The sequence below is a fragment of the Hydractinia symbiolongicarpus genome, chromosome 5 (genome assembly GCF_029227915.1).
Source record: "Hydractinia symbiolongicarpus strain clone_291-10 chromosome 5, HSymV2.1, whole genome shotgun sequence".
Taxonomy (NCBI): Eukaryota; Metazoa; Cnidaria; class Hydrozoa; order Anthoathecata; family Hydractiniidae; genus Hydractinia; species Hydractinia symbiolongicarpus.
The window spans coordinates 22,072,957-22,138,437 of NC_079879.1; the positions used below are offsets into that span (position 1 = coordinate 22,072,957).

The 65,481-nt window shown below is 34.0% G+C and overlaps 5 protein-coding genes across 7 annotated transcripts in view; 3 read left to right on the forward strand and 2 right to left on the reverse strand.

The window, feature by feature from the left end:
* Positions 1-7,453: 7,453 nt before the first annotated feature.
* LOC130645372 (exocyst complex component 4-like) lies at positions 7,454-23,452 on the forward strand. The gene is made up of 32 exons (XM_057451345.1): positions 7,454-7,521; positions 7,614-7,651; positions 7,939-8,030; positions 8,129-8,191; positions 9,018-9,156; positions 11,487-11,575; positions 12,674-12,750; positions 12,865-12,949; positions 13,036-13,086; positions 13,344-13,387; positions 13,490-13,665; positions 14,363-14,396; positions 14,485-14,604; positions 14,707-14,734; positions 14,845-14,894; positions 15,332-15,417; positions 16,048-16,111; positions 16,319-16,399; positions 16,624-16,705; positions 16,890-16,953; positions 17,116-17,293; positions 18,004-18,142; positions 18,436-18,566; positions 18,642-18,686; positions 19,122-19,229; positions 19,363-19,464; positions 20,060-20,094; positions 20,769-20,883; positions 22,013-22,131; positions 22,482-22,577; positions 22,930-23,041; positions 23,155-23,452. Exons 1-32 carry the CDS (start codon positions 7,501-7,503, stop codon positions 23,323-23,325), a joined length of 2,835 nt encoding a protein of 944 aa, XP_057307328.1. The 5' UTR covers positions 7,454-7,500; the 3' UTR covers positions 23,326-23,452.
* Positions 23,453-28,004: 4,552 nt separating this feature from the next.
* On the forward strand, positions 28,005-32,604 carry LOC130645374 (60S ribosomal protein L26-like). Its single transcript, XM_057451347.1, has 3 exons — positions 28,005-28,370; positions 32,113-32,245; positions 32,560-32,604. Exons 1-2 carry the CDS (start codon positions 28,062-28,064, stop codon positions 32,242-32,244), a joined length of 441 nt encoding a protein of 146 aa, XP_057307330.1. The 5' UTR covers positions 28,005-28,061; the 3' UTR covers position 32,245; positions 32,560-32,604.
* A 999-nt stretch (positions 32,605-33,603) lies between these two features.
* On the forward strand, positions 33,604-42,812 carry LOC130645373 (uncharacterized). Its single transcript, XM_057451346.1, has 2 exons — positions 33,604-41,721; positions 42,312-42,812. Exon 1 carries the CDS (start codon positions 34,563-34,565, stop codon positions 40,632-40,634), a length of 6,072 nt encoding a protein of 2,023 aa, XP_057307329.1. The 5' UTR covers positions 33,604-34,562; the 3' UTR covers positions 40,635-41,721; positions 42,312-42,812.
* A 9,450-nt stretch (positions 42,813-52,262) lies between these two features.
* Positions 52,263-55,534, reverse strand: LOC130645375 (heterogeneous nuclear ribonucleoprotein A0-like). 3 transcript variants are annotated; one of them, XM_057451351.1, is made up of 5 exons: positions 55,424-55,534; positions 54,516-55,344; positions 54,119-54,233; positions 54,021-54,070; positions 52,263-52,572 (listed from the first exon to the last, which is right to left on the reverse strand). In XM_057451351.1, exons 1-4 carry the CDS (start codon positions 55,508-55,510, stop codon positions 54,025-54,027), a joined length of 1,077 nt encoding a protein of 358 aa, XP_057307334.1. In that variant the 5' UTR covers positions 55,511-55,534; the 3' UTR covers positions 52,263-52,572; positions 54,021-54,024. The 3 variants fall into 3 exon arrangements, with proteins under 3 accessions (XP_057307334.1, XP_057307332.1, XP_057307333.1); XM_057451349.1 differs by having other exon boundaries at positions 54,021-54,233; positions 55,424-55,533; XM_057451350.1 differs by having other exon boundaries at positions 54,021-54,233; positions 54,516-55,341; positions 55,424-55,525.
* A 1,072-nt stretch (positions 55,535-56,606) lies between these two features.
* Positions 56,607-65,481, reverse strand: part of LOC130645376 (uncharacterized) — a 13,492-nt gene continuing 4,617 nt past the window's right edge. The window contains exons 6-17 of the mRNA XM_057451352.1: positions 65,187-65,394; positions 64,009-64,144; positions 63,628-63,722; positions 63,243-63,467; positions 62,629-62,808; positions 61,842-62,127; positions 61,212-61,550; positions 60,362-60,606; positions 59,598-59,826; positions 58,679-58,868; positions 57,845-58,562; positions 56,607-57,587 (exon numbers count right to left, since the gene is read on the reverse strand). Of these exons, the coding sequence (XP_057307335.1) occupies positions 57,217-57,587; positions 57,845-58,562; positions 58,679-58,868; positions 59,598-59,826; positions 60,362-60,606; positions 61,212-61,550; positions 61,842-62,127; positions 62,629-62,808; positions 63,243-63,467; positions 63,628-63,722; positions 64,009-64,144; positions 65,187-65,394 (3,222 nt within the window). The 3' untranslated portion in view covers positions 56,607-57,216. The remainder of the gene's footprint in view (positions 57,588-57,844; positions 58,563-58,678; positions 58,869-59,597; positions 59,827-60,361; positions 60,607-61,211; positions 61,551-61,841; positions 62,128-62,628; positions 62,809-63,242; positions 63,468-63,627; positions 63,723-64,008; positions 64,145-65,186; positions 65,395-65,481) is intronic.

Consider the following 65,481-nt stretch of genomic DNA (forward strand, 5'->3'; position numbering starts at 1 on the left):
AACAGAAGAAATTTGCCTCCAAAAAATATTTGCTTAAAATGGAGCTAAACTGCAAGTTTTGCTCATGTTAATTGTGGTGACAGAATTACAGTTTTTTAGTATTGTGGTTAATATACATTAGGTTTACCTTAGTCATTGAACATGTCATGTGGAGCCTGACACAGTGGGGGTGGTTTCTACCTATAGACCTAATCTTAAAGATTGCCAGGGTTATTAGTCTCATTTGCCTGTAAAGGAACGGACCTTACCCAGGTCTTGATTATTTATGGTTGCATATAAGAACCCAACATCCCACATTGCACAAGTTCTTCAGATGTACATTACAGCTTACAGTTATTATTTCATTTTGAAATTATTTCAAGCATAATTAAAAAACAGTTAAAATTTAATTCAAGTCCAATATAGATGGATTCCAGCAGTTTGACGTTGTTAGGTCTTTTTACTGTGGATTTCTTCTAACGGAAACATCGTTAGGGTTATAAACTATTATCGAGTGTAGGTTGATGCCTTCTGATTTATTTGAATATGTTAAAATTCCTAAGAATGCCTTAGTGTAAAGAAATGGACCGATAATTACTATGCTTAACCTAGCAGCGATCCCATCCTTTTTTATGCCATGCAAATGCCAAAGTTAAAAAAAGAGCTTACCGCTGAAAATGCAAACAACGGAATTCATCTATACATGGAATCATAGTCCCAATATTTACTTGCACACGCATCTAAATGATTACGTAATACCTGATGCGCGCACATATTTGGAGGTAAAAGTGTAAACAAACCAAGCGGACACGGAGGAAAACGTTCAAAACAAACAAAATCCCCAATAAAAAGGTGGGGGAAATATAGGTTTTAACATTTTAATCACAATGTATTTTAACCTGTACTGGCAAAAGTTTATTTTAACATTCACACAATAAAACATGCAGGCTTGGCTTTTTTTGCGTACTGCTCTGAGCACAGCATCTATGCGCAATTTTTGTTGTCACTTTTATGTTTGTTTAGCAAAGTAATTTTTAAGACGAATTACGCAAAGTAGACATTTAATCTATGCTTTGAGAAAGCGATCTTTTAACCTATAATTTGAACCATAACATGTGCCTTAGCGAACGGTGCTTTGCACGAGCACGAATGATGACATTAACCCTCGTAAAACAAACATTCAGTCCCTTTTCATTTTTTCAAGAAATATTGGCTAACACTGACATCAGTTAGCCAATAAACCATGTTACTATGATTGAGTGTATCTTAATTAGTATGCTACCTTTAAATTAAAAGTCCAATATAGCTTTAATAAGCGAATTACAGCATAACTATGCTGTGTTATATTTAAAATGCTAATATATACTGATTTTATTCCCTGGTTGCATTGTCTTTTGTATTTAATACACAGCAAGGAGTAACTTAAAATTTAGCCTTGTTGATAAAACCATATTTCAAAATAATTGTGGTTGGTCACACATCCTTGCTTCTCAGCAGTAAAAGGAGATGCAAGTTTAAGCTTAAGTGTATGAATTTTAAAATGTTTTTTACAGTTTGAATAAACTAATTGCTAACAGGTGTAGTTTATTTACACTGTAACAACATGTTTAAAAGTTTTCCCTGACTGTTTAACAAAAGTGTGTGCATGCCCATTGTTTTTTTTTTAAATAAAATCAAAACAACGTCACACAGAAAGTGGTCTATTCAAAGTGTATTTTTTAGAAGTATACATTTTAGATTCAATTTTACTGCAAACTGCTATAAAGGTTTGACTGTACTTGCACAGCCATAGCCTCGTTTTTATGCTATGTGATTATTGTTATAATAACTTCATAAGGAGAAAATTTGACATAAGAACCTTGCCAGGGGAAGACCTTCTTTCTAAGTTATTTATATTTGAAGATAATGGCGAGCCTCATTACTATGTTATTTGGTCATTGACAAGAAAATATTATAACCAGAAAATTTGCTGTGAGAACCTTACTTGTTTTCAAGTAATTGGCAATCTACGAAACAAGAACAGGGCCAGAACTGTGATAAAGAAAAGACTATTATTTTTTCAACGCATATGTACAGATCAGGGTAAAACCCCAAAACAAGGTTGTTGTTCTCCCTGTGACTCAAAAAAAAAACATTTTAAAATGTGGGTAGAGCGTCAAATATTTTAACGAACTAAAAATATATATATATGGAAATATTACAAGCACACAGAAAAGCAAATATTAAGTTTTTTTCCTAAATTTTGTGTTCTTCTATGACTTGTTGTCAGTTTTTTGTCGGTGTCACATTTTTTTGCAACATTTGACAGTTGCAACAGTTGTTTAGGTAATATTTAACGTTGTCACTTTCATTTTCGTTCTGTAAGATAAACAACCACCTGAAGCACTACTTCGAACACTACCCCCAAACTGGGATGTTTTCAATTAACCCTTATGAATCAGTGATAAATAATTTGTTACACATCAGACTTTTTCTGTATAGATAAAATAAATTTCAATTACAGACAAAATTCTTTATGAAAACTACTCAGACAGGCACAGATTTTTAGTTTACATCATTCTCGGCTTAACGTCCATTTTCCATGCTAGCATGGGTTGGTCGGGGTATATTAATGACCTTCTTCCAATCTGATCTAGACTGTGTTAGATCTAAACTCAACTTCCTCTGTATTAAGTCTGTCCTTATAACCTCCTGCCAAGTCTTTCTCGGTCTGCCTCTTGGCTTTGCCCCAGGAACTATCAAGTCTCTACACTTTCTTACCCAATTATCCTCCATTCTTTCCAAGTGCCCCAGCCAGTTCAATCTTCTTATCTGGATAACATCTTTAATTCTACGGAGACCTAGCCTGCTTCTTAGCTCATCAGAACTCTGTCTGTCTCTCAGACTGGCATTACACATCCACCTAACCATTCTCATATCATTCCTTTCTAAACGGTCAAGATCTTCCTGCTTCACTGCCCATGTCTCACTACCGTACAACATAACACTTGTTACACAGGCCTCATACAACCTACCTTTTACCTCAATTGACAGGACTCTGCTAGTCAACAAAGGAAGTAACTCTCTGAACTTTTTCCAAGCAGAACCTATCCTGCAAGTAACACTTCTACCAATACCCCCTTCACTGCCCAACATATCACCTAAGTAACAGATGTTCTCAACTATCTCTAACGAGCCACTGTTGTACATCATTAAAGCTGGAAATAATTTATTCTCTATAATCTCACCTTTGCAACGCTTGCATACAAACTGTATGTCAGCTCTTAGCCTTCCACTAATACTACTGCACTTCTTATGTACCCAATGCTTGCAAGTCTGACAAAAAATTGAGTTACTACCAACCCCTTTCCTGCAAACTCCACAAGGCCACTTTCCAACTACAAGGTCACACTTGGCTGCAATGCTACTAATCATGACTTTAGACTTTGCTGTGTTTACCTTTAGCCCTTTCTCTTCTAGTCCTTTCTTCCACTTCTCAAACTTTTTAACTAATTCTTCCATTGACTCTGCTATGAGAACCAAATCATCTGCATACAATAACTCCCTGGACAACCTGTTCTGAACTCCATCGACAGCGCTTCTAAGACTAAAATAAACAACAAAGGACTAAGTACAGAACCCTGATGTACACCAACATTTACACTAAATTCATCACTAAGTGAATCATTAATCCTGACACAACTTCTAGCATTGCTGTACATAGACTGTACCATCGTAACTAGCCACTCATCCACACCTAATTTTCTCATAGCCCACCAAATAACTTTACGTGGCACTCTATCAAAAGCTTTCTCTAAATCTACAAAGGCAAAATAGAGATTCTTTCTCTTTCCTAAATACTTTTCCTGAAGCTGTCTGAGCAAAAATATTGCATCTGTAGTGCCACGCCCTGGAACAAAACCAAATTGCATCTTATCTATATTAATTCGTTCTCTAAATAACTTATCAATCACTCTTTCAATAACTTTCATTACTTGATCAACCAACTTCAAACCTCTATAGTTACCCCTTTCTAATGCATCACCCTTGCCCTTGAAACAATTCACTATTACACTCGACTGCCACTCACTCGGAATAGCACCATCCTTTATAATCTGGTTAGCAAGACTTGTAATAAGCTCAACTCTAATATATCCAGATGCTTTTACCATCTCTGCAACAATACCTGATACTGCTGCAGCCTTGCCAATCTTCAATTTCCTAATAGCCTCCACTACCCATTCTGTCTTGATCTGCATAGCTGGCCCTTCTACAACATCATCAGCAGACAAATTATCCTCGTCCTAATCAAACTCAGTGTTAAGCAACCTCTGATAATGATTCTTCCAAGCTACCCTTTTCTCCTCCTCTGTGCTAGCCAAAACACCTTCATCATTACGTATACACTTCTCACCTACAGCATCTTGATTAGTCTTCTTCATTTGCTTTGCTATCTTGAATACCTCATTGCGCTGGTCTTCCCTTCTTAACACATCTGCAAATCTGTTTCTCTCTGCTTCTGCTTTTGCCTTATACACTGCTGTACGAGTGCGACGCTTAGCTTCTAAGTAAATATTTTTACTACCACCTGACTTCCACTCTTTCCAAAGATTCCCCTTTTCCTTTATACACTGGTAAACCTCATTATTCCACCACCAGGTCTGTCTATGTCTAGCTGGTCCTTTTGCCACCCACAGGTATCATCAGAAGCTTCTAGAAGACAATTCTTCAAAGTAGTCCAAGTACTTTCAACATTGTCACTACCACATTGACTATTGTAGGCTAACTGCTGAACTTTTGCACTAAATTGTCTTGCTACAATCTCTTCCTTCAGCTTTCAGACTTTTCGACAGGGCCTGTACTTTTCCTTGGCTTCTTTAAGACTCTTCAAGATAATATCACAAATCAGCAACCTATGCTGGGAAACACACTCTTCCCCCGATATAACTTTCACGTCCTTCACCACTTTCTTGTCTGACTTTCTAACCAGGAAGTAATCTATCTGTGTCTTACAACCACCTGACTCATATGTTATCAGCCTACTCTGTCTCTTACTGAATGATGTGTTGCAAACCACCATGTCCGTTGCCATTCCAAACTCAAGCAATCTCTCCCCTTTCTTATTTCTGCTCCCAAATCCATAGCCTCCATGCACACCTCTATAACCTTCAGATGACTTCCCAACATGACCATTAAAGTCGCCGCCCACCATGACAAGTTCAGTGTCTCCAAACTTTGATGTGACTGCTATTAACTCATCATAAAACTTATCTTTATCTTCCTCACTGAGTCCACACTGTGGAGCATAAACTGACAGAAAAGTGACAATCCTATTACCTATCAAAAACTTTATCACTATAATACGACTATTAACACGCATAACATCTATTACTTTTTCTACCCACTTCTCTGCAACGAATATGCCAACTCCTCCATATCCATCACTATTACCAATCCAAAAAAGCTTATACCTTGCCCTCCTACCTTCCACAAATCTCACTGAAGCTCCTCTCCGCCTAACTTCCTGAACACAACACAAATCAACAGATCTATGTTCTAACATTTCAACTACTTCACCTGCTCTACCTCTCAGAGTACCAACATTTACACTAGCCATCCTCAACCTAGTGTTATCTACCTTGTGATGTGATAGCTGGGTAACGGTCTGACGATGCTCACACCTGACATCTGTCCTACCGTGCGCGACACCTTCACTCCTTAGAGTTCCAGCCCCGTTTACGCAGTTTGTCTGATCAACTATTCTTACGGCCATTAATAAAAAGTTTTGGCATTGTTTTACAGCTGGAAGCCCTTCCTAGCGTTAACCGTTCACAGACCGAACTGGGTGTTTTTTAAAGTGACACCATCACTATGTGGCATTTCATGGGACTTCCACGATCGCCCCTTTAAACTAAGGTATGGTGGAGGACGTTCAACTCCTCTCTTGTCTCTTAAGGAGACCCTTCACCCCAAAAAACATACATGGCTAATTGGTCAGTAGTTTTTAAGTAGAACTGACATCACATTAATTAGAACACTCACCTCACCTGAGTTTATTACATGTTTTTATTAGGCTAAACACTTATTTGGATTGTTGGAGCACAGTGATACACTAATCTCACTGACTATAAGTCCTCATGACATTCCAACCTCATGGGATTGTCTCTGATTCTGTAACAAAAATGTTTGGGAGTTAATTTTAAAATAGGATGCAAATTTTAATCAATTGAGATTCTGACTTCTATTTAGTATACAACCAAATTTGCATTTAATTAATACAAAGTCAAGACAATAAATTGGAATCCTTGTATTATAAGCTTTTGTCATATTGATAAAATAGTAATTTATTGTGAAGATCTTGAAACTCCAATCAAAATATTGTATAGGTGCTTTCAATGAATGGCTAAGGAGATACAAGGGCCTTAAAATTTTGCTGAGATAAACAAAGACCCACCTATGAATAATTTTTTCAGAAACTTGTTAACCTGTTGCTTTACTAAAATACTGATCAAGAAATTGTATAAGAACGTGCTTTGGCAACCGGTAAAGAAATTTTGAGCTTAAAATGTTTTTTGTGACGTCATGAACCTGTCTGTTTCCAAAATGAGTGGGTTGACCTAGCTTTGAGAAATTAATTGTTATTAACAGGTTGTCCCTAGTTACCCACACATGTGATTATGTCAGTTATTTCCACCTGTTTCAAAGTTATTTGGTCTCTCACTTGAAAGTTGACGTCATTGATATCAACCTAATATATGGACGTTGTGGCATGCCAAAATAACTAATTTGTCATTTAAGAATTAATACGATATAGTTTCTTACTTAAAAAGTGCATGCCCCTCAGAAACACACAAAATTTTCGTATTATTGTATAAGATAGATAAACGTTTTCAGAAGAGACATGCGATAGCACACCCACCCACATTATAGATGCAGGTGCGTGGCCTCGTGGTTATAGAGTTCGCTTCATAATCATAAGGTCTGTGCTCGGTCCACATCGCAGGCAGGTTTAGAAAGTGTCTTTACCACAGACATGGGTCAACCCATGCCATGTGAGGGAAATTGGGTAGGTAATGCCGGTGTATCCTTAATGTATACATTCTGACAACAGGCCCCACATTTATAACAGTGTTTCCAACAGTGAAGTGGGTATATCCTGTATAAATAATTGTAATAATAAGTAATAATAATGTAGTTGATTATGGTATGCTTGTGTTAGCACATACAAAATAAAAAGTTTTATAAGAAGTTGACCAATGCAGCACATCTAAAACACTTGGCATGTGCTTTTTGCTATAGGTGCCGAAGTCTTTCTGAAAAAAACCTATATAGGGGAAAATTAATTAACAAAAATTATGCCTGGATGGCACTTGTTTGCTTGAGCCATGCTAAATATTTTCACGCACATTTTTGCTGCCATGTCAATGAAATTCAATGAACTTATATGCAAAAAATTAAATAAAAGACTTGTCATATATGTAATTATTTGAACAAATTTTAGTAAAAGTAAGAATGTAGCTACAAAACCAACTTAATATCATCATGGCATCTTCAGAAAGTTCAGTACGTAGACATATATTTGTTTAAATTTTAATATTTATTTTATTGTGTGCTTGTATATACCTGTAAAGTGTAATCTTCATGTTTTATTATAGGTGACATTACTGGCTAGTGTAATAAAACAGTTATCGAGGTTTGACTTTTACACATGTTTGTTGCACCATAATACACATAATGCAAGTCATAAGTCATAGATGGAAATTGACTTTGTTTGTGTAACTATAAAAAAATGAAAACTCAAGCTCAGCATTATTATTTAAAACTGGAGTTGTTTCTGTTAATCAAAACTTTTATAATTGTATAGCAGTTCAAGAAAAAAATGATATTGAGTTATTAACTAAAGGTTTTATTTTTCAGTCTGGTTTTTTGGAACATTGACTTTGGATTGGAAATAAATGGACTTCTATATTCCTTTTATAGTTCTGATGATGTCAAAAGTCGAGAATTTGAGAAAGAAAAGATACAATTAGATTTAAAAAATGCAGATGAAAAGCTAGCAGAACTTGTGGAAGGTATATAAACACTCTTTTGTTTTTTTATTCATATGGAATGTAAATTTGCATTATTCATAGACCATAAATTGCACTGTTAAAAAACTGCCTTTTTACAGAAAACCAAGATCATTTGAAAAAGACAATACAATCGTTTGGATCTGTTGTAACAAGAGTAACAGGTATATTTGTTTTTGAGTGAATTTGAGATATTTGGTTTGTTGGTGCAGTGTTATTATTCACGCTTTAAAATTTTTAAACATAATAATTTAGTAAGGCACTACCCCATCTAAGTTTAAAGATAAATCCTAAATACAGTATAGTCCAGATGTAAGCATACATGTACGCTCAAGTTTCACACCTTTTTCTTGGAAGCGGTAGTTGTTTGTCTTTTGTTCTTATTAATTATCTTGCCAGTCTTGTAAGTCATTAACTTGTGCGTAATAAACAAAAGATTTTTGAAGAAAAAAATAGCTTATTATAACGGCGCGTAACTATTGTTAAATATTGTTAACATAACCATTCCCAATAGCATAATTGCAAATGTTATCAACTCTATTAATGTGACACGAAGTGCCATTGTTTAATAGTTATATATATTAAATAAAAGTTTTGCGTGAAAACTAAATAAACTAGCAAGAATGCATTGTTGGTTGCGTGGGTTAAATAAAGCTTTTAAGCGATAGAAATAATTATATTTTAACAAAGATTGAAACTTTAACTTTGATAGAAATATTTTTTTAGATCACATTTTAAAAGTTTAAAAACGAAAATCGGCGATAGAAATGTTTTTTAGATTGCATTTTAAAAGTTTAAAAACGAAAAACCGTGAAGCAATTATTTTCACGCAATTTGAAAGGAACTCGCTTTCCTATTATTTTTTTTAATAAAAGCAATTATTTTTGCAAGTTGACCGTACGCGTACGCTTACACCTGGAATGGACTGTAATAGCATAATTGTAATAGCATTTTTTTTTTAATGAATTATCTTGTTTTTTAACATTATAGCATCTAGAAACAGAATAATGGTTCTTCATGAAAAATTGTCAAGATGTCGAACATTATTGCATTGCAATCGAGAGGATCTAAAAACTCACTGGCAAGAAGGCTTAGAATGTACAGAGAAACTAAGTTTGCTTGATAAAATGTTAGTCTCTTATAAATTTTTTGATAAAAATAAGAGCATTAGAGGCCTATTTGGTGAGATTTTAGGTAGGCGTGCAGTTAATTCTATGCTTCATAAATCTGTTCATGTGTTTCAGGCCTTGCCATGAGCGAATAACCTCCCGAGCAATTAATTGCTCGCGTTAGAGTGTCCACGCGAGCAATTTTGCTCACCATATTTTTCGCGAAAAAAAACTTTACATTTAGTCTCTCAAGGCATCTTTTTCAGGAGAGGCGTGCACCTTGGCACACATTTCCAGTTTGGTCGGACACTTAGAACTTTCGTCGGTTAAAACGTCCGATAGATTTCCGTCTTGGTCAAACACTTTTAGATCTCAGAATTATTGAATAGTCCTGGTCCTTGAAATCCACGAGCAGGCCTATTCATAGCCAACCTGACCATCCTAGCTAATTCACCGACTCCTGACTTAGTTAAAACTACGTAGACATAAATCTCTTTTGCATGGCCCCTTCGTCGTTGGTAACCAGGTCTTACACAAGAAATCCAGCCATGCGGTTCTTAACTAATGCGGAGGTGAACGCCGACAGAGCACGGATGACGCAAGTCTGCAAAACTGCACTTACAGGCGGAACAGACAATTTATCATGGATTTAATTGTAGATAATTTCTTCATTTGACGAAACAATTGGAAACCATAGCAGGTCCAAATTTAATGGATTATTTTCTTTATGCCGCAACTGTTATTCAAACAATTTTAAAAACGAAACCCATGTGCGGTATAATTTTTTTTTCTGTATAAATTTTATGTACCTGAAGTTTTCATGAAGATAAAGATTTTTTTTTAATTTGAAAACGAAGCATGTTTTTTTCTATTTGCTGAAAAATAAACAATTAATTTATGAAAACGACAATATAGTCATGCATACTATTTCGGACATTTAGAAAAGGAAGTTAAGATTGAGAGAGTCGCTATACCAGTAGACGCTCGATCATTACGCGAGCAATAGAATGCTTGAGTGAAGAGCATTTACGCGGGCGCAAGCAATTGCTCGCGACTCATGGCAAGGCCTGGTGTTTGTATAAAGTTAAATTTAAGAGAGGTAAAAGTATTATCAAAATTCTTTTTCCCCTGCACACCACACAGCAAGCAAATGTAGCGGATGGCTGGAAATTTCAACCTTTTTGCGAACAAGTTCTAAGTAAAGTCATTAATTCAGCTTTGTAACTATACTTGTAGGACAAAGAAGATTTAAATGTGAATTAAACAAAAAGCTGGGTGGCTTAAACAACTTTCACTATCTACAACAAACAAATAATAAATACATGAATTAATGCATCAATTGATTTTTGAAACAAGTGTGCATGTATTTTGCTTGTTCATAATATATCTGCCTGAGTGATCTAATAAAAGGCGAGATGCACTTGCATAATATCAATAAGTTATATTCTATGGTATAGTTATAACAATAATTTTAAACATATTTTAAGAAATTATATTGGTACTGAGATATATAGTGGTTATAGAAATTACACAAGCGCCTTTAGAAAACAACAGGATGGGGGGTGCTATTAATTAAATGTCTACCTTAACACAATCTGTGATCTATAAAGAAGCTAAATGAGAGCTATCCCATGTGAAGTCAATCGTGAAGACTTGTATAAGAACAATTACATATTAATTTATATCAAACTAGTTGACCAAAACATTGAAGTCAAAATAGTTTTTCTCAACGATAAAAATGGATAAATTTATAAAAAATAGAAAAAGTCTTCTGTAGATTACTGTTACAAATGATCTGTGATAATGATTGTGTTTTTTTATACAAAAAAGTCTAGGTGACATATTCATGTAAATACTCACCTTTAATTAAAGTAAATTAAGTGCACTTCACATAAATAACATTTTTTATGTGACGAGAACTGCTTGTTTGAAGCAGAATGTGATCATGTAGCATGTGAGTAGGAAGTGAATTGGCATTAAGACACATTTTGCAGAATATGAAGCGTACTACAATAAAATTACCATGAAAACAAGAATGATGTCCTTCAAATGCGTTGCGTTTAGACGCATGGGTTACAGGGTTACAGCATAGAATCTGTCACCCCATTGTTTAGTAAAATTTAGTGTTAGTGTTCCTTCTTTTTTTACTCCATATCATAATTGGATCTGAAAAAATAATTATAGCTTCTTAAATCCATGAATTCCTAGGAATGATGGATATGAAATCGAAATCATAGTACAGGTTGTTTAAAACCCTTGATTTTTTTTACTATAGTTGTGATTTTTATTTGCTGTGTAAAAATTATGTTATCAGAGAAAAGCCAGTTAAAAACCCACTACGTGTCTTTAGTGAGAAGGCAATAGCTGTTCCTGAAAAGTTGGACCGCTATATAGCTAGAAAACATTTTCTACATGCATCAGAACTGTTAACAGAAACAGGTATGTAATTTTTTTAAAATTAGCTGTTTAAAAGACACAATTACCTTGTTTTGGTTTGAAGTCTTTCTATTGTATGTTCTTGTTAACAAGACGATACACAGGGATAGTTGCTTTCATTAAGGGTGGCCACAGGTTATGGAAATTGTAGAAAATATGTAAAATTCATAAAATTAGGTTTATCAGGAAAAGTCATATAAACCACCTTTTCTGAAAATAGTAATGGGAAAAGCATGGAATTTCTTTCTATCATGAATCTTGCAATGTGCTTATTTGATAAGATGAATGTTTTAATTGATTTTTAATTGAGTGTTTTTAGTTATTGGTAGCTCAGCTAGAACGAATAGAGCACTCTACTGTTTACTCAAATGGGAGTATTAAACAGTTTTGAACTGCTGTTGTAGTTGCCTTCAAAACAATTAATTAATACCCCTCAAAATTAGTGAGACTAACCACATAAAATTATACACAGACTTTTCTAATCCTTCATAACAATAAGACTGTCTAAACTTGTTTTGTGTAAGTAATCCTTTAGTTTTGTCACTGTTGTTTTAAAGGAAAAATGTGATAATTTTATCTTATTCCCCAAGACAATGTTTAGTTTTTAATTTACTTTTACAATAAGCATAGCGTAAGAATACCCTAAGCCTGATTGTCTTTTTTTGCTTAAGCATATCCTGATGTCAAATTCCCATTTGTTTGTAAGAAGCATGTTTTACATCTTAGTTGTTTTTTTATCAGTCTTCTGTCAGCTTGCAGTGATTTGTTCCACAAGAGTTTCTTTAAAAAGTATTTGTTCAAAGTATTTCATTATAATCATTGTTTTAAAGTATAAAAAAGCATTTATTACTTCTTCTAAAAATTGTGTTCTTTCTGTATAAATTTCATAGGTAAAACAGTTTCTTCTTTTCCAACATTTTTTTGTGAATAGCAATTCATAAAGTTGGATATCTACTTCTGACTTTTTATAGCATAGCATAGATCAAATTTGCAGAATTCCTCAAATCCGAAGCAACTGATTGCTTGTGCATCACTGCTTTAGATGTCTACATCTTTGATGTTGAAGTATAACTTTTAAGTTATCTTGTTTTTTATTTATAGTTGAAAATTTAGATGGAAACTTAGTAAATGTTGAAGCTTTGCGAGATTTACGGGCGAGTTTACACTCAAGGAAAGCGGTGTGTGTTTTTTTAAATATTTATTAATCTATTCAACTGCTAAACCATACATTACAAATGATATCAGAATTTGGTTTAAAATTAGCTGTGTTGTAGTTATTGTTTACATTGTAGGTTCTTCATGAAACAATCATTGATGAACTCAATAAGCAGATCTACACAGAATCACAAAAACATGTTAAAAAGAACATTTCTTCTGGTTAGTGCATTAGCAGCAAAGAATCTTTTATTTTATTAATTATTTTGCAATTGTCTTATGTCGTTTTTCATGCCTATCCTTTTAAGATACAAACACTGCTGCCTTTAAAAGAATTATCCATGGAAAGTCACACCCTAGTAAGTGTATAATGTTACACCCACAATGATTTACTTTTTATTTACTTGCTTTAGTGGCGTGTTAGGGATCTCTGTAAAAAGGTCTTAACATTAGGTGGACATAGAGGAAGGCAGATTAGTATGCAGATTAATACGCCTATTTAAGATGTTTTTATTGTTTTTGTTTCTTTTTTACTACTGATATTACACTTTGCTATTTTGTGACTAGTTGTAGAAATCGTAACGCTGACGTCTTCCTTTTATACTTGTTTTTATAGAAGTTGTTAAAAATGATGAGATCCCATATTATACAGATGAAGAGGTGTGGATTAATAAAGTTTTATGTATCAGTTTTTTTCTAACTTTCAAGAGTAAGATTTTTGACTTTTAAATTTAATGTTAATTTATTGACTATTAATTGTAGCTGTATGAGGACCTGCAACGAGATCCTGAAGAAGACCCGGCATTATTTACGTATTTAATGGTAAAAGCTTTGGTTGTTTTGGATAAAGTTCCAGAAGCTGTGGAAGCTTTTAAAGGACGTACCAAAAGAGATATGATGATGATTATCAGACGTGCAACTGACCAAGTTGCCAAAAGGTTTGATATTATAGGTTGCCTGCAATGCTATAACATACGTTTACGTGCAGCTAATTTTTCAATACCTGAAGTAGAATAAAAATTCACAATATTATAAAACTGATTTCAACTCATTTATGAAAATTTGTCTTTATACTATTTTTCAAAAGAGCCCGATTTATTGCTTAACAGTAGGCAAGGTAAATCAAAAAAAAATGAAGAATAATTTGATCCCATTATTTGCCAACATTATTTACCCATTACATGCTTCTTTGAACAAGGAATAATTTCCGTCCACTCTTGTTGGTAAATTTTGCAAAATTGGGCTTAATGTGTTGCTTATCATGATTAACCATAGTTGTAAACTTAAACTTGCTTTCACACTTTAAATGTAATAAAGGTTAAGATTATAAAGTTGTCAAGTTGTCAAATGTGGGGATTAAGAGGACTTTATGTTAAAGGACTTTTAACTTGCACATTTTCATATTTTAGTGGGTGAAGTTTACAAGAATAATCTTTTCTGGGCAACAAAATTTTATAGGGCTTTCTTATCCCAAATCTAATTAAATGAAACATTGCAAACTAAATTTTTGTGCTGATTTATTTTCATGATTTAGAGCAATGTTTTTTCGCAGAAACCCAATTTACAGAGAAAAAAATTCTAAAATTCACAAAAAGAAATTTGTTATGTTAATAAAATGTTTTGTATCTTTTACAGATCAATTGAGTCCCGTGATGCAGTGACAATTGAGGTGATGATTCAGAAAGTTTGTTTACACGCATAGCTCCTGTAAACCTTACGTTTCAATGAATATTATTGTTCTTGCTTTCTCTTTCTAGGAAATGGCAATAAAGATTAATCCACAAGTATTATTAGAACTTTTAGAAGTTACGTTTGAACGATTCAGAAGTGTAGCTATGAACCATTCTATATTACTTGCAGCGCTTGAACAAGCCAAAGTATGTTTTAATAAATCAGACACATTATTTAGTCAAGTTTTTTATATCTTAATCTCATTTGTAAATTTCTTATTATTTAAATGTGATATTTTATTTTTGTAGTTAAAGATGCCTGAACAGAAAGCGAAAGGTTGGTATAGATACTACAGCTAATTTAAAAGTTTATTTGCAAAATTTATAAATTTCACAAATAAATGTTTGCATGCTTGTGCAAGTTGCTATTGTTATTGTTTTCCTTAGATCTAAGTCTTTATACGAAAGGAGATATTTGGTCAAAAATACAATTTGCTGTATGTATTATCTGTTTGTTATTAAATTTAATGAGTTCGAGACGTTTTTTAAATATTCTATTCCTTTTAAATTTCCTCCCATCCTATCCCATCTATAAACTGTTTGAAGATGAGATGTGACGTTAGCTGGGATCGGACAGATCAGGATGATCATTTCATCTTCGTATCATAGAATGATTAAGGATGAAATATTTAGTGAGAAAAGGCTTTTTGCGTTTAGAAGCAAGAATACTACCAGAATGCTAATTTACTTAGGAAACGAGTTGTGCACATCATTATTACGTTGTTGTTTTTGTTGTTTTTCTTTGTAAAAATTATTGTAATTTTTTTTCTATTGTTGTAAAAATTATTGTTTTTGTTATTTTCTTTCTTTCGTTGTGGAAATTACTTTTTCAGGCTTTTTTTTCGAAAATTGAACAAAATCTTATTTGCCTTAGATTAAAGATATGTTACATCCTTATTTGGATATCCAAAACTTATCTACACCACAACAAGCATTAACATCCTTTGGAAGCAGTGATAGGTACAGCATCAATTTAAATACTGTAGTTCTTATCAATGTTATTAGTTAAGGAGTGAAACCATTAAGCTGCACTCCTATATAACATAAGAAGGAGTTTTTTTTGTCAGACTATTCCGTGAGACAAACCAATTACACACACTCCGCTATACACTTGCCTACTCATATACTCAAACATTTGCATATTTCATATAGAAATATGCAAATGTTTGAGTAAATTTTCTACAATTTATTGGTTTTCTAACTTTTCAAATAAGTATTTTTTAAATAAAAAACCTAAGGCAATTATGTAGATATTATAGAGGTAAGTTGAATAACATGAAAAATTATGCTAAGATACCACTCCTTTTGATGGTCCTAAGCCTTTTAAATGTTTGCTGATGATGCACCAACTTAGGATCTACATATCAGTTTGCAATCACATTTGTGAGTGAACAATAGGGTCTATACAAGCTTGTTTTGATTTGTTGACTACTGAGACAAAATCGGATATTAAGGTTTGCAAAAAAATCGAAAGACACCTTTTGAACTGATATAAGAAATGATTTCAGATGTTACCATAGGCTGTAATGTAAGTTTGATAAAGCTGTTGTAATCTGTCATTTTTTGTTTAACTTTAAAAATTTACTTTAGCGCTGTTGCACAATTTTTTACAGCCAAAAAGAGATTGACGACGTCATATACAAAGCCGAAACGAGTAAAACAAATTTTTTTGTTTTTGTGATTAACAAAATATTATCTGCAGGAAATATGTCAGCCTGCACTAAAACGCTTTTTTCTATTCTCTCTTTATTTTCTAAATTTCTAAGGCTTTCTTGAAAAGAGTTCTATTTGTTAGCAAATTGCAAATTGCATATTTGTTTTTATATTATTATTTTAGTGATAATCAACGTTTTATGTTTAGTTTCATCTATTTAAATTTGAATGTTCGTCTTCTTCAGAAGCTTTACATAGTTACATGAGAGAACAAGACCTTGCATCAAGTGTAAGTGGAGCTATATTTGTTGCTATTTTTTTCTTTTTCTTGTCTATTTTGGAAAGCAGGGAAGAGTGTCAAATTAATTGATATAAATATTCAACACCTTTAAATACAATTTCTTGTGGGGTTTTTTAATTTTAATTCCAAACCAAACCAGCCCCAATGTTGCAAAACAAAAAGGATTTTGTTGATATAACTTCAATGACGGGTTACCTTGTATTTAAATTTAGTTACCAGAAGACACCTATGCAGATTTTATTGTGTGGAATGCACCTCAGTTGCTTTGCAAACCACAAGCTAAAAATATTACAGGTATAAAATTGTTGGAACCTACAGGTCCTAATATTTTTCTAGTGCTAATTCAACAATTACAATAGAGATAATAATAATGCTTCATAAATTTAGAATAATTTTTTTTAGTTAACATATCTCGTTTTTTGTCTATCTGGAAGTGTAATTTTTAAAAAAAATCTTATATTTAATGGTTTTGATTTAGCTGTCTTTATTCCTGTGATGGAATTTGTGAAGGAAATAGACCGAAAGACGTCTTCGACTTTAGGGTAAGCGCCTTTTAACTTTGTAAAATACCAGCAAGGCTTACATCATATATATATAACGTGTTCTTGCTTAACCATCACTTCATTATGTTTGTTATGATGTTAGGTACCTTTTAGATACTGAATGTTTAGCTTTTTCAGAGTTTGTCATTTTCTTTCTTCTAGAACCACCGGCGTATTACACCATTTTGTTGGAGATTTTGTTCAAAAAGTATTTTTAGATCAAATTCTGTATGAGGTTTCTGAAAAAGCAAGTGCTGTTACCAAAGGTCATGATGCATTGCGGAATTTGTGTGATAGTAACACACAGAAAGATTTAATTTTACCAAGGCCGCTATTAAAGGTAATGTTGTCTCTTATAAGTTTCGTTGCAGGTAATATACCTGTCTACACGTTAAGATAAAATGTATAGGTTTTTTTTAAAAAACTCTCTTTTTACAATTAATACCAAAGAAAAAACACGTAAATCTTCTGTTGCGGGTATTGTTATAGCAGCAGCAGGGTAAATGTTGAAAGAAAAAAAGCGGTTATGATTAGAAATTGAAATAATATGCTCAAATTTCAATAGAAGAAACTTAATTGAAACTAGATGGACATTTGGAACATTGAACAAAAACAATACAACGTATTGACAACGTTTCGGGTGTTCATACACCCATACACCCAGAAAATTTATACATCCAGAAAAAACTTAGCAAAAGTTAAACATGTCCAATTTTAAAAAAAAACGTAACCGAAAAAAAGTTGTACATCTTTGCTGTTTACACAGTAAGTTTTTTTATCTGACATTTAAACGGTCCGTTTAAACTTACCGTGTATTTGTTCAGCAACTACAGCAATGCATCTCCCAATCTTACTAAATGTCAAAGCTTCAAGTTAGAAAATTTACATTTTTGATTAACCTATCAGTCTCTGGGTTGAATAATAATAATAAGTTAAATTTAGCTGTCAGATCATCTCAGAAATTTAAGGAAATATCAGAGACTTGATTGTAATTGTACTTCTTGTGAGAGGATTCCGGTGATGCCATGAACTTGTTTTATTTTTATTTAGAGTGCAATTGTTATCTACCACATCACGGAAGATTTACTCTTACTAATCAAGAAACTACCGCAATATTGCAATGACTTCTTAGACATTATCATTCGAACATTGAACGAGTATTTAGATTCATGCAATCTACAGTATAAAAGTAGGTATAAGTTAGTTGACATTGAAAAAGTGTTTTTTCATAAAACATCTGCTTTCTTATCAATATTGAAACATTAGCAAAATATATACGTTGGATTTGTCATTCAAGGGGAAGAGTTGTTAACTTCCCTTGCCTATTTTGCATGAATAAGCAATCAAAATATTGAATTGCGATAGGTATCCACGTGGTCGATTTAATGGAAATCTGAATCATTGCTTTTTCATTTCCTGTGTAATATTTAATGATTTTTCACAACCTATAACGTGCATCAAAAGGTCTTTTTTTCTTTTTAGGCTTGGTCCTACGTGAGGGAGACGGGAAAGTTTCACGGATTATTAGTGCAAATTGGGTCCGTGATGAAGACATCAGTAGGTTGCTCATGTCACTACCTAACTGGGCGAGTCTCCAGGCAGGAAATAAACAGGTCAGATTTTAAGAAAAATATTTTTTGCATATATACTGTTACCACGGCTCAGTTTTTAATGTTTGTTATTTACAGGGAGAAATAGAAGATGAGGCTACGTTGCAAGCAATTCATGATCGGGTAGGATAAATCTCTTGTTTGATAGTAGTATTCTACCGCCGTTGTAATGCTTTATTTAAACAGATCAGCGAATATGGTGAACTGTATTTTATGTTATTAATTAGTACTGCAATACAACTTTCTTTTCATTTAATTTAAATCTACATAGATAATGGAAAAACTTCTAATTTTTTGAAAAATGCAAGCAAGTAAAATCAGCCTAAAAATGTCAAATTTCTAAAAATAATAACAGTCTGGTTTGTCATATATTTTCTTAGCACATGGATTAAGACAAGCATCGTGGAAACTCATGATCCATAGATTTGTAGCATAACCTGTTGACGGAATATACTGTGACGTTATTAATATGTTTAAAAGGGGACAACCGTCGTGTAAGATGGATGGAAGGATGTTCTCAAAATTTTTCTTACATTGATGTAATTCTATTGTTTGTAGGAAGCTTCGCTACTTATTAATAATTTGGAAAAAGCTGAAATTGAGAAGAACCAAGTCATCTTGGACAGTTTGGATTTGAAATCACTTGCTAACCTGCAAGAGAGTTTAGTAAGTTCATTCTTAATTGTAGCTAGCTAGCAAAACAATATTTTTTAAAGTATTTAGGGAAGATGTGCACAAAAACATTGTGTTTGTGATCATGATTTGTAGGTTTTTTAAAGTTGGTTTTATTTATCATTAGGAATGGCTATCTGATAATATTCGAACATTTGTAATCAATATTGCAGCTCAATCCACTGGAATCAATGTCTCAAGTTTGGATAGTACAGATAATATTATGCCTGTAAGTATATTAGTGTCACCAAAAATCATGTTCTAAGATGAAATAGGAACTGATAAAATGTTATTGTTGCTGCTCATAAAGTAGAAATTGTAGAAATTTTATTTTACGTCGCTTTGTTGTGCAACATATGTTTCCAAAAAGTTGTAACAGTGACTGTCGGTTGCTCGAAAATTTCTATACTTTAGTTTACGATCCTAGTAAATAAGAGAGCGATGCCAACAAATTTTTGCTTTCCTTTTTTTTGTTCACGCGTCTCATCCCCACATGTTATTGTTATGATGGTAGATGCGTCTTCTACAATAAATAGAAAAAGACACGGTGGGGGAGATTTGTTTTCTACTTGCAGCAAGTAGAAAAATCAGCCTATTGCTTGATTTCACGTTACATGCAATAATTACCCCGTATTTGTTGTATAGACATTTTTTCAGTATTAACACAGTTACTTTGCCTGTACAATTAGTCAAAGAGATATGCTGTTGTATTTAAGTTGTTAATTAAGCTTTCCACAATACCCTACTTGCATGCTATATTTAATATTTAACGTGTAAACTGAATGTGGTGAAACAATGAAAAGAATTTCTTTGTTATATTTCAGCCACAAATACATCCTTCATCAGACGATTCTATAAGGTATGATTGACATTTTTTATCTACGTTGTTTTTGCGTATACCTTTTGTTGAACGAAAAATGCTGAAATTAACCAGAGGCGACAAATCTATTACCTTACATCTAACAAAAATTTTGTCCAAAAATTTAAAAATTTTAAAGCCTACCTACTATTAGTGGGAAACGAATTGACGAGTTGATTGTTGTCCTTCTTCTAATATATTTTTTATTATAAAAATATCAATTACTTGCACTATGTGTGGTATGAGGTTTGTACATCCGAAATGCTTGAAATATATCCCCGGTAAAATTATAATTACAGTGTACATTTGTTAATCCCAATCCACAAAGGACCAATGTTTTGTCAGATATAGAGAATGTTCGAATTGTTAGAAGTCTAGGAAGAAAATAAGAATCATAATAATAAAATTTATTTCCAATACAACTTTTTTAAAATAATTGTTTTGCCTATGTTAAATGCTGGTCAATTATGTATTTGTTTGCAACAATTTGAAAAAGTTCATTTTGGCCAAGACACTCCATAGATTTATCTTTAATTTTAAATGCACCGACATCATTAACATCATTAACATCGTCAGTGTCCTACAAATCAGCTATAATTTCAGCGTCTAGCCTCAGCATCAACATCGGATAAGAAGTGAAAGTTTAAAATGAGTAACAAAAAGTTCGTATTTAGGGCGTTGTCAGATCTTGCTGAAAAGTTTAAAGAGCTGTCAAATAATTGTATTTTGTTGCTTCACCTTGAAATACGTTGTCACTGTTTTTATTATTTGGGTAAAGCCACGCGTGAGGTTAGTTAGTTTGGTTGTTTTGTTTTGTTCTTGCTAATTTTTTTTTATTTTTGGACCTACCTGATGCAGTCGAGGTCTTATAATTGAAACGTGTCCACTCGTACGTCCTATATCTGATTTTCTCAGAATTGGATCATTACTTTTTTCTGATTTTTTGCACAATGACGGGAACAATAGACCCTCAGTTTTTTGAGAAAAAAATTTTCAGGCAAAAAATGTGAACAAAATGAGTTAGAACGGTACAAAAAATGGATTTTAGAATTTCAACTGTGATTTATGTTGTTTTAATCTACAAAATTTTTGATAATAACTAGCACTGACGTGGATTGTGTTATTGAAAACTTAGTTCAAAATATTTCGAATAAGTCCCGCCAAAATGAAAACAATTGTTAGCAAGCTATATTAAGTACAACTAGAATCGCAAAAGTTTTGACTGTTCAGATTCGAAAAGTCTTTTTCTCTATTCTTTTGAGAAAATTCTTATCAGCGATAATTTAGGACCGGAATTTAAAATCGCATTATTTTCTTAATTTTATCTCCGTTAAAGTTTTATTTTGGGAGTGAAATAAAAAATTTTCTTGCTCTTTCGTTTGGGTTTAGTAAATGTTACCTTGAACCTTGGGTTCTAGCGAGGTAGAGTTTCACCCCTCCCTCCACAACCAACCCGTAGCTACTGCATCAAAATTTCTCGTCTGTGATACAAGAACTGACTGTGAAACAAGAAAATTTGGCTGTAAGAAATTAATTTCAAGTAGTCGATTTTACATTTTTACCATTTTACAGAAAGAATACACAATATGAATTTTAACGTTTCGTAATTTTGTCGTTATTTTGTATTAAATTTATAATTAATTTGAATACATTTTCGTTTCTCTGTTGCCATGAAATTCGAAAATCTGAGCGGAATTATATGTAGAGACAATTCTTAACGTGCGTCATGTGTCAATTGAATCAAAAATCGGTACACATTGTCAGGAGTTTGATTAGACATTTTTTAAAACTAAAAGCCTTAAAAAAAACACATGAACATGATTGTGGAAGGTTTTGGGTTTGAAATGTACTAAACTTACCTGGCAAGATTTTTTCTGTCCACACTATTTTGCTAATTTACCGGACTATCATTTTTCAGTCAAGTTTCGTGTGCCACATGGATTCCATAGAAATTGATGTACAAATACCACAAATGGTGAAAGATTTAAGAGATATCGAAGATTTATGTGTCAGCGCCCTTGTCCCAAGAAAAATAAGGTGAGATGATATTCACGGTATATGAAAGGTCTTCCTATTTGTCAGCAATGACTTAAAGTCAAAAACATTTTGAAGATTGCACTCTCCGCTTGTGTATCTGTTATCATTAGTTTTCTTTCTTCATCCTTTTTTGCTTAATCTCAATGTTTTACACAAATTATTAGGTTAAAAAGTACTAGCTTTTAAACATACAACCCTCTTTAATTACACTGTATGACAACATCAAGCGATGTAAAGCACTTTTAACTAACGCGTAAAACATAAAAATATATTGGTGTGAATCAAAAAAAGTCTGGCTCCCTTACCATGATTTAAACTGTAGAGACCTGTTTATGTATTGTTTTTTATAGATATTTATTTGATGGTTTGGGTTACCTCCTCGCGTCTATCATTATTTCAAGTACAAGTTATATCAAGAAAATTAACAGGAATGGCGTAAAGAAAATGTGGGTTTTACTTTTTAAATATTTTCGCTTTTTTTTTTTTGTTTTTGTTTTTTGTTCTGGTGTAAATGTAGATATCGATAGAATATGTTAACGTTCTCGTATAAGGGTAGTTTGAGGGCAGTGTGTTGCTAGCTATATAGCAGAAAAAATACTTCGTGGATTTTATCAATAAATTAAGTCACGTCTTTCCTTCGTTAATGAAGGTTATGAAGTCTTGGTATACTGTTTCTAGTTTTCTTAAGGCTGTAACTATTTACAATTTCAGTTTATGTTTTTTAAGTTATTTCACGTTTAAAGATTTCTTAAAGATCAACATTTAACGATCTATCAATGCTGTTGTGTTTTTCTTTAGGTGTCAAAACATATTTACCATCCAACAAGAATTAGCAAATATTATGGCGCGAAGAGAAATTAATTTAGATTTAGCAAGACAATATTTCGAATTGCTGTTTCTAACACCGGACGTAAGTTTTCCACCAAGTTAGCCATCATAATACAAGATAAACCAAGTTGCCGATGTAACAGTAATTCTCTTTGACCAGCACTGTTTATCTCGCTTATTACGTTTTCTTTATAGGAAATATTAAATATGATTCATGAACAAGGGAGTCGATTTAAAGAACAGGACTATTCAAATGCGTTAGAATTATTAAGTCGAAGCGAAGTTCCCTTCAACAAAGATTTATGGAAAGTTCGTCGGAGTAAGTTAAGCGAAATTCTAAAAGAAATCGAGAAGAAGAAAACCTGAAAAAAATTTTGTTATATAAATAAATAGTAATTGTATATAAATATATGCGAATTATTTTTTAATACTCTGCCAGCGAAGAGAATTAATTTTACAAGTTTTAAAAGAAAAAGCTAGTAGCATAAACTGTCTCGGCGTTGCCTAATGTTTTGCAAAATGCTTGTTTCTTTCTGCATAGAATCAAATCATCAGAAATTTTAAATATGATTTAAAATTTAAACTGCAGTTTCCAGTGTTTGACATTTAAACATGCGCATTATAATTTTTTGGTCGCAGCTCTATTATTTTGGTAGCGTTTATAACTTGAGACAAGTTAACATCCAGGCGTTTTCAGATATCTTATTCAACAACCAATAAGAATACCGTATACGCTGCCATCTTTAGTGTAATGGAGATTGAGCAGATTGAGTGACGATGTCCAAGTGCTTGGAGCTATGACAAGGCTTTAAAAGGCGCCCTCAAAAAAATTTATTAATCACGAAATCGTCAACGGTTATGTTGGAGCTAAGAGAATTTTCTTGTTGGACGTAAGCAAAGCTATTTTATTTGAAGATGTGTTTATTCAGTTGTGTGATTTTAAAATAAGTAGCGATTTTCACATAATTTAAAGTCATTTAATTATTTAGCCTGGCTTGTTGCTTGATTGACGGTTACTTTGTCAACGTTTGAAACATCATACTTACATACGATTTCCTACCTGCTACTAGAAACCTTGTAAAAAAAGGATAATATTTTCTATCTTCCCAGAAAAGATTAAATTAATGGCTAATAAATTTTAATGCATAAAATGTGTGTGTCGTTGACCAAACATGGGAAGACTATTTATAGTTTTTGCGTTTCTTCTTAGAGCTTGATATCTTGTATCGATTTTGCAGTAGAGCAACGAATACCTTATTCGTACTAATTCCCGCGCATTGTCGCAAAAAAGTTTATTATTGCGCGAAATTAAGTACAGAAATTCTGCGTAAAACCGTTTACGCAAAAAAGCCAGGAAATATAATTCAGCAGTCTAAATGAAAGAAATATATCTGTATAACTTATATAGATACAATTATAACATTTTTTCTTTGTTACTTGTGGGAGAATTTAAACTAGGGCAAAAACTAATTCGAATTATTTTCGCGAAATACGTATTTTAATTCTTCCCGCTTGTCATCTGTGGAAACAGGACAAAACCATGAGAAGATTCCGACAGAATATTAAAGCTTACCTTCCCCATGAAAACAAATTAACAAATTTCTGAAAATTCCTAATTGCTTTACAAGATTTTGGACTCAGAAGTTCCACTATTTATGCAAAATTATGACATCATCTTCCTGATGCTGAAAAGCAATCGCTGTTATCAATAATGATTGTAATGATTAAATATTAACATTCATTTCAATATGCTTCAAATATCAATCTAAATAGATAAAAACATGTATACATCATCATATCTTGGTAAAACCGCAAATACAACACATCACTTGGACCCGGGAGATGATGTCAATCAGTGGAACTTTTACGTCTAAAATCTTGAGAACCAAAAAAGGTCCTAAGACTTTCCAAGCTCTTTGATATGAAATCAACTTGTTTTCATGTGGGAGGTAAGCTTTGAGGTAAGAACTAGGAGCTACAATCACGAAAATAATTAGTGCTACTTTTCACACGCGTAGGTCAGGGCCCACAAAGGCCCCGAAATTTAAGAAAAATGTCTGCGCTGACGAACATTTGAAAAGTTGAGATCCAATCAAATAACTTAGCCCTAGGTTTGCTGTGAACATTCAAAAATTCAATCTGCGTTAATCATGTCATAGTTACAAAAACCCCTTCTCTTGTAACTATGATATAGTATGCGTCTATTTTACGTTTTTTGTTTTTACAATCAAATAATGACTGAGGCAAGTGGAATATATACTTTGTCTTATCATCAAGCAGGCAGACAGACAGACAGACAGATAGACAGACAGACAGACAGACAACCCACGGAAATTAGCCGACGTAATTATTTCGCGCACCTGTTATAAAATTATTTCGCGCAACTGTTATGAGATTACTCTGTGGTAGCCATGGTTCCTGGAAATATACACTTATAAGCACGGAAGCAGTGTAAACTACACCTTTTTTATATAGTATAGATTATCGGAAGTAGTGTTACGCCGCTTTCTCGTAAAATTCATATATTTAACAAAAACTGACGCATTTTTACGACCAGATTGAGGTTAAAAAAGAGGCCTTTCTTGCAAATAGCTTTTAAAAAACCAAATTTGACTTTTTCTTACATTTTTTGTTCAGTTAAAAACATAATAAGTTTCGGCAAAAAAAATTAAGCACATTCAGCTTTATTGTTTCAAAAAAATAAAAATGGTTGAAGATGAAAATAATATTCAAATTCATGTTTAGAAGAAGCAAAAATTCACTTACTAAATTCTTCTAAACTTGTTTTTGTTAATTTCCTTTCAAAGGCGCGAATAAAGCTTCTTCAATGAAATAGACAACGCAATATTAATTGTCCGCAACTTTGTTTACCCGTGTAGTTATTTATAACAAAGAAACTGCATCGAAGGAACAATAAAAGTTAATTAACCATGAATTTTGTATAAAAAACTTCTGAATTAAACTTTTGGACTACGCAAAAAACAAAATAAAAATAAACGTAGCGAAAAGATCAGAGAGCTGCGCGCAATTTCGTGCGTGGTTATCAGAAGTCGCTTTTGACGCACGAACACAGACAGACGGAATACGGCTATTATTATAGAGACCAGTTGTTAGCTCGTGAAAAAATCCACGGGTTCGCCCGTCCTTTAAATTTACCCGTCGCAACAAAGTGCACAAAAATATATCGCATTTGGTATTGGTGCGAATTTTAAAATTTTCGTGTTTCCGTTACGGGACGCGGCTTTCGCGGACACAGACAAAATATTTTCTAACTCAGCGGGGTTTCGCGCAGAGACAGACAGACAGACGGAATACGGCTATTATTATAGAGACAAAAGCAAAACTAAAGAAATGATCTCGAAAATTACACTCGCTTATTAGGTATTTCGAGCCCAATAAGATTACAAGTTTACCGGCAGACTATGTTAGAAATCACACAACTCTGGTATTAGTGGATAGGTTTTGACAAAAGTATTTTTGTAAAATTTCTAAAAGTTTTTTTTACTTCTTTTTATCTCAGTTAAGTTACCTTTACAGTGAAAATGCATATACCAGTGGCGGCGGCACGGCTGGAACTGCGTTCTTTACATTAAATTTTTTATTAAGTTTTTATTTTGGATGATCATTATTCTTAATTCTCTATTGTTCTGAACGGTAAACCTATTGTTTTTAACCAGAAATCCCAATCAGAAATATTAATTTTAAAAAGCGTGTAATATACAGTAGACCCTCGATATAACGAACCCCCATGGGGGATGGAAAAAAGTTCGTTATATCGAGAGTTCGTTATATCGAGGGATCACAAAAAATAGAAATCTTTCCCCAATTTTCCTGAAGTCGCTTAAATCTTTGTCCATTAGAAAAAAACCCTTTTGATTTTTATTTCACTATAGAACACCGTCAAATATACGTAGAATTAAATTAAGTTGAATCACACAAAATTTGAATAAAATATGTTCGTTTTTGTTTACAAAAAGCAATGCAAAGACTTCTATCATAAAATCATTTGGTTGGTTGTTGTGTAGACACAATTTTCATTTTTTCCAAAAATGGCTATAAGTTTGATTTACCAAACTGTTTTGCAGGAAGAATCGCCTATTTTTGTGACAGTCGAAATGTCACTTAAGATAAATATAAAAGGACATCATGTTGATAATGACATATGGTCGCCAAAATTGAGTGAAAACTTGAAAGTCCAATGCGAGCCTCAAAATCCAATTTTTGCGTTTTGTTTACACTTAGGAGCTGGTCATATGAACACATTTTTATTTTTATATGCGTTTCTTAAGAACAGCGAGGTCCCGCCTGACCGAGATCTCGGTACAAACAAGCGAGATCTTGGCAAGGTGGGCTGACTTGGTTATCATATGAATACATTTTTATTTTTTATGTGTTTCTTAATAGCAGCGATATCCCGCTCAGCCGAGCCAGTCCGGTCAACTGGGCCAGCCCGCCTCCATATGAACAGCCCCTTAGTGTTTAGATTTGAACGTCGAATGTTATGGGTCGAATCACTCAATTTGGATGACATTGCATTGCTTTTTTTTCTGTACGTAAAGCGCTATCTACACGTGGTGTTAAGATATCGAGGGTTCGTTATATCGGGGGTTCGCTATACAGAGGGAATTTATAAAAGTTTCTTAAGGCAGAATCCAAGGGGAATGAACTTTGGTTCGTTAAATCGAGGTGTTCGGTAAATTTGGGGTTCGTTATATCGAGGGTCTACTGTACACGTTTTTCATTTATGCACAGTGGGGCTAACTATGTATGGTCAAAACGTGTCGCGTGCAACACAGAACTTTTTTTTAATGGGAAGTTGTCAGCATTGTGCCAACCATCACTTTAGCATTTTGATGTATTCATTGTCGTTTTATCAAAGAATTCTAGGGACAGGGTATGATTTATCCCAGGGGACTTATTTCTTAAATTACTGACCATCCAACCTCGTCCCCAGGGTATCTTGTGACCATCCCCGCGCCCTGAACCCCGAAAGAGTATTCCGTTTTCCCGATTCAGCGTAACACGACCCAGTCCTCTTTCATACTTCTTGTTCACATGCGAAATGGCAGCTCTTTTTGACACCGAAGGCTAAACACGGGGACATGAAGAAGAACGGTGCTGTATCTTCGTCTAGAAGAAAATGCCGTAAGGCTCACTTTTCTGCCCCAAGTAGTGTCCGTAGAAAGTTAATGAGTGCTCCACTATCTAAAGAACTTAGACAAAAATACGCAGTGAGATCTATTCCAGTTAGAAAAGACGATGAAGTACTCGTAACTCGAGGCCCTTTCAAAAGTGCTCAAGCTGGTAAAGTGATCAGCGTATATAGAAAAAAATGGGTATTACATATTGAAAGAGTACAGAGAGAAAAAGCAAATGGTGCTACTGTTAGCGTTGGTATTCACCCAAGCAAGGTATGTAGCTAGCTAGCTATATGTAACTTCTATATTTCTTTTTAGAAAAAAAATCTTACACCAACATTTAATTGTATGGACGTCACAAATATATGGGATTACTCAGTCACCCAAAACAAGGGGGAGGACTCACCGTAAAACGAAAAAAAGCGTGGAGGCCTTTTGAGTAATTTCAAATTTCACGGAAATGCTCTGAGAGTAAAAAAAGTAACAAAAAGCATTAATGCTTTATTTTAGAAAAACCTTTATTTGATACAATTTGAATGATAAATATATAGTTAAATTTACAAAATTCTGAAATACCTCAAAGGTTGCCTTCTTTGGTAGCCATGTCAACGAAAATGAAAGCATTGTTTGCATTTCGAAATAATTCAGGAGAGTTCGGAAGTTATCAGGCAAAAAGGGCAACTTTTATAGACCTTTTTGAATGTTTACTCTGTCTAACAACTGTGTGGCAGGCAGAAAGATACAGAAACTTGCTGAAGAAAGGTCTAATTCTGCCCATTTCTTTCTACGGAAACCTTTAAACTATTATTGAGTGTAGATAGATAACTTCTGATTGACATATTCTTGTAAAGCTGTAATGATCCCTTCGTGCAAAGAGGCAGACTAAAAAGGACCATACTTCACCTAGTGCCCGCATCTTTTTGCCTGCCAAACAATTGTTAAAGCCTGAGAAAAAGTTCTATTAAAAAAGCTCGCCCTCATATATATGCGCATTTTTAGCAAATCGAAACCTGGCTGACCACAAGGGGGCTCACTTGTGAAAACAGTGTGAAGTTTACAGGAGCCTTTAAAACTAGTTTAACGCTTTAAAGCAAAATTAAAATTTTGCCCAATAAAGCTTGTATCCATTTTAAGATTAAAAATTAAAAGCTACTACAAAAGAAAAATATGAGGAAAAATCAGGAAAAGGGTTGTACATTTTCAGGTAAGAGTTTTAAAAGGCAGTGCTAACTCGGTGCGATAGATCACACGCGTGCCATCAAAAGAAATAAATTTTTTGCAAAAACATTTCCTTTACCCCTGTACACCGGGGCTGCTGTTTTGGCGTAAGGAACATACAAAGTGCAAGTTCCAACAATGTACGCCAAGGAATTTCAACCCAAATACGAAGAAGTCGTAAGCAGACTCGTTAATTAAACTTTGTTATTACTTGTGGGGCAAACAGATATTTAAATTAAATTAAATTACGGAAAGTCGAACGGCCACTAATATAATATTTAATAAACCTTATGTTCGATGAATCATAAAAATTATTATCTAAACGAATATTTCGTTATTAAGGAAGTTTTTTTTTTCTTATTAATTATATTATCTTTTAGTTATTTCAACTTAAATAATGCTGAATTTCTTTTAAATTCTCCAAAAGGCGACCTTACAAAGATTAAAATATTGTTGCATTTTTTTGTAAAATCATTAAAATGAAACTCGCAAAGCCTTAATATAGCCTGAATTCACATTATCAACATTTGGTAAAGACTGCTCACGTGCGATCTATTGTGAGTTCAGTAAAAGAATTATCGTTTATTTTTAGAGTTCAGTAAAAGAATGATCGTTTATATTTAAGGTTTATTTAATAAATTTTCTTTGTTATAAATACAATAATTTTTAATTACAACAACGATGAATCGCACGCCTAAACAAATCTGCACATGTGTGGGGGCGTGCGCGTGCGATCGCACGCCTCTCACGAAATGGCCTGCTTAGGTAAAACAGTGCAACCTGGACAAAAAGGAAAACAAAAAGAATTTCAGTTTTGTATATGCTAAGGTTTGCAACAAACAGGGAGATGCATGAAAGGATTGAAATTGACAGGCCATGTGCAGTGGCTGATTTATTTCACGATCATTGTTTAGGGTAAAATCAAAGGAGACAAGAGAAACTTTAGTATTTTAGATTTTATATGTGAAGAAAGTACATGAATCTATTCTTTGGTGTTGTTAGTAACTAAAAAATTATATCATTTAATTTCTTAATTCTCTTTTTCTTGATTCTAACTTTGTCTCGCCATACTGAAATTGGGTTCAAAATTGGCTTGTTCAGGATCACAAAACCTGGGTCTGAGTAAAAGTTTGGTTTCTCTGTGGAATTTTAATCAAACAAAATGAACTTTTATTATCAATAAGCAAATCAATTCTTTTTTTGCCTATGATTTTGCACTGTGCATTGACTGCAGAATAACAGAGTTTATAATTGGATAGCCCTGTAACATAAATATTGACATAGCCTCAAAAGTCACATGATTCTGTGTACTTCAAAGGTTGTCTTTTGTTGTTAAGTCGACGGAAAAAAAATGCTGTTTAGCATATAGAGAATAATATGAACCCTTGTATTTTTTGATGCAGTTTTTACAATAGAAGAATAAAAATTGTTATTTTGATTTCTTTTGACAAGACAGTCCTATCATTGTCAGCTTAGCACCTTTTAGGTTTTCTAGTTTGGGTGGCATTTTCATCTACTTGTGTGGTCATATTATAATCCATTAAATTAAAATTCTCTTAGTTTATCATTAACACAAAAAAACATTTTCAATGTGATTGGCTTAAAGCTGAGACACAATATATTATTATTAATATGAGTGCAAAATTTCCAGGAGTCTGGGTTTTGACAGAGAAAACAGCAAATGTTTAACAGAAAGTATTCAGATTTAAAAGTAATTTTTAATGTTACAAGAAGTCCTGGGGGCTCTAAGAATTTCCGCTCGTGCATGACGCTCTGAAGATAAAGCACACAAGTGACATTATATCTTTCAACAAACGCAAACAAAAAGAAACGTGTCATAATAAACTCACATTTTAAAAAAAAATTGCTAACATAAATTACAGCCTATCATTCATGGTTGAAAGTCTTGTAATTTTGATGTCACCATCATGTTCAGCATACTTTTTTTATTAACTATGCCAATTTTTGTCAAAAATAAAGTATTTTTAATTTTTGGACCAATTTTGGCTGAAAATGACATTTATGTAACAAAAAATCAAAATTTTGATGTCACCATCATGTTCGGCATACTTTTTTTGTTAACTGTGCCAAATTTTGTCGAAAATAAAGTAGTTTTAATTTTTGGACTAATTTTGGCTTAAAGTTAGCAGTGGGAAACCAATGCTATCCTCCTGTCAGAGGAACGTGAAATCCCAGGGTCGATTTTTTCTCAAAAAATGCTCCAAAAGAAAAAACGACGGTGTTAAAGACTTTCCTGCGCCTTCGGGCGCGAAAATTCAGTAAAAAAACAAAGTTCTCATATGTGATTTTATTGTGTGCAATTTCTATGACGACGGCTATTAAACATCTCTATAGAAATGTTCCATATTTTATAAAACTAAATATTCAAATTTATTATGTAATATTCACGGTAAATAAACATTTAATGCTTATTTTTACTGAATTAAAAAATATTGATTATTCTCGCCTTTGATTGAAATTAACAACAAATTTTATTTCGCATTTCGTTTCATTGAAATGGGGTTACCCCTGGTTCTTTTAATTCACATCCCTCAGTTCAACTTCCATCATATTTTGAACAGAAATGGTTGTTACACTGAATGATTTTTTCAAGAATAAAACTCCATACCATTCTTTGTACTAGTTACGCACTGTACAGAGTGCAATGGCATATATTTTTCCAGTTCTGATAGTTTTTCTGGTTATCTTCCTACACTAAAATCATAAAAATTGTGAAATGGCAACAGTAAGAATCCCCATCGAAATTTACTTAAAATTTGAGTTCTTTATGCTTAAGGTTGAAGTTGTACGTTTAAAAATGGACAGAGATCGAAAGAAGATTCTCGACAGAAAAAACCGTGTCAAGTTACAAGAAAAAGCCAAGGGAAAGCATACAGAAGAGGATGTTGCAATGGCCACTGCGGAATAAGGTAATTTTTAATTTTATGTTTAATATTTATTATTCTCTGGAGAAAAACCTTGAAATATCATTACTTTCAACATTTCTGTCTAGTTTTGATGCGTTGTCTCTCGTTGCGTTTGCTGTTTTACGGTCTGCGTGGTTAAAGTGTTAGGGATTTGTCTCTGTGGTTAAGAACTTTAAAGGAAAAAAATGTAGCAAAAAAACTGGGTCAAAAAAGATGTTAAAAAATTTAGCACATCAGCGGACTTTGCGTGTATAAAAACTATTAGCGGTATTGTTTCATTCTTTCCTTAATTTTATTTCTTGAATATTTTTTTTTAGGTGATACAAGACTTAGACAGAATTAAACAACAACAACGACAACAACAGTCTTTTTGCTTCTTTTCCCACTACCCTTAAACCGTTTTAAATTCGAGAGAAATTTAACGGAACACAGATAAATCTGGCAGCGAATAAGAATGAGTGCATTAATTGTGCATTTCATCTACTGTATATAATCGGAGTAAGACATTCCGCAGGATTTAAGGTTAACACGGTTTGCTATACTATTTTTACATCAGTTGTTGGTCAACATTAATTTTTTAATAAATTTTGGTCAGCATTGTTGATATATTTTGCATGTTAATAAATTTTGGTCAGCATTGTTGATATATTTTGCATGTTGCTATGATTTGGCTCCACCAGCATGCTGGCCATCATTTTAAAATTTCGGACGTTTTAAAGCCTTTCTCACACTTGCAAATGGTAAGTTTGAACGTATGTGATGTATGTAGGACAAAATGTTTTTAATGATATTAATTTAAATGGTATAGCAAATCGTAGCAACATGTCTCGGTTTGCGGATGCCTCCTTTGATTCGAGTTACCGACCGGCATCTTTAAAGCGCCTCTCTGGAATTTTAAGGGTAGAAAAAGAACGGAAACTACTTACAGCGTTTTGACCGTGTCCAATTATTTGAATTAGGGCGATTGGTGCGAACCGGCAAGGTAGCTCTTCCAGTGAACTAAACTAGTCATTTCCCCCTTTTGATATTTTTGATAGAGAAGGGGAAAGAGAGCGCCCTAAAAGTGGTAGGATGACAGACACCATAGTGCGAGAGAGCAGAAATGGATATCTTGTCAAGATAAAAGTTGCTATTTCATTGGGAAAAGTTGAATTTCTTGCGTCAGTATTTAAGCAATTGTAAATCCAAGTCACGTTTTTGTTTTGAGAGTGTAGTAAATTATTACTACTATTATTCAGAAAGAAAGCTCGCACATGGAGTATCTGCTGAGTATATAGAATGGTTTAATCTTCCCTTTTTTTAACGGCATATCGGAAAAGTGGGACTCGGGACGCGGGACCCTGTTGAGTCGGGACCCGGGACACGGGATCCTGATATCGAGACGTGGGACGCAATGCGGCAAAATTTAGATGATACAAAATACTGACCCACGCTATAATAGAAAAGATCATAAAGTGAGCATTTTTTATAATTTTTGTTCTATTAAAAAGTATTCCTACTGTGAGTGTGGGTGCTGTGAAAAGGTGATTTAAAAACACCTAACATTTACAAGATTATATACACATAGTAGATCTTTAAAATGCTTAAGAAGTAAGATATTTTATTAAAAAAAAAAGATGAAAGAGATGAATATGCTATTAGCACCGTTATGTCACGAGCCGACATTTTGCTGCACCAGCTATATGTCTCCCCAGGGTATTTATCACACACACGTGTCTCTATTATTCACGGTTGTAGCGAAGTGGAGATCCGTGTTTCAAATCCAAGCTTCTGTGCGACTACGCTCTTCGCAGTTTTGGGAGTTTAGAACACAGTGTAAGTGACTCACGAAATTTGCTATGCGGAAACCATGGACAGACGCTGAGCTATATTTGAATGCGTCTATTTTACAGAATTTATTTTCATCGAATAGACCATGATTTCTCAAAGAACTACACGACGAAGTCAGATTGACCAAGTCAAATTACAGATTTTTTAGTTTTAAAATTTTCCCTCACAATATATCGTCGAATAATCAGCGGTAATTTACTCAGTGCTTGTTGTTCTTTTCTTTAGCTAGTGCAGCTTTGTGGCACCATAAAAGCTAGTGCAGCTTTGTTGCACCATAAAAGCTAGTGCAGCTTTGTTGTACCATAAAAAGCTAGTGCAGCTTTGTCGCACCATAAAAAGCTAGTGCAGCTTTGTCGCACCATAAAAGCTAGTGCAGCTTTGTTGCACCATAAAAGTACAATTATTATAATTAATATATATGTTATATTATATATAAAAAACTGCTACTGTGCTAGAGGTACATGTGGTGTGAACTGGATTGAAATGTAAGATGTCTCTCCTGAAAATTACTCATGGATCGTTTAATCAATCCCATTCTATGTTCGGCGAAAGTGCTGGAAAACAGTGTGCATGTTGTAGCTTGTATGCAGTTTCTTTTTCAACTAGAGTAAAGTCCCCAGGTAATTGGAATGTTAATGATATTGATTTTATCATTACAGAAGCAGATAAACTATACAAATCTCTCAATAAAAACACATACCTTACGGTACCTGATCTACCAAACAGTGTGCCTATATTTGGATCTAATGTTACAATTACTTATTTAGATAAAGAATATGGTCTTTTAAGTAGCTATTCTATTCCGCGCTTTTTGTCAAATTTGAATAACTCAATTGGAGACGGGTTACTTTTTTTCGTGAAATTTATTTGTGTTGCGATACTCCCTAAAAAGAACTGTGTCTACTTGTTTGATTCTCATAGCAGAAATAACTGCGGTCAGCCAACACCTGATGGTTTTTCTTCTTTAATGAAATTCCAAAGAAAGAGAGATTTAGAAATATACCTTCATACAACCTACATTGATCTAACGACAGTTGATGAGCCATATGAATTACAATACATAAGTATTGATTCAGATGAAGAAGTAAGTCTTTCTCGACTATATTCTAACAAAGTCAATAGAGAAAAGAGTCGTTTACGCATGGCAACGGAAGCCAACAAGGAAAAATGTAAAATAAGACATGCAACTGATACCAACAAGGAGAAAGCTAAAAAGCAGCATGCAACTGAGGAGAATAAGCAAAAAGCTAAAAAACAGCAAGCAACAGAACACAGCAGGGATCAATCTAGAAAACGAAAGGCAACTGTTTCCAATAAGGAGAAAGCAAATACATATAACAATGCTGATGCTAAGCGCAAACAAAAAAGTGCTAAAACAATAAATGATTGCATTTTAAATTTCCAGAAAGCTATTCAGAATGGCCCCTACTATGTCTGCATAGTTTGTAATAGGAGCCTTTACAAGAAAACTGTAAAATTATTTAGCAAAAACAATTATGAAGTAAGTTTATACTATGTGTTTACAGATGTTCTATGCTTTGATTCTCATGCTTACATTTGCATAACTTGCGATAAGTATTTAAAAAAAGCTGAGATACCCCCGCAGGCTGTTTGGAATAAGTTAAATATTGTTGATCTTCCTAATGAAATTCAATGTTTAAACAGACTTGAGCAAATTCTGATTTCAAAAAGAATATTATTTAAAAAAATAGCTGTTATGCCTAAAGGTCAACAACAAAAGATAAAAGGTGCTATTTGCAATGTTCCTATTCAAGTAGAAGCCGTTAATAACTGTCTTCCTCAGGGTATAGATAGTAGTGGTGTATTGTTTGTTAAACTGAAGAGAAAATTGGCTTATCGAGGCCATGTTGTGTTTCAAAGTGTACGTCCTGAGCTTTTAAACGAAGCCCTACAATATTTGAAAAATTTCAATTCCTTTTACTCAGATGTGCTGATAAGAATGGATAATATAACCCAGGAATTTTTAAGTTTATGTGATACAGATGCTATGGTTGACACAAATGAATTTTCAGTAACAGTTGACATTGATGATGACAATTTAGAAGCTGAAAACCCCCTAAGTATGAATTGTGCAAGTAGTGATGAAATGTGTGTTATACCAAATTTCCAAAATCCAGATGATGAGGTTTTAGATATTGCTCCTGGTGAGAATAAACAACCACAATCTTTTTTTTCTGACCAATACTGTGAGGAGCTTGCATTTCCCTTTTTATTTCCCACTGGAAAATTTGGGTATAAGGTTGCTAGACCAGTGTACTTGACAGCGACAAAATATTTCAACCAGCGTTTGTTAAATTTTTCCCAGCGCTTTTCTTCAAATGCTGATTATATATTTTTTGCTCATTATGTAATGCAACAGTCAAATTTGTTTAATCAAATAAATATTGCAACGAAAAAGGTAAAGGGCACAATAACGGCTGGGCAGTTGCAAATTAATTTTCATGAAACAGTTCGTTCTTTTATTTGTGAAGGTCAAGGTTACCAATTTATGAACTCTATTAAAGGAACACCTGCTTATTGGAAACATTTTCTTTACGATGTTTTAGCAATGGTTAAACAGTTAGGATTGCCATCATACTTCCTTACTCTGTCATGTGCAGATTTGAGATGGGATGAACTGGTAGTGATAATAGGAAAATTGAATAACATTGATGTTAGCAGTAACGAATTGGATTATTTTAGACGTTGTAGTATTCTTAATCAAAACCCAGTTTTAACTGCAAGGCACTTTCAATACAGAGTAGAGAATTTCTTTAGAGAAATTTTGCTTCATAAGAGTAGTCCTATTGGCCAAGTAGCTAATTATGCTATTAAAGTCGAATTTCAGTTTAGAGGTTCACCCCACATCCATGCTTTTCTTTGGTTGTTAGATTCACCAACTCTTACAAACGAAACCACAGACAGTTACACATCTTTTGTTGATAATACAATACGCGCAGACCTCCCTGATCCATTAATTGAGCCTGAATTACACAACCTTGTCTCTCAATATCAAATCCACTCTCATTCAAATTCTTGTCGCAAATACAAGAACATTCCATGTCGTTTTAATTATGGACGTTTCTTTACTGATCGAACAGTTATAGCCAGTCCATTACCAGAGAATATGTCTGATTCTGAAAAATTGAGTTTATTATCAGAAAGAACTAAAGTATTAAAGAAAGTCAAATTATTTATCGATGAAAATTTAGACCCTAGTAAGCCTAACTACTTGAGCGACAGCTGCAAGTCCATACCAGAGATTTTATTGGAACTTCACATATCAGAAGTTGACTATTATAGGGTTTTAGCAATATCTCCAAATCAAGACTTTGAAATATACTATCATCGACCACCAAATTCATGTTTTGTAAATAATTACTTTGCAGCAGGACTTTTAGCTTGGAAAGCCAATTTGGACTTGCAGCCTGTGTTCAATTATTATAAAGCAGTGTCATATATGTGTTCTTATTTCTCTAAATCGGAAAATGAGTCATCTCTTGCAATGAAAAAGGCAGCTGAAGAGTCTGAAAATTTAAACTTGCCAGATCGTATGAGAAAATTAGCCTTAGCATTTTTATCACACCGCCAATGTTCATTACAGGAAGCTGTTTATCAGGTATTGCCAGAGTTATGGTTACGTAAATGTTTCCCAGGAATTGTGTTTGCTAATACAAATTTGCCTGATAAAAGATACAGAGTTTGTAAATCTGAAGAAGAATTAGAAGAATTGCCTCCAGATAGTACAGATGTTTTTAAGCGCAATAGTTTAGATCGATACATGGATCGACCCAATGTTACATTTAAGCGTGGTCAATATTATATGATTAACAATTTATGTTTTGCTGAATTTCTTGCGTATTATGTGCTGGACACAAGTAAAAAGCTTGACATAGTAAATGATTATCAACCAGAGGTTCTTTTAGATGATGATGAAATTTGTAATCCCTTATTGCGTTTACCTAAGTCTGTTCCTCTGATGTCTTCCAAAGAAAAATTGAAACGGAGAAATAAAAAGCGTGTTGTCCGTTATCATACTCCTAATCCAGTTAATAAAGCGGAAGAGTATGCCCACCATTTGTTGATGTTATTTTACCCCTTCAGAAAGGAATCTGATTTACTTAGCGAAGTTGGAAATTCTTATGTTGTTAAACTTAATGATCCTGAGGTTCTGAGCATTGTTAATGAGAACAAGGCTAGATTTGAACCATGGGGTGATATGGTAAATAATGTTTTAATGAATGCTGATTTTTCACCTCGAACTGATCAATTTGCGCAACAAGAGAATGACAATGTTGAGGAAAATGTAGTTAGGGATAATGAATATCAAGGTGAACAAGCTCAAGGTTTAAATGCTGCAGCTTCTTCGAATGCAGGGCACACATCAACACAGATTAATTTAATGTCAGATGATAGTATTAATGAATTAATACGTAGTTTAAACGAAAAACAACGTTTTCTTTTTGACGTAATTAATAGATGGGCCCGAAGGCATGTTAAAAATTTATCAGCTGAAGAAGTTACAGAAAATCCTCCTTTGCATTTATTTGTTACAGGTGGTGCAGGAACAGGCAAATCCCATTTGATCAAAACTATAAGTGCATCAGTTTCAAAAACTTTATGTTATAGGTCTTCATGCATTGAAAAACCAAATTTGCTTTTGCTTGCACCGACAGGTGTTGCAGCAGTGAATATCAATGGAACCACAATACATTCAGCTTTAGGAATTTCTGTAGAGTCTCGTGGGTTAACCCTTCACAAGCTTCCAGATAAAAAGAGATGTAAATTAAGGCAAGAGCTATCAGATGTTAAAGGTATCATTATTGATGAAATATCTATGGTATCCAATAAGTTACTGTTGTATGTGCATCAAAGGTTAATAGAAATATTTGGATGTGTTTCTGATTTTTCAAAACCATTTGCTGGCTTAACAATAATTTTAGTGGGTGATTTGCATCAATTACCCCCCGTAATGCAAAAACCAATTTATGCAGAATTCAGCGATGAATTGTATAACATTTATCCACTATGGCGAAACTTTCAGATGTGTGAATTGACTGAAGTTATGAGACAACGGGGTGATACTGTTCTAATTGACCTACTAAATAATGTTAGGCTAGGAACTCTATCTTCACAGGATGAACATCTCATCCGTTCACGATTCATTGATGAAAATAGTAAACACTACCCAATAAATGCATTGCATATTTATGCAGAAAATGAGCCAGCTAGAGTTCATAATGCAAGATTGTTAAATAGTTTAAACAGCGCTTTGATAACAATAGATGCCATTGATCAAGTTCCGAAAGAAGTCCCTTCTCATGTTTATGAAAGAATTCAAAACTTAAGCCAATCAAGAACTGGTGGATTAGCTTTCCAGTTATCTTTAAAGATAGGTGCTAAGGCAATGTTGACATCTAATATTGACATTCCTGATAAGCTAATAAATGGTCAAATTGGTACAATAGTCCATGTTGTAGCGCAAAATGATTCAATTAAAACCATTTATGTTGAATTTGACAATCTAAATGTTGGAACAAGTAAAATACGTTCAGACAGACTTGCACAACAATTAAATGCAGTACCAATTGATCGAGTGACTACCGAAATAAGAACAAACGAGAAAAAACTTTCCTCTCCGGTCATTAAACGTACCCAATTTCCTTTAATGTTATCATGGGCTTGTACTGTACACAAAGTTCAAGGCCTAAGTTTACAAGAGGTTGTCATTAGTTTTAATTTGCTGAAACAGAGATCATTCAATAATGGACAGATGTATGTAGCTCTCAGCCGTGTAACGTCTTTGCAAGGGCTCCACTTAATAGGGGTGTTCAAGTCCAGTGCCATCAATGTTGACGACAAAGCTAAAAAAGAATATCAGTATTTAAGAGAAAATCAAAGTTTAAGTTTTACAACAGATTTGGTGGCAAAGGAATCTGAACATAGCATATTGTCTTTAGTTGTTTGTAATGTAAGATCATTGCGTAAGCATTGCAAAGATTTATCTTGTGATAAAACACTTTCATCTAGTGATATTATTCTCTGCACTGAAACGCAACTGACAAATACTGAAAATTTAACAGATATCATGATTGATGGTTTTAAATTGACGTGTAATAATGATAATGAACACAGATTTTCTAGCTTAGCAATGTATTACAAAAACAAAATTGAATTACTAGATCATTTCAAAATTAATGGTTTTTCTGTTTTAGAAGTTTTAAATAGCCATAATCTTCCATTGAAAATTAAAATATTGTTATTGTACAAAAAAAAAGATATGCTAGTTGGACAATTTTTAGAAACTCTAGGCTACCTTTCTGTGTCTATGAACATTGATATTGTTGTTGGTGATTTTAATCTAAAACCAAATGCACTGCTAGAACAAACGCTTAATGGTTATGAACAGGTTGTTTCAGAACCAACGCATTTAGGGGGGTCGATACTAGATCATGTATACATAAAAAAATCGTTATTAGAACAGTTTCTTGTTTATGTGAGTGTAAAAAGTTTGTTCTTTACTGACCATGAGGCCATTACAATTTCTCTTAGAAATAAATAGATTTACAAGATTCTGGGGGAGGGTGTTGTGGGATGGTGGTTTTGAGTTTAGGTTTTGCACTGACAATTACATAGGGCTTAAAATAACGGGCGGTCGTCACTGCAAAGAAGAGGCTTTTCAGAGCATTTTCAGTCCACAAGATGGCCTCGCCTTTTTGGAAATGCTCTGAAAAGTGAAATGCTCTGAAAAGTCTTTTCTCCACAGTGATGACGTCCTGTTATTTTAATAAGCCCTGAAGTAGTCAAGTAAGGATTCGAAATAAATAAATAATATGATGTGATTGTGGAAATAAGAGTGAGTGTCTGCTCAACACTTTTTGAGACATTGATTTCAAAGCACTTTTTTGTTTTACCACCACCTACAATGAGAGGCTACTTACTTTATATGTGTAGAGATATGCATGGCATTGATAAAAATAATGCTAATGTTGATTTTATTTTGTGATACTGTATAGTTCATTGTAATGTTTATTCTCTTTCTAATTTAAAGTAAGTAATAAGCCTTCTAATTGTTTTTACAATAATTATGTATTTTTCGTTTATAAAACTCTCGATAACTAGAACTCTGAAGGAGTATTTGGGTTATTGAGAGGGAGTTGCACTGTGGGACCATCCATTTAGTACGTACGCATCTAAGTGGGGAGGGGATCTGATAAATGCGTACATCTATTGTTTGAATGACATCACTTCTATTATTTTCTGCGTACTATGGGGGGAGGGTTTTTTTTTGCGTATATACTTTGTGGATGCTCCTTATATTAAATTACTTTTTAGTATATGTATTTGAATGTTATTAGAAAATCTTTGTAGAAATTCTCCAACGATATACAAATCTAATAGACAATTGAAATAATAATAACATTCACTTCGAAATGGCAATAGACTTTTAACTCACGTATCTCAAAGAATTGGATAACGAAACTTAAAACTGAAATCCACTTTGAAATAAATGTTGCTGGTTTTCAAATTGAAACTGTTGAAATTGTCAAATTGAAAGTGCTGTTTCGAATTAAAAGATTTTGTTATATGGATATACCTACACAATGTTGTCATTGGATAACCATACCTTACACAAAGCAATGTTTCCTGTAAGTACCATATACTTCACCAATTCGCGAAATATAAAAAATCCCAAAATTTCGATTCACAAAATTTTTTCTCCCAACAATTTATTCCTTTAAAATACCACATTTTTGTCAAAAAGTTGATTTTGGAAAATACTTTTAATGCAATGGCTTTGAAAACAATGAAAATTTTGAAAAAGCTGTTTCCGTTCTTAATATAGCTTAGTTTAAAGTTTATGTAGTTTGCAAAATACAGGTATGTATTTTGTATAGGTTATAAAAAAATTTGTAATGACACCCATTTTCTTAATAAATTATTATAAAGCCAAGACAAAAAGCTAGTGAACGAATTATATAAAATTTCGGCAGATTACGATGTTTCAATCAGAAGTTATAGCCCTGTCAGCCCAGAGAACTTGGGAACAAAAACAGCTTTTTCAAAAGCCTATATGAACCCATTGTTTTCAATTTGGAATCCCTCAAATCTTTATTATTTGCTTCTTTTGTTTATATCTCACCCCCGGATATGCGTATATGCGTATATATTCTCTTTTTCTCGTTTGTTGAATAATTTATCAAAATAAGTTTAAAAACGATTGCTTTTACTTTTTTAGAGTTAAAGATATGATTAATCAATAATACAAAAACAAGTATTCCAGCTCTGTGTGATAGCTAAACGAAGCCACCATCTTCATAATTCTACCTGCCAAGTGGTTTATGTATTGTTTCATTGATACCTGGTGAAGAAGGTCTATGTGATATTTATTATAGTAGAAGATGTCATTAAGACGACAACGCTTCGTTTTATTTCGTGAGTTGATGAAAAGAGAAATTTACCGCAGCAATTTTATACAAAATAAACGTACTCGGGAGTAAAATATAAAGCATACACTACTTCCATATAATCTATTTACTGGAAATCAGACTGTTTTGTCCGGCAATTTTTCCTATGCCAAATTCAATTAAAGCTCAAGGAAATGCAAGAGAAAGGAATCGGCAAGGAGTCTGTTCTCACTGTTTTATTTTCATGTTTAAATTTTATTCTTACGAAAACCTATGAACAATTGTAATTGCGTTTTCTTTTGTTAAATCTATGAAAGCTAAAATCCGCACAACACGTGTTTTGATCCCTTCACCTGATTTGATGTAGATAATGACAGTTGCCATAAATACCCTAGAATCATGGATAGACGCCAGTGTCTGTATGCGGATAAGGCGTTTGGAATTAGAATTAGAATTCACCTGTAAGATTAATATATTAGATCGTTTATATTCACGAATAATCGATTCTACTCTATGCATTCAAAAAAATAATTTAGCCTTGCCTTGCGATTACTAATATTCTTTTTCCATAAAAAGGCTAAGTGTTGAGTAACTTGTAGAAAGATCATAAAATAGCTGCTCAAAGTCAGAACGTTGGAGGGTGTTTTTGTTATGGCTTTATTGAGGAAAATTTGATTGGCTTATTTTAAAATTAATATTTTTCGGGATTAATTTAGTGGCGAATTTATATTTGCGACTGCCAGCCATTCCAGACTGTACTTTACGGATCTTATTTCAGCGATTTGGGGGCAAAACCGGAACAATTTAATGTCCGCTAAAACTTATGCCCTTAAGATAAGATAATAATACTCATGTCACTAAAGAACTCTGGAAAGCTATTATGAAACGGGATGCCTCGCAATGGATTGATTTCAGACACAATACAATAATATTCCTAGTCAAAGATTTCCGTCTCTCCCATACGCATGGATATAAAGCTGGTTCTTCGCGCGAGACAAAAAAATCCTGGGAGCTAGAGGCAGGTTTAATAATACTTTAATGAGATCAAATTTCGCGGTAATTAAATTTCATTGAGATTTTGGCTTTATTCGGCAAATTACGCGAAATTTTATCCTTTCAAAAATTCAAGAAGAAGGGACCATCTGCGAAATTTAGCGTTACCAAAGTTTTAATTTGCTGTACGATCTAAAAAGATAGCGTTATTTCATTGGAAAACAACAAACAGGGCTTTTCGAATGAGAAAAAATGCTACTAAAGTAAAACTTCATAAAACGCGAAATTAAATCCCCGCGAAATATTTATGGATAATTTATCCGCGAAATTAAATCCCCGCGAAATATTTAAATTTCGCAGAAGAGTTCATCCGCGAAGTTTTATCCCATTAAAGACCAACCTCTTCCCCAGGGCTTTTTCTCTCGAAATTTCACTCGTTATCTACAGTCTCGCCCTTGTTTTCCGCTGGGCCATCTCAGGGCGTGGTTCCGCAGTCACATAACTATAACAGGGTGTTACTTATGTAATTAGATATTTGCACTGATCAATTCTTTACGAAAAAAAAATACTGTTTTACAAAAAAATGTCATCAGAAAGTTATTTAATTATTTAATTCTCATTCCATTTTTATAAAATCAGGCTATGGATATTCGTTTTTTTAAAAACATTTCTCCATACCTTCTCACAGTGCCCCCTTCATTGCATTCTCTACCCCCCACGACGAAGTAGCCAGATTGCTGGCTCTGTGCCACGTTTTTACCCTTTCAAAAATGGACTCCAGCAAGAAGAGCAGTCAAAGTGGGAAAAGAGGGGCAAAAGACTCCTCCTCCAGTAGTAAAGACTCCTCCTCCAGTAGTAAAGACTCCTCCTCCAGTAGTAAAGACTCCTCCTCGAGTAGTTCGAGCGACGGTACGTTTAATCTTTTTTGATTTTATTATAAATTTCCCATATTACAAGACTATTGTCTTTACCAAAAAAAACCTGTTCAAATTACCTCACGCCACCACCCACGTGTTTTGTTGCTCCACACGAGTTCTTACGTATGTCATTACTACTTTTTTAGTTTATTTCTGATAGATTTTAGCTGCTTAGTTTTTACCTTGCTTCGCATGTTTTTTTTCCTAAGAATCTGCTTTGGCCACCATCAAAAATATGTTATGTTCGCGTCCTGAAGACCCGGCAAAAATGAGTCGGTCGGTCGGTCGGGCGTATTTTTTCCCGGGATTTTCAGATGGGGGAAAAATTCGTTCCCAGGGCCAAAAAACAGTATAGCGCCACTCGACAGACCCTTTTTTCGCCGCCCTGTCTGTAAACTTGCCATGAGTACCCTAAAGATATTAATTTTTACGGGAATTAATTTTCGCGAGTTTTTGTCAATTTTGGGAAAATTAGTTCTCACAAATTTTTTTTTTCAAATATATATCGTTTGGATCAAAAAGTTTTTTCTGGGTTTTTTCCGACTTACCGACTCGGGTTTTTATTGCCAAAAGTGAGTCGGTCGGAGGACGCGAACATAACATATTTTTGATGGCGGCCTTTTAGAAAACTTTGCAAAAACAAAAACTTAAGCAAGGGGGTTTAAGGACATGTTAATTTCCTGGGATGAGGTATATTATAAAAGGTATTAGTAAAAATAAGCTTGACTTTTTCCCAAATTTGGAACCAGTGAATCAGTTACCTTTTTCTTCTTAAATTCAGGTGCCTTGACATGTTACCTCCATGATCTCAGTCCAGTCAAAAGGGCAAGAAATAGCAGTGTTGGTTATTACAATTTCACTGTCCAAACTGATGAAACTGTTCACCGTGGTGTGTCATTTCGAATGGATTTGAGGGATAAGATAGAAAAAGCAGCTGAATCGAAGAGTCCCGTAAAGTTGGTTAATTATAAACGCAAAGCGAACTGGAAAGATAACAGCCTCCAGGACATTGAAGTCAATAGAAACACCAGATTGGAGGAGTGTAAAGCTGGTTTCGCTCACAAAAACATCAAAAAGGATGTTGCCAAACGTCAAAAAATCAAAACTGTGCTTGATAGTGGTTATGATAAACAGATGGTTACTATAATAGGATATATTGACATTGATAATGTGGCTATTTCAACTATGGATTCGTCTGCAAAAAGAACTGATACATTCGTTAACGATGACAGTGGGATTGTTTTGGTTTCCTTTTGGAATGAAATCGCAAATCAGCTGAGCACGAGTGGTACCTATGAATTACAAAATCTTTCCGTACGGGAGTTAAATTCAACCCCTGTTGAAACTGTTCTCACTACAACCAGCGAATCATTGATCTTGCCCTGGACGAAAGGTAATGCAATAAAACAATCGTCTCCACCATATCAGCTAAAGAAGTCCTTGCATTTTCCCATAAAAAGTGTTTCAATCAGCCAGAAGGTATATAAATGTCCTCGGTGTTTTACTCAAATTGAAGAATCTACGCTTGGACAAGATTTTTTTCGTTGCGCCAAATGTAAAAATAGTACAAAATTTTCTTCGTTGTCATCAAATGTTACGATCCAGTTAATAACGAATGAAGGACAAGAAGTGGTTATGTATAGCACTCAGCTTAACCAATATCTCCTAGCGAAAAGGGAAAGTGTTGAAGTTGACGATGAAGACCAAGTATGCAAGGTTTTGCTGTTGGATGAAAAATCTGTGATTTCTGTTAATCACCGTAATGTTGTCATTGACTTCTAAACTTTAAAAATAAACATTGCTTTTAAATTTCGATGCACTGCAAGCTTTGAAATTAACTATTGTACACCACATATATGTAGTACATTCTGTATAGTTGATAGATATGAACTGGAAGTTATAGATACACAGAAAGATCAGTTATTTCAAGTCTTGCAGTGCATATGCATGTTACTGGTTAGCATTGCATTTTGTTACATTTTGTTACTTTTTTTTTCTGTTCATACATATGAACAAGCCTGGAGAAAGTTCAGTCCTTCATGGTTGATGTCTGACGAATATTCAAGGCTTGTTCATAATGTATATAACTATAGTTTCACGACTTGCTTTGTTTTGTTTACTCCTTGCACCTGTGATTGAGTGTACTTTTTCTGTATATAGTTTCCAGCCCAGACAAGTGATGTCTAACAGTTATTTCAAGGCTTATTTAAAGTAGTAAATGTGGAGCAGTAACTAACAAACAAAGTAACAAGACATGCTTTTGGCTTGCTTTGTATTAAGCCGTGAATATATTTGTTTTATGCTATACATATATACTAGTTATATAAGTGAAATAATCATCAATCATCACTGTTGGGGAGAGATTTTTCGAAGCATTTTTATCCTCCATATTTGGCTGGAAATTTCTCCTCAGTGATTATCAACAGTTATTTCAAGCCATCCATCTTTTTGGCATATTTTCTGTATATAACCTTCAGCTGTAAAGCATTTTCTTGACAAAAACAGCTATATTTTTACTAGAAGTCATAATTCTAAACCCTATACAAATTTGACTGTTCCAGTCTAGCTCCAACAAGTCAGTCTGTAAATTTAAAACCCGATTTTCCCGGTTTTGATAGTTCGGCAAAACCTCTGAATCACGTCTGGGCTTTTAGATGTCACAATGCTAACGCCTATACAAAATTGGTTGTCCTGGTCTGGCTCTAACATAAGTCGGTCCGTAAATTTAAAACTGGATTTGATAGCCACGCCCGGGGCTTTTATTTATCACACACAATTGCTCGGGCAAATCTTACCCAGGTCATCTATGACGTTTTTCAAAATTTAATCCAAATGTCCAAAAATGGTCACACGCACGATAAACACTTCTGCAGCCTTATTGTGCGCATGACCATTTTTGGACAAGTGCACTAACTTTTTGCGAATGCACAAATTAAATTTTTGCCGTGTTTTGCTCAGATTAAATTTCGGCGGATCTGGATATTTTGGAAGTTTGCGTGAATTCGTTTTCGCGAATATGTGCAATGCATTATCACTTGCGTAGGCACATAAGTTCAAAATTTTTCGACACACTGCGATTTTGGTGAAAAATTATACCAAATGCTGAACGGGCCAAAGAAGATCATGTGCGTGCTGCAACCGTGTTCGCGCCATAAGGCTCTTGTTTAGGTGTTGAAATAATCAAATGACTTTTTTAAGCTATGAATCCAGGTGTGTTAAGTTTGCAAGTTAGTTGTAGCAGATTAAAGAGATTGTTTTAGAGTTATTAATAGCGAACATTTAAATTAAAGAAAAAATGAACATGTCACGGTAAGTGTTTTACATATCCTTTTTTTATTAGAACCATTTTACAACAACAATGAGGCTGAAATTTTATGAAAAAAATAAGAACAGAATAAGAACAATGGCAAGGCATTCTCGTCCCCAGAGCTCTTTGAGATAAACTCGAAAGTTTATCTCAAAGATAAACCTCATATATTCTTAATAATATTCTTAGCATGACTACACATGAAAACATATAATCAGCTTTAATATAATAAAATTGCTATAATTTTGTAGAGTATATTTTACTACAACGGACACATTACGTTGTTGCGGATAAAGAAGTTTAGTTTACTTGATATGAAAAAGTAGAGCCTGGACATCTTAGGATATTCTTATTTTTTGATCCGTTTTTGTTATAAATGTTAAAAATGTAAAAAGCGTGTACACGCAATTTTATAAGAATTTACTTATAAGAATATATTTTATAGTCTCAACTTTTTGTTCTAAATAAGAAATTTTTATGATGCACACAATTTGATTAGAAATTTTTTAATGCATATATTTAAACTGAACTTCTTTATTTGTGTTCTTAAGATGATCTTAAAACGGTGTATTGTTCTTATTTTGTTCCTATTTTTCAACCATTCGCAGCCTCGTTTTCCTTTAAAAAAATGACATTTTTTTTTTTTCATTTTCCACTTTTAGTTCTTTCGTCGTGTATGCGATCAAAGAGGACGACGTTAAGGTACACGCGATAAAAGGGGATGGACATTGCTGTTGTATGCCATAAAATTTGCGATGCAGATGAAAGGCATGCTCGCCATTCCATCCATACAAGGAATAATTGATATGATCCGATTTGAACTATTGAAAAATATCGATTTCTACGCTGAATTCATCGGAGATATCGACATACTACATCAGTTTGATGAATTTGCGCACTAAAAACGATACGATAGTGATATTGTGGACATGGTTCTACATGCTGCAAGTAACTGCTTCCGTTTAGCAATCAATGTTTACGTAAAGTACGGCGAGGAATATGTTCTACTAAACTTAAATAAAATAGTGCCAAGGAGAACGCAGTCAAATGAGACCATCAACATTTTGAAATATAGAGATCACTATGATTTTTTAGAATTTGGTAAATTCTTTGAATATTTTCTGCAACCTAGATTCTAGATCTTTTTTCAAGCAGAAAATCAAAAATGAAACACGAACGTAAAATTTTAAAAACCTGGGAACGAGGTTGTATATCATGCTTTATTGCTTTTTATTTTATGGTTGTTGCAGTTACATTAAACCAAGCAATTGAAAGTGATGAGGCAGGTGAGTATTTGTACAAAGTTGCAACAGCAAAAAAGCAAAAATAAATATCCTAGCAGATTTTAACAAGGAAGCTAATCCGGGACGGAAGAAATCAAAATCCACTCGAAGAAGAAGGGTCCTGCTAATTTGAAATCAAACGCCAATGCAGTTTTACGTCAATCCAGTGCAAGTAAATTCAACTACTAATGGTGGCGCATCAACAACAACAACTACTACAACTGCAACTTCAGCAACTACCACATCTACTCCTACAGCAGCGAAAATATCTGCGAGTACAAATACACCTACAACTACAGGTATCACAAAGAATTTAGTAAATCAGCCTTCTGAACCAGATCCTGCTCCACACTGTTACCAGCTGACATTGCTAAAATGTTGTCACAAGAACGTAACATGCTGTTATGGTTGTGGTGGACGATACGGAAAGCCTGAAGAACCAAATGATTTGATTTTAGTCCGAAGTCGAAGGAGTTAACTCAATTGGCCGACTTTACGCGCGTGTATTATCATCTAAAACAGTCTTGGTTTTCGAAATATGATAATTTTTTTCACGTTTCGTCAATATTAGTACCGGATGACTTACGGCACATCTAAGTGCAAGGCACAAAACTCTTTGAAAATCAATCGGCATACTTTATATATTATTACATTTAAACTTTAAAATCTTTTGTTTACTTTTTATGCATATACTTTACACTCTTTTGTTCACAAGATGAAGAACTTTAACTTTATAAAAACCCTAACACTGTTTGCCAGTGTGATATCAACAAAAAATACTGCATTCAGATTCTCCTCTTCGTTTAAAAAATGGTGTTCATGATTCGTGACACAACGCTTTGTGTATGATATCGATTTTACCTTTCTTTTTTTTACAATTTTTAATATTCTTTTTTACAGTTTCTGTTATATTCTTTGTTCAACGTGTTTATATTTTTGAAATACGCCTTGTGTATGAATTTTATTTTTCATCTTTTTTTTAGAAATTCTGTTCATTCTTTGTTCAAACGTGTATATAACACACATTGGGGAATGACTACCATCGACTTATCATATTTTCCATCCAAACGGTCCTGATTTTACACATCCGATACACAGTCCCGCGAAACTCATAAAATATTCATTTTCCAGGGTCCCGCGTCCCAGATCCCGAGTCCCGCATCCCGACTCAACAGGGTCCCGCGTCCCACTTTTCCGATATGCCTTTTTTAACTGGTGCTATAATTGATTTCGTATTGACAGTGAAGGATTTATTAGTGCGTGGCGCGAATTTCTATTTACCGGCCGTTTTTACGGAATTATTAAGTGAGGCTTTTACCGAAATTTAGACTCAATGTAACAGATTGCAAACTCGTTCTAATGTTTAATGAATTTAATAGCGGCCAAAAATTATTGGCCAGGAGAACCTGTTATAGTGCTTGTTAAATGCTTTCTTTCCTCTCTTTATTGTCGTATCACCATCATGATGTCAGATATGATACAGACAGAAGGGTAAATGGAAATGAATTCGTGCTAACCTGAGGACAACTAGTCGATAAGCCTGTGGATAAACCACTTAAGCATAGGAACAAACAAAATCAACAGTGCATAAACAAAAAATTTATTTTGAGAAATTTGTTTACCCGTTGCCTCTTATGTATAGAGCTTAAAACGCGGATAATGAAAGTGTATAGGCTTCTCACCAAGCCATACCAAATTTGTATACCCGTTGCCTCAACCTCGACCCCAGGGCCTGTAGCGTGTTTTCATATGAGAATGACAAAAAACGCTCCAGGCCCTGGGTTCGAGGTTGCAGATAACCTAAGTCCGCTGTAAACATCAACAAGTGACCTCTAACAAGTTCAAATTTTGGGAACCTAGTATAATTTTGCGAGTTTAGCACGACTTATAAAATGGTCTTAAAGGCTAAAACATACTTCAAATTCCGAAATATTGCGCTCGAAAGCCTTTTCAAAACGCAAATTACATATAGAAATATAGAAACGATATATTTTCAAAATAAGCAATGTAACATTGAAGCAATGCAGAAAAAGGTTATAGTATATGACAACTACCAGTCCCTATTCTCTGAGTGCTCGCTTTCTGTTGTCGTCCGATTGAACAAATGCGTTGGCAATTTTGATCAGGTATTAGAAACAACACTTGTATAATTGTAGCAAACACAGAGCATATGTATATGTTGATCAATTATTAATTGAAACACATGATACACTTGTAAAAACATTCCCCTTCTTGGCACAAATGTGGGGAAGGAGCTATAGCCCCCCCCCCCCCCCAGCCCCTCTTTTTTTGCCAAGATATTGAACGGGTTATCACGCGCTGATTGTGTTGGATGTTAAAATTATTTTGACTTTTTAAGAGCACTGCAGTGTACAGTCAACACTCCAACTCGCAGACACCTTCGGTGAAGAGTTTTGTCCGTTAATTAGAAGTGTCCGCTATTTAGAAAAACGATTTTCTTTTTGCTTAATTTTAGCCTTAAAATGATCACTAGTTTCCTTGAGCACAGAATTCAATCGAGTGGTTGAAGGCCGTACGGCGAGAACTTAAATTAAACTATGATACGAATAAGTGTTTAAAATAAAGTAACGTGTCCTGTTTTTTTGGTTTATTTTTTACCTGCCCGCTAATTGGAAAGAAATTTTTAGGGTAAGTTCATTTCGTGCAAATAAAATTGTCCGCTAAATTGGAGACTTTGACTGTATAATGACGTAACTTTGCATTTCTCTGCACATATAGCTTATATATAGCGCCCTTATTACGTGATTATCAAAATTATGAAAAATTTGTCACTACAAGCGCTTTACTCCTGCCCAGACTGCGCTGTATGAAAGTCAGTAACTCATAGGTTTTTTATATTTAACAGAATTTTGATCGGATTTTTTTACAAGAGCATATTTTTGATGACGCTACCAGAATGTTTCTTTTTTGCGATTGATGGCATGTGGAGTTTGAATAACGCATGAAAACATAGCGCCCACTCGTTTTCAAAAAAGTCCGAGCGAACTTTAACAACAAATACATTTAGAAAGATTTTTTCCAGTTTTGTATGAAGTGGAGATGTTCCGTTTCCAGGAGCACCCAATCATACCCTTTCCCCTACTTTTTCATAATTTCAAACAAAAACAGCCATAGCAGTTTAAGACCTATATTTTACATTTTTCTTCCTCTTTAGGCTAGTGTCCATTTGATTGCATATTTTCCGCTATAGCGAAAAAAGTTCAATAGTTTTTTCTTAACGCGTGGTACTTATTGATTGAGAAAAAAAACATCAAAACTACGTTGTAACTTTCGAGTGTTTTATTCTTACCACATTTAAGCTATATTATAAAGTAAAAAAAACTTTTAACAAATCACACTTCATTACGGTCTTTTTCCACTAAATTATTTTTCGCTATTTGAGATTCCTTTCACAGCTATTTGTATAACCACTGGCTTTCAGAGCAAGATAATTTAACGACTTTCAAGATTCGAATTGAGCGACTAGTCCCAGAAGTTAGTGATAAAGCAGTTCGAACTCTTGACTCGTTGCACTTAAGTAATTGTACGACTTCAATGAGGTAAGACGCTAAGTATAAGCCGTTGTATTTTCCTGGATTAAAAAGGTATTAAGAAGATGGATTATAATGAGAAAAAGAAGGTATAGATCATTATGCCACATACTCACCTAAAACTTACCAATATGTTTTTGATATACTACGCATCTAGCAACAATAACCATACACCTACCTGAAATCTATTCTCAACAAGAACTTCCCCTAAAGCTATGATTAATTACCATATAAAAGTAAAACACAAGCTCAAAAATTAATTCCCCTAAATTTTTCCGAAATTAATTCGATACGTTCAGTGAAAGGAAGGGCAAAAATAACAAAATGACTGGATAATAAAATACAGCTATTGCATGTTTTACTGCTAGTTGAGGTCAAATTTAGCACAATTACCGTAATGCTTCGAATTGACGGCCCTCCTTTTCAGTCATTTTTTAAATAAACGCCCTCCCTTATAAGGGGAGTTTATGTGAGGCGATTGTAAAAGTATACTTACTTACTCCTTTCATAAAATTTAGATTTAAGGTCGGAAATTTAACTTTTGGCTTTTGAAGTTCATTCTCTAAAACATGTGAAAATCTTTTATTTTCTGTTGTGAAGATATATATTATAGGTATCTTTAAAAACTGCAAAATAGACGAAATAACCACCCCCTCGAATAGAAGCACCCCAAAATGTCAAAAAATTTAATAAACGCCCCGGGCGTTTATTCAAAGCATTACGTGAAACTTTTTATTTTCTCAAAAACCCACAAAGTTTCCTAGGCAACTTAGAATTACTCATAAATCAAGGAGGGGTCGCTTAACCTCTTAACTTATATTTATTTTAGCAATATATTTCGAAGTATTACTTCATCATCAGGCTATAATTAACACTTTTTTACTTGTGTATAGTGCATGTAGGTAGATGTTGATATGTGATGTGAATACTTTTTATTTAGCAGTTTTACTGTTTATATACTTTTACTTATAGCCTGATGATGAAGTAATACTTCGAAATATATTGCTAAAATAAATGCGTTACATTGCTGTCTTGCATACTACATAAATTAAAACTCCCAAATGTAATCTAAATATTTTAAAATTGAAATTAGTTTTTCAATGGCTGATATTCTTGACCTTTTAACAATTAATTTGAAAATTCCTGACAGGGTGTAGACACCGAATTTAGATTTCATAATTTAGTAGTCCAGAACGTTAGGACAGAAAGAAGATTGGTCCAATTAGTTTTTATGAATCAATATTTTGGGTCTGAATAAGTTACTTACAAACACGCAAACATAATTTTCTCATGTTCATTTTTTAATTGCCATATGCATGAAAATTTAAACTCAAAATTTTCTTGACTCACAAAACTAGTATATAGCATATTTGGTGTATGTACACGTCTTAACAATTTTAAAAAAACACATATATATTTGATGCCGTACAAGAGTACAAGAGAAGTAGTTTTTAAACAAGAATATAGCTAGTTTTTGAAAAATGCTTACCCCTTTAATATGGCTGAAATCTTCCACCACCTCGACCACTTCTTGCAGGCCCATAACCATATCCTGCTCCATAATAATCATATCCTGTACCATACCCACCATACCCGCCGTATCCACCATAACCATAATAACCATCATAACCAGTCCAGTCACCCCATCCACCTTGGCCATAATGACCACCCCTTCCACCTCTAAATCGACCCTGAACAGCACCTAAAAAAAAAGTAGTTACACCATCACACAGACCTCATTAAAATAATCTCTGTTTGCAGGTGAAAACTAAAACCTTCTGTTTTATTTTTAGATTTGAATAGACGCACATATCACTTTTTAAAACAAGCTTATAGCAGACGTTCAGATTAACAGCTTTTGAAATAGGAGATGTGCAGTGTAGCTATAGCAAATGTTGAAAACGCCAAAAACACAAAACACGATCATAAAATTTAACTTTAAATAGCTACATCTAAAAAATTACGTAACTTTTATATTTCTTACCATCAGGATTTCTTGGTTTCGCTTTGCTTATACGCATCATATGACCATCAAGGGTAAATTTAGTTTCAGCAATAGCAATACGATCTGCAAAATCTTCTGTGGAAACTGTTATGAAACCAAATCCACGGTTTTTATCGGTAGGATTTCCTTGTTCATCCTTTGCCTTCAACAAATTTATTTGTTCAAAGTTACCATACTTAGCAGGGTGTCTAGCTTTTAAGTATTTCTTAAGTTGTTTTTCTGTAAAATCTGCAGGGACATTTGCAACATGCAACTTTTTAACTTTAAAGTGCCCAGTGGAATCATCTTGTCCTCTTGGAACTGCCCTTTTAACATCTAATTCTTTATCCTTATATTTATGTGGTCTTGCCAATAAACACTCCTCCAACTCGTCGCATTTAGAAAATGTAATGAAACCAAATAATCTATCAGATTTATTACTTTCTTTTCGTATTACTAAAGAATCACTTATTTCACCAAAAGTACTGAACAGTGCCTTAAAATCTTCGTCCTGAGTTTCCTTATCAAGACCACCTACAAACATTTTCCTCATTTCCTCTCGCTCATCAAACTCTGGTGGGCAAACATACTCTATTTCCTCATCATCCGACTCAGGTTCGGGTTCAGGTTTGGGTTCAGTTTTAGGTTCCTCTTTTGTTTCAGTGCTTGGGGCAGTTTCAGTGCTTGGGACAGTTTCAGTGCTTGGGACAGTTTCCCCTTCGTTTGTGTCGATTGGAGCAGCTTCTTCAGGAACTGGTTTTTGTTCCTCCGTTTCCTGCTGCTCAGAAACAATTGTGTTTTCAGTCGAAACTTCGTCAGACATGTTCTTCTAGGACACAAATATACAAGGAATAAACCACCTGAAAATAAAAACTTATACAGAAAATATAAACACTTTAGCAACTTACATTTTTCACTCTTCCTACAAGTAAACACCAACCCAACGGGAGAGGTACTGTGAACGAAAGAGGATTAATGCGAAGGGGTCTGGACATTAGGATAGGGAGTCAAAAGTTGCGCGCGCGATTAGTTTCCAGGGAAATTTTGAAATATGTACGGCGATCCCGCCTTTAAATTTTGCACGAACGGACTTAATAGTAACGAAAAATAAAATCCATAGCCAGTACAATTTCAGTTCCAATTTCAGGACAATTACAGTTTTAAAAATACGAAAGAACCTACCCCTTCCGTATTTTTAAAACCAAAAAAAGGCCCCGGGGAAGTGTTTGAGTGCAAAGTTTTATTTTCAGATTTCCATCAAATGTATTATACTACGTTTATAAAGTTTATGGATAATCTTCTAAAACTGTGAATTGTTGCTAACTCTTAACAATTAAATGTTGGATCCTTTTTATCTTTTCTTCGAGCTCAATCCCGAGTGTACAAGTTATTTTTGTGATAATTCGTCCGAGGAGTATATAAAAATAAACTGCCGTCTTTAAAGTACCACAAGACACAATATAGTTTGCTTGAAACCTATTTTCGGCGGATGGGGCGTGCTGACGTATAAATAACCTAAAATTCCTTTGATTGAAAAGCGAAATATCTGTTTATCACTACCACGAAAATTATTGCCGCTGTAGAGTGCAATTTTCAATATTCGGAGCGTAAAATCTTAATATTCCGAGTGAACAATATTGACAAACTTTTCATAATGGCGGGAACTGTTGTTGTGTTTGTTCATTCTTTTTATTCATTGTAGAAGATACACTTATAGCTTCAAATGGTGATAAAAATTTGATGGAAACAGGTGAAAACAAACACTCGAAGAAATCAACTACTACAGCAAAACTATTTTTTGAACGCGAAACTCAACTTATCGTCAAATTCTTTACCCAGGATGTACTCTTCAGTTCCTATTTTTACCGCAATCAAAGGGTTTTGCATTTAAGGATCCCGTTTACACATGCAATGCAAGAAAAGCAATCGTTCAACTCAGACAACCGCCTAAGATATCAATTCTATTCTTATGCTGAATGCTAAGCAGAAAAGGATCGATTCACACTTTTGAACCCCAAGACCTTTGGTTTAAAAGGACATTTTATATAACAAAAAAATTGATGTTAAATTGACAAAAATTTAAATAGAAAATTCAATATGCGCATTGTTTTAAAATCGAAACTTGTTTAACACTACAAAAATATAAATATACAAAAACTACAATTACAAAAAAATGAAAAAATAAATATAAAAAATATAGAAACGATTTAAAAAAAACAGTTATCATTTGTCTAGGTATACTATTGTAACAACCCAAAGATCAGAATCAAAGCAAAATGTAGCGATTTGTTGCCCCTTTTTTTTCATGAGTAAGCAATAAGGTATCTCTATCACTCAGCAAATCCTTACAATGCTGATACGAAGACGATCCGCTACTACGCATGTGCAAGGTCCTGTAAATATTTGCTACATTTATCTGATCTTTAGATGATGCTTTAACATACAAAAATAGATTTATAAATAAATATTACAATATAAATCAACCCCGAGCTCAGTCCCCTTATATTTAGCGCTTTAATAAAACACCAGTTGTGAGGCGTGAAAAAACGCACGTCAAACGCGCCCATCTCTCAGCTTCCAGGAAGCATTTTGGCTCACCAACAGACAGGGAGCATTAACAATAGTACCGATTTTCATGTGGCTAAGCTCGTGGTTTAATAATTAATTTAAAGCAAAAAATAAAAATAACAAACTAACGGAATTACATTAAAGTTCCACTAGAAAAACCACTATCCTTATCGTACGGATAATGATTTTGGCGATATCGGTTATTCCGATATCCGTAATAAATATCTTCGGGTTCAGTTTCACTGTCTGTTTGTAACTCTAACATGTTATCATAAAGCGGGTTGTAATAATCTTCCTCTATATCGTCATCCAATCCCATGGCTGCAATGACGTCATAATAGGGGTTTTCAAACGCCAGAATGTGAGTGTTCTTGGTTGGTAACATTGGCATCTCGATTTCTTTTGGATCTTGTTTAATTTTCGTAAACAGTGAAGGATATTGAACTCTTTTAGTGCAGCGTATGATCAAGCCAATGATAAATATGACGAGAAGTCCACCAAATACTACAGAATTCAATCACAATTACAAGTCAAAACATGGAAGTTGAAAATTGGACACTATTTTTTAAATGGAAGCAAAACAACAAGTTGGGAAATAATAATAATAATAATAATAAAGATAGATTAACAACAACTAAGTTAATAAAATTGCTTTCCTCCACTCGGAAAGTTTTTGTGGAGAGAAACATAAGAATGAGTAGTAGTAAGTAAAGATCAGGCAAGCACGATAAAAAACATTCTTAAAAAAGATATCATCTTACCAGAAGATCCGATAATAATGTTTTTCATTTTCCCCTCGTGCCACGGTTTACTTTGTTTTGATGGAGTTAGCACTTCTCCTGTATAATATGTATGCTTCAAAAATATAGAAAGATTATCAGCACCAATAAATTTCAACACTTTCTCAACAACACCGCCATCTACTGGTGTCGAGTTTCTGAACAACGAAAGTTGAACGGAAGACACATCCTCGCCGTCTTTAGAATGCATTTTAGTTATTTTAACAATCCGGGCAAAATATTGATTTTGAAAATTACCGGCATCATTCCATAAATTCCCTGGTCTATCGAGGCGACACATTCCAAGTAGCGTCAAATTCCCTGTAGGGTATTTTACCACGCGTGTCCTATATTTGCCCATGCACAGAAACATCAGGTACGCTACGTTTTTCTTTAAGTAGTCTCTTGCTTTCGCTTCTGAAAAAATATCTGCGCTAACAAGCAAATGAATATCGAAAGAATACTTCGTTGCATTGAAACAACTTCCATCGACATTGTTGCATAACTGTTCATTCTTACAGCTACATGTCTGTTGACATTTTGGACCATAATTTGACCAATCACAATCGGTGGCGCAGGATCTACCGGTAAAACCAGAAGTACATATGCAATTTCCTGTTACCTTGTTGCACGGTTGTTTCGAGTGATGGCATGAGCATTGTGAAGCACAGTGTTGACCATAAAGACCATCCACACATTCCTTAGGATTCAGTGTAAAAACAACAACAACTTGAACAGAAATTAGCTAAAAATTCCTTTAAATGGACCCTTTGTATCAACTAAACGCTACCAAATTATATACAAAAAGATTCTCACCTTTTCACAAAATTCTCCTTGATAGCCAGGCCGGCATAAGCAAGAACCATTAACGGGATCACAAATAGATGTCTGGTTTCTCAGGCATGCGCATTGCTTGACACAATTCAAGCCATAAAAACCACGAGGACAAGTCAGCTCGCAGAAGTCACCCGTAAATCCAGCCGTACATTCACACTTTCCATTGACACTATGATAGAGATGTTATTCAGGTTAGTATAGTAAACACGTGACACATTAGTTATCTCGTTCAAATTATAGGTTTCACGTTTAGCGCAAAAAAATGATGATATTTTATTCTGTCCTGATAATTCAACAAAAAGCTTTCTATTTTTCTACAGTAATCTTATAGCCGTTAAACAAATTTTATAAACTAGTCATTAGCACTTGGAAAAATCCACGGGTTCGTCCATCGCAGCTAAGCTACCATTTTGCGTGGCAGACGGACGGACGGACAGACGTATATGGGCATTATAATATAGATAGAGAATCTAATAAAAAATACATTTATGGTATAGTGTAATAATACGAACAATTCTTGAAAGGTATTAATAAAAATCGAATGCCACAACAACATTTGACATTAAGGCTTTAAAACTTTTTGTGACCGACCATTCAACTTTACTTTTACGCAATAGCTACTTGACGTATACGAGAAATTAGACAATTTATAACAGCTTGAATTTCTAAATGTCTTTTCGAGGTTAAAACAATACGTGCCTTACAAAATTTTATTAACTAATATTTTTTTAAATCAGATTAAATTTTGTTATCCCTCCCCCTACCAACAACCACCTAAGCATTTTTGTTGATTTTGCAAAATTTCCTTAAGTTGCTGATCGAACGGGTTATATAAAAAGTAATTGAGTAAAAACCTAGTAAAACGCGATGTTAAAGCAGAAAGCAAAGAACGACTAACTTGTAACAGTAGGCTTCGTTTTTACATTGACAAATATTCGCACAGTGCTTCCCATATCGTCCTTCGTCACACTCCTCTTCACAATAAAGACCTTGAAATCCATCGCGGCAATAACAAAAGCCACTACGATGGTCACACAGGGCGCCATACCAACATTTACAATTCTCAAGACAGTTCTTACCCCAGTGATTTTGATCGCACTTTCGTTGGCAACGCTCGCCATGATATCCTAAGAATAATATGACCCTAACATTATGTGACAGGTATGTCATTTTATGCAACAGTTTTTGGTCTTCAGGAATTAATCTAATTGTAAACAACTATGGTTATCCCTTCAGCCAAAAATGAGCAACCAAAGAAAGGGATTTATAATTATGAAACGTTTTTTAGAAACCTCGGATTACTCGACTATAAGGGGTGGATAACCCCGATTTTAGAGTAGGGTAAGTTTATTATGAACAAAGGTAAATTTGCAGACCAGCTGAAACTTGTCAAGCGAACGTATGCATTACTGAACAAGCAAAAATTCTTACAAAGGCACGTTTGCAGAATCATTAGCATTTATTAAAACTAGTCGTTAGCCCGTGGAAAATCCACGGGTTCGCCCGTCCTTTTTATACCGCATTGCGTGCTTCTCGATATTGCCCAGCTAAGCTACCCTTTTGCGTGAAAGACAAACAGACAGACGTATACGGGTATTATAATATAGACTATTTGCTAGTATTTAATCTGTTTTGCGACAAAAGACTTTAAAAATGTTCTACCTGGTTTGCAACTACAAACTCCCATCTCAGGTAAACAATGCTCAGTGTGTTTTTGGATACAACTGCAGTTGTGTGCACAGTCTTTACCATAACGAAACTCCTCACATTTTCTTTCACAATACGTTCCAACATAGCCATCTAAACACGTGCAGGCCCCTGATTTGCCATCACATATTGCGTCGTGTTTGCATTTGCACTGATGTACACAATTCGGTCCCCACATGTTCTCACATGGCTCCTCACACCTATATAAAAATTGAAGATTTCCACAACGTTGTTGGTAGAATTTTATCAAATATTCTCATACCTTATCTAAATTTTTCTTAATAAGCATTTTAAAATTTTAAGTAAAAACCCATGTATTACAAATCACTATGAAATCACAACATCGTGAAAAAACAGTAAACTAGTATATAATCTAGGTAAATAATTACTAAATTGGTCATGGCAATCGCGTTTTTTCAACATATGAAAAACAACAACATAATTTGCTGAACAAAGTTCCTGTTCTCTATAGTAAGAATCGACTTCCATCCCTTAATCTAGCTTTCATTCTCACCACAACCGCCCAAATTTGGTACTCCCTATTTCGTTTTAGGTCCCATTCTATCCCATCATTATATAGCCGCATGCGACCAAAAATGAGAGAGTGTGAAAATAAGGGGGCCGATTTTGCCTGCTTCTAAGCAAAATTGTTCACAACTGAGTCCAATTTATCAAGACAAGCGTATGACGAGGTCAGTTTTGATTATAGTTCTCTACAATGGTAATCTGTTTTACACACAAACCTTTAGCATTATTTATAAATATTATACGTCAAGAGGAAATCCTCTACTACAACAATACATACCTTTCTCCTTGATAACCAGCATTGCATATACATTCGCCAGTTTGTATATCACATCTGTCAGTGTGATTCATAAAACACTTGCATTCACTTTCACAGTTCTTTCCAAATTTACCCTCGACACAGCGTTGTTCACAATGAAGACCAGTATAGCCAGCTATGCACGTGTAGTGACCAGTAACTGCATCACATGTGGATTTCTTAGGATTATGACAATACTCCTTGCAGTTACTTCCATATCTTCCTTGTTGGCATTTAAAATCACATGCTGGTCCCATCCACCCACTGTCGCAAAAGCAGAACCCATCTGTAGCATTACACACTCCATGAACACAGGAACAACTATGAGCAGGGTAAATAAAGAGATATTTCATTTTAACTGATTTTGATATTAAGGCAAAAATAAATTTACATTTATTTACTCATAAATCTTCATTATTTTAAAAGGCAAAATACGAATTTTTCCTCGTTTTTTTTCAAACTATGCTTACGACCATAAATGCAAAGTTGAAATTAGTGAGAATATTTTGGCCTGTGAGCGGGTCCAAAAATATGTGGCGATTAGCCATTATTCAAGCAATCAATGTTTTGGTTTAACAGAATTCGAAATATCACGTGGCATTGTACACTTACTTCTGACTACAATTAAAGCCATAAGTTCCTGGCAAACATTTGTTCGTGCAAGCATTACCATAATACCCTGCTTCACACTGACACTTGCCTGTCACATGATCACAAAGCATGAATTTCTCACATGCACATGTTTGCTCACAACCTTGTCCATACGTGTTGTTAGCACATGGTGTCTTGCAATCATTACCATGGTAACCAGGGAAACAAGAGCAACCACCACTGCCTGGGTGACAATATTCTCTCTCAGGACATTTACATTTGTGTTTGCAGTTAATACCATAAGTGCCTGGAAGAAAAATATGTAAATGATATACAAATACATAACTGATATAACTGAGAAACAATGTGTATACTGAGAGGCAGAAGCAAGGTTTTAATTTTAAAATTTTCAAAAATACTATACGCTGTGAGAAATAAATGAATAAATTTAAAGGATTTTTAAGGATATTAAAGGGCTTTTTTCATTCTTTGAGACGGATTTTGATAAACACTCAACAAATGATCTTAAAGAATTGCAAAAAGCAGGAGCGGCTGTAATTGGTTTAAATCAGAACAATGGAAAAGAAGATTCATCAGGCACAAATGTATGAATTTTTAAATAATCTGTTCATAATAAAAAATAGGCTTTTTTTAAAATAGTTATCCTAATTTTAAAACATGCAAAGAATTTTTTGGTCACAGGGTTTTAAAGGACCCATGGCCGCCCTAAAATGAAAACAAAAAACACCAGAAAACAACGTTGAGCAGGAAAATAACTACAAATATTTTAACACTTCACTTAACCTACCACTTGGACATGGAACTTCACAATAGCGTCCCTTAAAACCTGGCTTACATGCACAGGTAAAACTCGTCTCATCTCCAAAGCATGTTGCATTATTTTTGCATGGATCAGGATAGCAGCCAACCAACTCACATTTTTCTCCATGAAAACTCTTCTTGCAAGTACACTCAGATTTGTTTAAACCTTAAAACAATGTTATAAATAATACTCCCAACTATATTATAGTTTTTATTAAACAGGTATATGAATTCACAAGCTACAGAACACCTTAAATTATTACCATTTTGTAGAGCCTAAAATTTGGAAAAACGGACATTTCGTATAATGACTAGGCCGACATCGTTTTGATTGTGTCCAACTGAGGGGCAAAAAAATTGGAAATTTTTATATTGTTCAAAAACAATGCAATTTAGGTATTATAACATGACATTGTTAGTTGTGGTATTTGAAAAAAAAAAAGTAAAGTAATTCCATTTTTTAACTGCTGACTAGTGTTGGTTAACATTTAAAACAATTATTGCAACATTAACCAAAAAAACATCATATCACAAGTGTGATAGAGATTTTGAGTCATAAATGTTAGTGTTTTTACTGCAATATTTTTACATCCCTCTTACCTTCATTCAGCGCACATACAGCATTTTTATATCTACAATCACCATCCCCGAAGCATGTTTTATTTCGTACTTTTGTATCCATTTGAGGGCACATCTCTGGTGTTATGTAGTAACCATACAATTCAATGCGCAAACAACTGCGTAGATCAAATTTGAAGGGGTAGAATCGAATCGCTTTGGCTACAACGGCATAGTGAAGGGTGTGTTCTTTCACTTCATTAGGAGCTGAAACAGAAATGATACATCTGTATTATACCTTTTTTCTTAGGTATGTACTACAAATTTAAAAAGGCAGTATAGGTCAAAAACAGTTCTTTGTTTCAAAATTAGATTAGGATTAATATAAGGTTAAGAAAATTAGTAAAAAAGTGGTTAGTCAACTAACAGCCGGTGTTGCCAGTAAAAACGTACACATCATCTAATGAACTAATTCGATAATACACAAAGCTTGTGCCATCCAATGAAAATTTGACTTTGTAACTAGAAAGGAAAGACATTAGATTTTACTCACTTAGTCACAAAATACAGTAAGAACAAAACTTGGTATTTCTTAATACAACTTTTTAAACATACGTATAGCAAGAATGCATCAGATATGCTAAGACTGCAGTAAGGTGTGTTGCCTTGGTTAATTTTTCATGAAGTTTTTCATGTGGTATAGATTATTTTACATATGTTTGAGCATGTAGGTGCACTATCTCATGCATCTTCTAATGTTACAAAAGTTATTCAATGATTCTCAACAAAGCAAAAATATTATACTCACAGATCAGTTTGACAGAATCTTGAAAATTCTTCAAATGACTTGCCACCCTGAGTTGCTACCTTATTGATAATTGCCAACTCAGGCAGTATAATTTGAAGATAATTTCTACCCGGGTTTTCTCGTGATATCCAAGCTCCTGAAAAAATTATTAATCCATAAACCTACAACAACACCTGTATAAAGCAGGGTGCAGCAAATTTTATTTTGATGCAGCCCACAGTCTGTAACAAAATAGGAGGGAATTTTTCGTAAAATATATATAAATAATGACATTTATTACCTTCCCAACAAAAAAAGTAGATGTTTAATTTTTGAAAATACAAGTGGTTAAGTTTGAAAGTTATTCATATTGGGTTTTGAAGGTGACTGTAGTTTGACCTTATTATATTCTGTGACCCTTTATATGTCAATATATGCCATTTTACGATCACCGTATATGCTTCGACTGAGTCCCCCTGCTTACAGAATGACTGCCTCTCTCCCTTTCGATGGACCATTAATGATCATTATTAATGATTTCCTTCCTCAAACACTTTAATAATGCCAAGAAATAGAACCTATTTAGTATGCAGGACTGTCTTATTCTGTAAGGTCAGGAAAATAGGAAGTTGTTGTAAAAACGATGGGGTTGCTCCATATCCCAAAGTAAATAAGACAGATCATTTAATTTAGCCTTAAAACAGCAATTGCTCATTTTTTTATTGTTTTAGTTTGCAGCCAGTTTCTATTTCTATCTGCATTACATATCCGTTACAGGATGAAAATAATAGTTTGACCTCAAAATAAATACTCCTAAAATAAAAAGAGTGGGGTTTGTAATGATACAGGGGGGGTGTTTTAAATATAGGAAGGGGGGAGCTTCGTACCCCTTGCAGTCATTAGGGTAAATACTTTAATAGTATGTGCACTAGGTACGCACCTAGCTTAGCTTAAAGCTGAAGAGGCAATACATGGCTTTTCCTGATTCCCCATTATCCTTTTGTTGACACATAGGACGCTATTTGTATTTTAGACCTAGCATCATTTTTCAAAACTCTTTTTTACAGGACATGCAAGTATATTGCAAAAATATATATGCCACCTGCGTAAAAGTGTATTCGAAAATTTAACAAGTTGCTCTTCACTCAGGATGCATGTGCATACGCAGTATAAAATTTAACAAGTTGCTCCCAACTCACCTAATCCATTCAACCTAGAATATACATAGTATACTGCACTACTTCCACCAAGTGTACTAAAACTACTATCAGGAATATATCTGCTTTGCATGCCCAAGTCGGTCCATGCACTTATATATTTAGGTGCTATCATGATATTTCTGTAGCGAAAGTATTTTTCTTTTAAATACAAGTGAACGTAGTAGGTACCAGCTTGAAGTTCGAAAGTCTAAAAAAGTAAGATTTGTAAGTAAAACTTAGAGATACACAACAAAAATTTTTTAAAAGTTTGAAGAAGCTTTAAATTTCTCTTTCA

Coding starts and splice junctions, on each gene's coding strand:
- LOC130645372 (XM_057451345.1), top strand. CDS start 7,501: ATGGCATCTTCAGAAAGTTCA. Junction 14,895..15,331: donor GGTCAAAAATACAATTTGCT/GTATGTATTATC, acceptor TATTTGCCTTAG/ATTAAAGATATGTTACATCC. Junction 19,230..19,362: donor CTAACCTGCAAGAGAGTTTA/GTAAGTTCATTC, acceptor ATTTATCATTAG/GAATGGCTATCTGATAATAT.
- LOC130645374 (XM_057451347.1), top strand. CDS start 28,062: ATGAAGAAGAACGGTGCTGTATCTTCGTCTAGAAGAAAATGCCGTAAG. Junction 28,371..32,112: donor TTGGTATTCACCCAAGCAAG/GTATGTAGCTAG, acceptor TTTATGCTTAAG/GTTGAAGTTGTACGTTTAAA.
- LOC130645373 (XM_057451346.1), top strand. CDS start 34,563: ATGTCTCTCCTGAAAATTACTCATGGATCGTTTAATCAATCCCATTCT.
- LOC130645375 (XM_057451349.1), bottom strand. CDS start 55,510: ATGTCCAGACCCCTTCGCATTAATCCTCTTTCGTTCACAGTACCTCTC. Junction 55,345..55,423: donor TTGTAGGAAGAGTGAAAAAT/GTAAGTTGCTAA, acceptor TTTGTGTCCTAG/AAGAACATGTCTGACGAAGT. Junction 54,234..54,515: donor GAAACCAAGAAATCCTGATG/GTAAGAAATATA, acceptor CTTTTTTTTTAG/GTGCTGTTCAGGGTCGATTT.